Genomic DNA, 72,089 nt, shown 5'->3' with positions numbered 1-72,089 from the left:
TCAAAGAGAAGAAATGGCTGGACTCAACAGCTGGAGAAGAAAAAGCATTCTTCACCCGAGGAGGATTCTCTCAAGGACGAAGACGAGAAAGAGGCAAAGTAGGAGGAAGGACCTTCACTTGCCACAACTCTGGGAAGCCAGGACACATGGCAAGAGACTACAGCAAACCCAGTGGAGAAGGAACATCGGCAAACTTTATGGAGGCTCCTAAGGAAGTGGAGTCGGATCATCTTTTTTGAGAGAGAGAGAGAGAGAGAGAGAGAGAGAGAGAGAGAGAGAGAAACCCCACAACCCAATGTAACCTGCCCCAACAGAGTAAAACCACCTCTGAGCCACCGATGATGTAGGCCATGTGGTAGATGTATGTGTGAGTTTTTTAGTCAAGGTCACGGGCACTTGTAGTAGCCTTGGACACATATAGAGAGAGAAAGTGTCAAGGACTATGAGTTTAGGGACTTGAGGCACTGGTCTACCAAGACTACCAAGTAAGAGGAAAACTTGGTATAGGGTCCAGGTGTGCTAGGATTATTCACTTGAGGGGAGGTGTTGAAATATACAAGAAGCCGTGAAAAGGTAAGAAGTTTCTACTAGGAGAGAATAAAGGGTAGCATGAGAAGATTTAGGATGTGTGAAGATATTATGGGAAGAGGTGGAGAGAATCAAGGAGAGATTAGTGGGATTAGATGCTTGGATGTAAACTCTATAAATTAAGGCATTGGCCTAATGAGAATTTGTTGGTCCATGCCTACATTAAGCTATCAGTTAATTGCTCACTAATATCGTCTTAATCATCATCTAATCTCTTTGTTGTTGATTCTAGCATTTGATCCACCATAGCTCATCACATTGCTGCAAATTTAACACGTGATACTCTCTAAACTTGCTCCTCTGGGGTGCTCGCTATGCTATCCACTGCTGCCTCTGCATGATGCTGATAACTAGTATGCACCATGATGGCCACCTAGTCAAGAACACAAGAATGGGAATTGTGAGATTCATAGACAACATCAATAAAAAATATCTTGAAGACCTTAAATTGAAAATGAGGCAATGTCTCATGCAATACCTGCTTAGAAAATTAGTACTCTGCTTGAATCTCATGCTATGGTGCAAATGTGTAATTCTTTGTGAAGTCAACCACCACTGAGACAACTACACCAATACGAAATTGTTTTGCAAGCTAGCACAAAACTGACGGTCCTGCCACTTGGCACCGTGAGCATGATGTATGTAGGCATAGACGGAAGCTTTATATGTGCTCATGAACTCGCCACATGCCGAATGGTGCTCCACTAGTTGTAATCTCCTTGACTATCCATGTGTTACATACTCATACTGTCGCCATGTTACCACCTCAGCCATCGAGAAATCCCATGTTACTGTCGCTATGTTACATACTCATATTGTCACCATGTTACCACGTCAGCCACTGAGGAATCCTCCTTGCAGAGGTGAATCATGGCCAAGCTGCCGCACGAGGTACAAATCCCCATGACACAAGCCATCCGATGGTAGACGGCATGCTCCGCCCACGAGCATAATAGTGAGTGAATAAAATCCCTCATGCTATAAGGCACCATCCCTCGATGGCCATACAAGCCACGAAAGACATCATACAAAAGCTGAAATCCAACATGGTACCTACAAAGACATGGATCACGCTGCCTCGAGTAACGTACAAACCAAGGCTTGCAAGCCTCAAATGAACGATGGGGCTGATGGTGATCTCTAGGTCTGTAGACCTAAACTCAAATTACAACTCTATGTGTGTCATCTCAAGAAAGCAAGTCCCATGCACTATGTACTCCCCACGACGAACCCTATGTCGCAATGCCTTCTTGTACTCTAGTGATACATGACAATGCTCCTCCCAAAACCTCTCTTTCATCACCCTTATTTCAAGGACCAATGTACAACTTCATCTAGGTACACATCCACTACTAGCCCATAGAGCACCCTCAATTCCACTGTCCAAGCTCTATCTCCTCACAAACCCTGCATGAAGTGCTCGACAATGAATCTGAAGTATGCGATAAGTGGCGCAATGCGTACTTGGTTGGCAGGACACTGCTGGGGAAACAAACACTGTAAGGGCATGTCTTGCAGCCAATCCATCTGGATGCATCTTACGCTTGACTATGTTGTAGGACTGCCTCAAGCTCAGTAGCACACGAGCACCGGCCCTCCTTGAATGTAAGCTATAAATTATGGAAGCAGTGGTACATTGTGCCAAGCGCGAGTACCGTAGCAATGCATTTAGCACACTAGACTGTGATGCCACATCAAGGTAAACAAAGTACTTATCAAAGATAACATTGGCACGGTTTCATGCACCAGACCTGGAAAGGGATTTCCCATGAGAAGATGCCTCATGAGAAACATCAGCATCGCTGAAGTGAGGAGTGATGTTGGCAAGAAGGGCATGTGCACCACATCAAGGAGTGGCATCAAGGTCATGGACCGCACTAGATGGAGGAGTGCCGAGCTCGTAGGTGTCACCCAAGAGAGGTGAGGCAAACTCGTGGGCCACGCCCGAGGGTGGAGAGACACCGGGTAGAGGAGTGGCAAGCTCATGGGAGGTGTCGACAAAGAAGTGGCAAGCTCAGATGGTGCACCCAAAGAGGCACCTAATGGATGAGTGGCTAGCTCATGGTGGGCAACACCCAAGAGAGAAGTGCAAAACTCGGAGGGCATGCCAAAAGGTGGAGAGACACCCAAGATAGGAGTGACCACCTCATGGGCGGCGCCTAAGGGAGGGACAACCTCATGGGTGGTGCTAGAGGGAGTGACAACCTCATAGGTAAGGTGTAAGGGAGAAGTGACAAAGGGCTCAAAATAATGTGGAGAAAGAATTCTGGGAGAATGAGGAGGAGAAGGAGGTGGAGAGGGGTCATGGGGAAGAGATGGAGAATGGGTGGGGGGAGGAGATGTTGCCTCATCAATCGAAACCTGCCATGCATTGTAATGCTCGAGCCCTTGCTTTGCACTCACGATCTCTTCGTCTCCTATCTTCCATGCGAACCCTTGCTTGCTTCTCATGAATAAGATGGATTGGGGGATCCCATTGCCTATTACTTCTCTACTTCTATGACTTTGTGAACCCATGCTAAGATGTAGGAAAACAAAGATTAAGCATAAAATTGAAGATAATTAAGATTAAAGTAATACTAGAACAAGATTAATATATTCTTGGAATGGAGCTATCTCCAAAGTCAATGAAGCTCTAAGAATGAGGGAGACTCAAAAAAATGGGCTATATATACCAAGCCCATTAGCATTTCATTGGTTAAATTAGATTATCTGGATTTATGCCAATTTATCTAATCTACTAATATATAATGATATTTTTTAATAAAATATTAAAAATATTAAAAAATAATTATAGTTTTTAGAAATGATGAATGAATTAATTATTTTAAGTAACAAATATTATTTTTTATTTATTTATTTAATAAATAAAATTTATTTACATAATACATAAAATTTACTTGATTACTAAATAATATTAAAATTTCTTTAGACATATTTCAAGTTTTTTCCCAAAGAAATATTTTAAAAAATACACATTTTTTAAATAGTAAGAATTTATTTAATTATATCATAATATTCACTTCATTAAAAAATAAAATATTTATTTTTTAATAATATATTTTATTCAATAAATAATATTTATTTGATAAAAAAATGTATGTATGTATGTATATATATATATATATGTATGTATATATATATATATATGTATGTATGTATATATATATATATATATATATATATATAATATTTGGAGGAGAGCCTTTAAATTATATTACATAATTTTATTTAAAATTTATTATTAAATTTTATTTTTATAATGATTTTTTTATTTTTTCATAATCATAAAATCATGAAATATAATGGTGAGGTGGCAGGTGTTTTGCTACATGGTAAAATTCTGCTGACATGGAACCTCCACGTGGGCATTCCTCATGCTCAAGTGTGAGGTGGAAATGCCATGCATGTATATAATGTGTCATGCCATGTAGGCAGAGAAAGTCAACCAAGTTGACTGTGCTAAGGTGGCAAGATGACATGGACATTCTTGATTACGTGGAAATGCCATGTATGCATTTGATGTGGCATGCCATGTAGGCTTTAGGGAGTCAACCTTATTGACTAAGTTGAGGTGGCATGATGACAAGGCATGATGAGATGGCAAGATGCTTCTGTGGAGTCTCCTCCATATGATGTAGCATGTACATGCAGGACTAAGACTATGTTACCATAGCTCAATTGCTGGACAAATGGCATATTCTCTATAGCAAAACACCAAGCCTAATAGGCATCCTTTGTTTTAGACTTTGGGCGGACAAACAGTGAAAATTTGATTAAGATGGCTCAAAAATAGGCTTCCCTTAAATTCACTCTAATATTTTTTTGTTAAATTCATCATGAGACAAGTACTTTGATCCACAAGAAATCGAAGTACAATGAGGGTTGTATAAAATTTATATAATTAAATTATTAAACTTTTGTAGACCCTCTAAGAGACTGAGTGAATTTTCTACAGAAGATCGGAAGGAATTCCATCGTTAAAATTGCAATTTAACAATATGGCCACATTCTAAGCATATTTGTCTAACTTCTCATTGTTGGATCTTCAATGATGAGATTCACATTTGCTAAGATCTTAAATAGAAAATCACATGTTGCTGTACAATATAAAGTAGTGAAAAAATATTTATAAAAAATAGTTAAATAGCCAAAAATTTTACCAATAAATCAAGTTATGCAATGTGTTACATTCATGTACGAATTGGGATGATCATTGGACTTTGGATGTAGAAGTACTAAGCATTGTATGTGTGACATATACTGCAATAAAGAAAGTTGGAAAATGCAGATGCCAAAACTTCTGTGCAATGAAACAATCACTAAAATAAATTGGATTTCCCATCAAGGGGTGCCATTTAAACACCCACTATGTGTATAATGTGCCCCAAACACTATGCCACTAAATTCCAAACATAACTACGAGAGATTGGACCTTTAAGTTGTCAAGATGCCTATTTTCAAGTTACCTTTAGAGCGCCCAACTATCAAAAGTGGTGCCCCTTATCTCGCAACCACCCATAAGTACATGACTTTATAATGTAGTACTACCATTCATTGCTAAGGCCAAGATAGTAACAATTTTGTGGTAGCTCTAAGCTAAGATAAGAGTAGTAGCCAAGGAAACGTCCAAAGAAGCACAAAAGAAGAAAAATCAAGCTTCAACCTCACAGTGTAGCCAACTAACGAGCTTGAGGCACAAGCCCCAATAGCCACAATAGGCCCTGAAAAGGCTAAGGGACCTTAACTATAGGTCCCAAAGAAGAAAACATTGAAGAGCACGTGGAAATATAATACACGATCAAATGTCAAGGATAATGACGTCGAGGACTATTGAAGGTGGTCCAAATGAGGGCTCCAAAGTTTCCTCCCTTACAAAGACAGTGACCAATCTTTTGCTAAAACCAACTCTTCCCAAAGAGAAGAAGCCCATTGACTACACAAATCGTCCAAGGAGTATGCAAGAAGGAGCGAATGAAATAAACCCAAGAGCTTGTGAGTAAGGTACACACTAAGCATATCCCTAAGCCAATTATAAAGCCTGTAAAGGAGCCTCAAAGCATGCCAAAGGCCTTGACCAATCCCATAACCATTAAAGAGGATGAAGAAAGTGCTAATTCTAGAGCCTCTACCTCTAGAACTATTTTACCCAAACTCCACATTACTAAATGGTCTCATGTGATTTAGGCCCAAGGCCAAGAGAATGGAGAATGGGAAAAGGACCATGCCCCTAGACACATTAAAGCGTAATGTGAAAAGGGCAACCATGTATATAAGTGAAATTGAAAAATAGTCATTTAGTAATCATAATTATAGCTTACTAATTCCTAGCAATGGTGGCTTCTTCCTTTTGAGAAGAAGAGAGTGAGCCCTCCTCCATGAGTACTACCGTGTAAACTCCGGTTAATGCGTGTTCACCTTTCTTTCACTAGTGTCAGAGCTCTTGTCTTTGATCCAGTTTTATTGATTTTGCGATTTTTCCCAAATCTAATTTTTTAAAAATCTTGCGAGCAAAGAATCTTGAGGAATTTCATTTTGCTAATTTTCTTGGTAATTTTGGGAGCGAAAGTGGCCATATTTGATAAGTTTGGGCTTATATTTTCTTGATATTCAAGATTTGTTATAATTTTCATGCATTCCTTTGGGCCATTTTCCTGCAAACCCTAACTTTCTTGAGGGCGAGAATTATTCTTAAAGACTTTGTTGATCATTTTGCTAAGCATTTGTAGCCTCTCCAAGCTTGTGATGATGATCTTTTTCATTCCCTACTTCCCTATGGAGCTGGGGGCAATTTCTCTACAAGTCTAGAGTGGTTTTGGTTGATTTCTCACAATGTTGTCAAATAAAGTGCACATAATGCTTAGCAATGGTGCAAAATCCTTTAAAGGCTTATATCAAGTGATATTCTTCCATTTCCAAAGCTTCGGATACATCAATGAGTTTATTGATTGCCTATAGGTTGTTTTTAAGGTATTTTCCATTGATTTGCATCAAGAAAGCAAGAAAATGGCATTGCATTTGGCGAGAATCATTTCATCATAAGGTTAAGCTTGGCCACATTTTTGAACCCTATTGATTAATAAATAATTCCATTAAAGCTTCATCCATAACATCTTGATTCTTGCGGGTTTCTTGCAAGATTTCCATAGCCATGGAGGCCATATGCATACATATGTGATATTGATTGATTGCCATTGGATCAATATACATGGAATGGTTAATTGATGCATAATGGATGCATAATACTTACTTTGGGATTGCACATGATGTGTATGTATTGTCTTCTTATCATTTTGGCCTATGTGTAAGAGGCTTTGAATTGGATTCCTTGTTAGACATTGGCAAGTTCAAGCCCACCTTCAAGTGAGCATAAACCAAGTGAGTGCAAATATCACCATGACCCGATTCAATTATTTTCTTACCGAGAGAGAGAGAGAGAGAGAGAGAGAGAGAGAGAGAGAGAGAGAGAGAGAGAGAGAGAGAGAGAGAGTATGAAGAAGAAGAAGAGAAACATGCAAGAAGCCAAAGAAGAAGAAGACAAACATGCGAGAAGCTCAAGAAGAAGACAGATACACTAACCATGCAGTCGGTGGCATGCCAAATAGGATCAGAAGAGAACTGGAAGAGAAGATAAAGTCAAGCACATAGAAAATAAAGAATGCGAGGCAAGGAAGTTGAAAATCAAAGGTAACAACGGCAAGGTACCACATGTAACCAAAAAGGTGGAAGACTGGGGAGAAGGACCGGTAACAAAAATTGTTTAGTTTTCTTATAAATACTAAGAACGGTGTAAGCTTTTGCACGAAAAAAAATCTTGTAATTATGGCATGGTGTAATCAAGAATAGCTTCAAAGAAACTTGCTTTAATTTACCCATATCATTAGTAAGATCCACATATCCCAAACTAGGATCAAACTCTAATTTATTTCTTGTTTTTAGCTACAAGATTGCATCATATCCTTTAGCCCCTAACCCCCATATTCCATGTGGGTCTCGTTCTTCCATCTTTATAATTAGCAACTTGCTTATTTATGGGAAAATATCCTAAGATAAATTCCCCCAACAATTTCTCTTTCTTACATAGGTTAACGTACCGCAATGTGTTTTTTTCTTACATGAAAAACACGATTCTTTGCAACCTACATACTCAAATGATTATTAACATATCATATTTATCTTCCATAGGTTGCTACCAAAAAACATGCTCATCTGCCTTTTCATATGTTTAAGGCTCATGTTCTTGCATTAATCTTACCACAATGAATGTAAAGTTTTTTTTATAAGCTAGCTATTATGATCTTTATGTTCTCTTATGGATCTTCTAGATTGAGTTTGTGGTATTCAAGATTGTCTAAGCTATTTTCAAGTAGTTTGAATGTTTCTTCTCTTGTGACAAACCTAGTTCTAGTGTTTTGAGGAGATGGACTTAACATTTCTATGTTGCTTTTACTTCCAATGGATCATTAGGATTAAATATAGAACTTGCAAGTTGATTAGATGTTGGATACCATGAGTTAGACTCATTAACATACTAATAGCTCTATAAACAAATATATTTTTAAATGGTTGGACTGTATGGTCTATCTCCCTTTGAGAATGGTTACTATAGACTACGAAGATACATTTTGTGTACTTGGACTAAAGTTTAATTCTTAAATCATTAGGAAAGTGAGTAAATGCAAGTGACTCAAAAACTTTTAAGTGGAATAACAAGTGGCTTTCTTTCTAGGAGGCTTCTTGAAAAGTTATGCCCTTAACCTACCAGTGGCTACTTCCTTTATATGAAGACTTCATAAGTGAGTATATATAAGTGAACCAAATACCTTTAAGTGAATAATTGACTTCCTTTTTGTGAGGGCTTCTTGATATGTCATGCCCTTGAAGACTTTTGAGCTTGCTTCTTGATGTGTCATGCTTGCTTTCTATGAAGGCTTCTTGGGGATGTATTGGTATATGAGCCCCCTATAGAAACTACCTTGAGGTATGGTAACTTGGTTGGCTTGACCATGGAAGCTCAATCATCCTTTACCTCTATTTTTTCTTTGCCCTCTTGTTGCAAAAGCTTAGATATTCTTTTAGAATACGAATGCGTGCTCTTTATTAGTTCTTTTTGCAAAACAATGTTATTTAGATTTACAAAAGATGGAAAAGTCTCTCTTCTCGTGATAGATGTAGCAAAGTTGTCATAGCTTCTCCTAGACCATTCGATTAATGTGAACAATGTTATTTAGATTTACAAACAATGGAAAAGTCTCTCTTCTCCGTGATAGATGTAGCAAAGTTATCATAGCTCCTCCTAGACCATTCAATGCAATGTGAACAATCTTCTCATCATTATTCTCTTCAATATGATCTCTAAGCTCCTACAATCTCATAAGAAGTTAGGTATTAACTCATTTGCATTCTTTTTAACTCGTTTAGTTGGCTTTACATAAGCAACTTTCTAGATTGCATAGTAGACTCAAATCTATTTGCAAGAATTTCCCAAGCAATCTTTGTTATGCCCTTGTGATGATTAATGGGGAATTTCATGCAAGGATGAGAAGATCGAGGTAAGTAATAATCATCAATCTCAAGAGGATCACATTCTATGTGTATCGTTAGTTCCTTGCACACTCGTAAATCGAACCTTATTAAAATGATAGTACTCACGCCAACCTTTTAGTCCTTGCATATAATTCCATCAATCTTGAGAGCAAACAACCTTTGAAGTATTTACACTTCTTAACAAGGAGATCATACTATTCTTAATGTAAAAATTGATAAGATTCAATGCATATCGATTTTTACTATCTTATAATGTTTAATCAAAATTGAGAACATTTAATGCATTGATATTTATTATCTTAGAGAGTTTGATTAATAATACATGGTTAGGTTGGCATTATTTGTCTTTCTATAACTTTTTGGGGCCTTCTTTGCTTGTAAAAATTCCTTCATTTTGATATTTATTATCTTATAGAGTTTGATTAATAATACATGTTCAGGTTGGCCTTATTTATCTTTCTATAACTTTGTGTGGGCCTTCTTTGCTTGTAAAAATTCTTCATTTTGAACCTAAAATTGTTATAGTTGTTAGGATCAACCTTGCTCTCATTATCAAGAAAGTAAATTTCGATCTAGAATAACAATAATAACTTAAAATTTAGCAAGCAAATTTTGACTTTCTTAAAACCTTGAACAAGCTCTAGAAGCTTGTTCAAAGGTCAAGCTCTAGAAGCTTGACCTTTGATGATCTCCAAGGGTGTTGATGTGCACCTCCTTCTTCAGTGAATATAAGTCGAAGATGTACAATTGATCGGGCCACCTCTGACACTCCTCTAATAAGATTTCAATCTCGATCATAAAGGATCATTTATTGATCATGAATTTAGGCTTAGGGTAATATATGCGGTATTGTGTGGAGATTTCAAAAATTTCATTAAAGTGATAAAACAAGGTAATGAAAGAGTGATTGAATAACAATTCGAGTGCTATTAATAAACCTCAAAGAATTATTCACGATGATGTATTTACTTCAAATTGAGTAATATAACACCCATGAGAAGGTAGTGGATGGAAGCTTTATACTGCACTATTAAATTTACTTAAACCTAGAGTGAAGATGGGTATGATTGGGAGACTCTAATCAAGCCAAATGATAAAACACCTCAGTTAGAGGAAGGACATACTAAAGAGATTAATAAGCTCATGACCACTCCCTCCATCATCAAGCTATAAAGAACTTGTACATGATGCATATTTATAACTTCTATGATTGCTAAAAATTGCACATGATGCATATTTATCACTTCTATCATTGCTAAAAATTGAAATTATGAGGAATACCCCATAACTTCTGTTATGTGATGAAACTTCAAAATCCCATAGTGGTTCCTTGTAAGAGCTCTACACCTTTATAAAACATCTCTTTTTGACTGAATTGGTTGGTCAAAAAGAGCTCTACAACTTTGTAGAGCATGTCTTTTGACTGAACTGGTTGGTCAATGTCTTAGGCTGCATCTCTCAAGTCTTAAACATATCTTGGGTGCAAAAACTAGTATGTAAGTGTAGGCTATCTATCTCAAGGTGAGCGAGACCTCTGCAAAGCCGTCATGACCATCCTAGAAGACATGCGTTAAGTTGGGTGCAATGACTACTTAAAGATGGTTGCTCCTTATAAAGGAGACCACAAAGATACGAGCGATTATGACCTATATACCCTGATAGTGTTGATTTCTAACAGAATCATTCCCACAAGTGAGTGGTTGAAAGTGCCTATCTTAAACAAAACCTATTTTGACACTTTGCTCGAAAAAGCACGAGGTGGACATCTTTATATATGCCTCTATAAATGTTCCACCTTAAGTGAGGTTCCTACTATTTATGCTTACAAGGCATGCAAGGGTGAAGAATGGGCACATAATAAGTTTTGATAAATGGGCTCTTCTTTGCATCTTTGGAGAAATAATCTCTAAACCTTCTCCATGCCTATTAGAGTATTACAGTCACCTAAATATATGCATGATAAGAAGTCCATTGAAAGAAGTTTTTGGTTTAGTGTAAGTTGATCAAAAGAATAGTAGATTTTAGGGAAGACCAAGGTTAGCTAAAAGACTATAAAACATACGCACATGCATGTCCTGACACATACAATGGAACACATGCAACCACATGTACAAACCCCTATAGATAAACATCGAACCCAACCAAGCACACATCTTTCATAGTTTTTCAACATGAACAATAAAACACAACATAGCCAACACCTTTTGACAACATGACATTTAGGGTTCTTACCTTTGAAAATGACTGCAGATCGAGAAAACAAGCATTTTGTGAGCACAAGAATCACCCGCAACAATGACACGGAGTGTGGACTCTATTTTGGTGGCATGGGAAACCGCCCTTTAATTTAAAGCTCGGGACTTTGACACTCAAGCCAACGTGTTTGAATTTTTCTTTACACCAACGCGGACTTCGTTTCGTCGTCGTTTTTTTTTTTTGGGTTTGTTTGGGAGGGTGCTGTACAAATGTTTTAACGTTCTCCCGGACGGTGATTTTCGAAGCTCCAAGAGGCCATTTGCAGGTACTAAGACAGACAAGGTGAGCGAGAAGCAAGCAAAAATTATACATGCCTGCAGTATCGGATCAAGGGATCATCTGAAGAAGAGACGAATCAAAGACGCAAGGGCGGTAACGTGGTTTATTTCCAAAAGAACAAGAAAATAAGGGGGTTTTGCCCTCTTTTAATTCTTTACAGCTCAAATTTCCATAGCCATCCTTCTTTGATTTCGAAGCTGCGGCCTGCTGCTTCTCTCCTTTGAGCATTTGGGCGATCTCAGTTCTGCCTTTTTCAGCTGAACAAGCACGAGTTTGCATGTGGGTTCTCATATGCCTCTTCCAAGTATGTCTAAAAGCATACTCCAATGGACTTTAAAAAGCATCTTTTCCGTTGTCGCTTCATATTTCTGAGTTTTAAAACATGCTTCAATGTCTTACCGATACAATTTCTCTTGTTTTGTTTCAAAATTTCAACTTTTGATGCAATGCCTGGCTCTACTGGCAACGATTTCATGGACATCAGTGACAAAGCAGACTTCGGTTTTGTTCAAGAGAGGAGAAACAATAGAATTTGATAGGGTTGGCTATGGCAAAAAACAATTTACACAACTTATTCACAGGAACTTGAAGCTGCACATACGTTGACATAAAAATCTCTTTTATCAATATCATACTGATATTCTCTGCTATGGCTGCACCGACAGGCCAACCCAGCCCTTCTCCCTCTTCACAACCATCAACCTCACCATCATCAAATACCAAGACAGTCATAATAGCGGTGCTCATCACCGCAGTTATCACTAGTCTCATCGTCGTGATCATCTGCTTCCTCTATCAGAAACTGAAGCGCCGAAAGAGAAACCCAAATAATTCTCCTTTGAGCACCACGTATGATAACCCACTACTTGATACAAACATAAGAAGCCACTTTTGGAGATTTCAAGGGGCCACTGCTAACACTCTGAATGGATCACCAGCAGTCAAGCAGGATAGTGTCTCAACCTGGTCTATTGCGTCCAAGCAGAATGGAAATTTTGGTGGCGATAGTCATGTCAGCGATTCAATGGCCAATCACAAAAATGTTTCGACTGGCAGCTTCATTGCGAATGTGCAATGTCCTTTGCCCAAAGTGGAAGGGGACCAGAAGATGGCAGGAAGCCAGATAGAGCTTGGAAATCCAGAGTGGGTTGGTCGTGTTGGTTTCCGAGCTTCGTCAATGCCGGCATCTCTAACAAAGGCACAAGAGCTCAGCAATTTTGGCCCCCTCCACAAAAATAATGGACCTCTCACAGCCTATACGCCCATGGCAGCATCTTCAGCCCTATTCCCACCCACCACTGCATCGACTGAGATTCTCTTCCTGCAGCAGCCAACAAACACCAAAACATCCCTTTCAGTGTCATCTCTCAATCCTTACTCTCTGGACGCACCACTACCTGAGCAACAGCTTGCTATATCAACTGAGGTTTCTGTTTCCGAGCAATCATTATTGCCAATGGGGCATACTTTATCTACACATCGGAATTCTATCAATGCTGCCCAATTATTGGCGGAGACTTTTGGGCCGTTGGCTGCACCACCACTTGATGCAGCATCTGGTGAGCTACCCTTTGGCAGTACAGCAGCTGATAAATTTACCTCACGGCCTTGGTCGGTACCGCAAAGACCAAGCACAACTGCTCCTGCAGTCTTTAATTTTACTCCACAAGCGGTGCCACCTCTCCCACTGCCGCCCGCACTTGTTTCAGCTTCTATTCTCAATGCACAGAGGCAAAAGTCTGCTTCTTTGGCTGATGAGATCCACTCCTCAATTCCTGTCAAGTCAGTTGCTGCTGCTTTTGCCAGCCAGGCTTCTGAAGCCGAGGTGGCAGCATCTGCCTCTTCTATGGCTGATGAGATCCGCTCTTCAATTCCTGTTAAGTCAGTTGCTGCTGCTTTTGCCAGCCAGGCTTCTGAAGCTGAGGTGGCAGCATCTGCCTCTTCTACAGGTGAGATCTATTCCTCAATACCTGTCAAGTCTGTGGCTGCTGCTTTTGCAAGTCAGGCTTATCAAGCAGATACAGCATCATCTACTTTTTCTGCTGCCGAGATCCACTCTTCAATACCTGTCAAGTCAGTTGCTGCTGCTTTTGCTAGCAGTGACACCCATTTTGCTCTATCAAATACTGAGATGACCAAAACATATTCATCAAGTTTCCCTCCATCTTCAACCACTGCTTTAACTAGTCTAGCACAAACAATTCCACCTCTTACATTTCCTGCTGTTGCTTCTGGTGAATCTCTTATACGACCTGCAGCTGACCTTACAGGCATTTCATATGCGCTTGTGGATCAAGCTTGGCTACCTTGTGATCTTGTTTCAGCTGCTGTCGCTAGCAATTCCTGGCAAACTTCTGCTTCTTCTTCTGAAGGTGCTCTTGCTTTGTCTAGCAAGACCACTTCTGCAGCACCTCAGTCAGTCACTGCTTCTTTGCCTAATCAGCATTTTCAGTCACACTCAGCAGCAGTTACCTCTATTGGCCAACAGCTTACTTTTCATGATGGCATTCATTTCGCCTCTTCAGCCAGCAAGGCTGATCAGCCATCTTCACTATCTTATTGTCCTCCTTATTCTGCTGCTTTAGCTGGTGAGAATCTCAAAGTACCTTTTGCACATACTTCCAACAAAATTACTCCTTTTCATAGTGTCTCTACTGCTGCAGTTGAAGAGGCCGTTGAGCTGCATTCTGCATTGATAAGTCAGCACATTGCTTCAGCTGCTAATGTACCTCCTCCACCTGCTCCACCACCTCCACCTATTACGGCACAAGCTGTTCCATATCCTAAGGCTGCTTCACTTTCTGTTGGTACCAAGGGTAGTCCTCCCTCTCCCCCTCCCCCTCCGCCTCCACCACCTGTTCCCCATTCTTCAAGCATTGATGATGTGCTACTTGTTTCTGATGTTGAAGGGCCACCTCCTCCACCTCCTTTACCAAGTACAAAGGGCCCTCCTGCACCTCCTCCACATCCTTTAAGTAGCACAAAGGGACCTCCACCTCCTCCACCCCCTTTGCGAAGTACAAACAGCCCTTCAGCACCTCCTCCACCCCCTTTGCCAAGTGTAAAGGGCCCTTCCCCACCACCTCTTTTGGTGAGTACAAAGGGCCCTCCTCCCCCTCCTCCACCCCCTTTTCCAAGTGTAAAGGGCCCTTCCCCACCACCTCCTTTAGCGAGTACAAAGGGCCCTCCCCCCCCTCCTCCGCCTCCATTACCAAGTACAAAGGGCCCTCCTCCCCCTCCTCCACCTCCTTTACCAAGTACAAAGGGCCATCCTGCACCTCCTCCACCTCCTCCACCTCCTAATGCAAAGGGTCCTCCACCACCTCCACCTCCTTTACCAGGTGCAAAGGGCCCTCCTCGTGTACCTGTTCCTCCTCCACCTCCTGGTGCAAAAGGTCCTCCACCACCACCTGCTCCTTTTGCTCCTCCTGCACCCCCTGGTTCTGCTCCCCGGCCTCCCCATACTTCCAAACCTCCTCAAGTTCCGCAACAAGATTCAGCCCAAAATCTACAAAAGTTAAAGCCATTGCACTGGGACAAAGTTCGGGCAGATCCATCACATTCAATGGTGTGGGACAAGCTGAGGACAGGTTCTTTTGAGTGAGTATTCAGACATCATCTGTTTTTATGTGCTTTTTTCTGGGGTTGAGTTTGCATACTTCTGATTTACTCACTCAAGTGTTTCTCTCAATATTTTTCAGGTTGAACGAGAACGAAATTGCCACTCTTTTTGGGGCAAATGCAAATGTGAAAAAGGAGGTTGGCAAGTCCCCTGCACCAGCAAAGAAAAAAGGAATTCTTGATTCAAAGAAAGCTCATAACTTTGCAATCCAGCTGCGAGCACTCAACATTTCTACACAAGATATATGTGATGCCTTGCTTGAAGGTGGGTCGTCCTTGGTTTGATTGGCAGCATAAAGAAGATAAAACTGGTCATGCACTCGGTCAAGGACTTCAATGTTTAGCTAACACGATTCCATCAGCAGAAAAAAAGAGTAATAGTCATTCATGGAAGGGTAGGATATATATATATATATATATATATATATATATATATATATATATATATATATATATATATATATATATATATTTGGCATTATTGGCATTTGCACATCTGCATGTCTCCTGTTAGGAATTACAAACCCTTCTCTTTTTTTGCCTGACATATGTGCCTGAACTCATGCTCATCCTTGACCTGCATGTCCCAGTCGGTGGGTTGCCCAATCTAGCCCAAATAGCAGCCCATGTGTGGCTTCTTATGAAGCCCAGCCCCGACTTTTTCTGGCCTTTGTTGTCAGATATGTCCACCTCCTTCAAGTAAAGGACTGGTTTCACCTGCTATGCAGAATTCTCATGTGCTCTATGGTCTCTGCCTGTGATGGGGGCCCTACAGTTGAGCATACCAGACTCCAGTTATGAGGTAAAGATAGAATATAAAGAGTTGCCTCATAAGAGGAAACAATGTACCGTGTATTATGTGAGACTTTTGCCTGTTCTTAGCAGCCTTGATGTAGGTTGCCTGTTTACTTTCCTGGTCCAAATGGCTGAAATCCTTCTGATTTGCACAGCCAAAACATTGTCACGAGAAAGGTGTCATGGTTTGCTTCTTTCCCTAACCTTTGCGTTAATCTAGGGTTTTCAATTGCATTTTTAAATTCTTTTTTGGTGTGTGATGCCATGGAGAACTAGTGGAATGCTTTGTCCCTTCTTTGCACGGCCTATGCATAACTGCTGTATGGTAAAAGCATTGAATATTGAACTTGCCTCGGGTCATAGATGGGTAGAGGTTTCAAAATGTCTCATCCTCTGCAAAAGACGGCACAAAATGTTGTGCATGGCTTAAGTTTAGGCCTTTTTTCACTTGCTTATGAAATTTGTGTGCAGGTGATGGCATGAAAGCTGAGTTGCTGGAAGTGTTAGTGAAGATGTCACCGACACAGGAAGAGCAAAAGGCTTTGCTTGAGTTTTCTGGTGATAAATCAGAGCTTGGTCCTGCAGAGCGATTCCTGAAGGCAGTTCTAGAAATTCCCAATGCATTCCAAAGGCTACAAGCTATGCAATACAAAGCTTGTTTCAAAGATGATTTGGCTCAGGTCCAAGAATCCTTACAGATTTTGGAGGTATGCTTTCAATTCTTGTTGTGTTTGTTTTTTGGTTTTTTTGAGGTTTCTAGCAATAGAGGTTTCTATTTACTGTCCTAATCCCTTATCGCCCTGTTCGGCTTCTACCTGGCCAAACTAGGTGCCGCTACTCTTTTGTACTAGAAAGGTGGCAGCATGTCTAAGGAGAGCCCACATAATGTCCTGATCATGTGGTCCTTGCATATGTCATGGTCTAAACTTCCAATCCTTTAAGATCTCTATAGAGATGGGTGTTGCCTTGCAGTGGAGAGCCAATGGGGGCGCAACTTTTTTAGGATAGGAGAGGGAAAAGAAATCAAATCTGTTCAACTTGATTAGGAAGCAAAACTAGCATGCTTGCATGCATGCAGGGTAGGTAGGTTAGGTAGCCACGCAAGTGGGAGTTTGCTTGGTGGTGGCGGCTGAAGCTTTGGGGCAGCCTTTGGGCATGGAAAAGAGCCATTGGGCATGTGTAATAGGCATTGTAGAAGCGTGTTCATGATTAATGCTAAGCAAAGAAGATTAACCCTAATCCTATGTTTAGCAGACATAGAAGAGAAGGAGAGATAGATCTAATCTACTGTGTATTGCCAAAACATCCTATATATACAACGATTCACAGCTTTGTGCAAATGATCTTGCTGATTCATAGCTTCATGATGCATACCAAAGGTCCCTGTAGTCCTCTACTTGCAATTGGACAAGAGAAGCTCTTGTTGATCCACCACTGTGTCCTTGCTGCCGTGCAGACTCTGACAAATGGGTCCTCTTGATCTTTGAATGATGATTCTAATGAATGCCTAATGATCCTATTCATAGGGAAAAGGTATGAATTCGTAATCAAGTCGGTTTTGCCTATTTTTCTCACAAAACATCGTCCAAAAAGTCATAATTTGTATCCAAACTATGCCCAAAAGGTGTCCCAACCATTGGGCTATGTCTTGGGCACTTCCGGGAGCGTGTAGGGCTGCAGAATCCGCTCTAAATGTGCCCCTAAATCTGCCCATTAATTTGCTAATGAGAATATACATGTCTATGAGCATCGGGAGTAACGGGTGCACATGACAGCATGAAACTCAACCATCGGGCTTGGAAGACAATCATTGGGCACATGTATGGGTTATTGGGCATGGAAGGCAACCACTGGGTGCCTGTATGGGCCATTGGGTGCATGTATGCACCATTGAGAAGCCATTGGGTAGCATTTGGTCATGGAAGAGAGCCATTGTGCAGACCAGCGTGACTGCGTGCTTGAGCTAGTGCCCCCCCTCTGCCTACGTGCGTGCGTCGCCTTCCTCCCTGGATGCTGCCCAATCCCCCCCCCCCCCTCGTCCTTTGTGCTTTCGTCAGCCAGCCTCCCCTCCTCTGTGCTTCCATCAGCCAGTCCCCCTTGCCTTTGCTATTTCCAGCACACTCCCCTCCCCCGCCCCCCCTCTTCTGCACTTCCGTTAGCCAGCCCTGTCGTCCTCTGCTCCTCCCCTTCCTGTCGCTTTAGCCTGTGCCTTCCGCCCGCTTTGGCATCCTCTGCCATCGCCTCTACTGCAGTGCCCCTGTGTTGCTTTTTGCCCTGCCTCAGTCCCTTGCTTATCCCCCCTTCTTCATTCCGTTGCCTCCTTCCCTCCCGTGCCCCCTCTTCTTTCCGCCGTTGCCTCCTCCTTTTAGCACCTTGGCCCCGCCATTCCTTTTCCCGTTTTAGTTCTGTCTCCTCCCCCCCCCCCCCCCCCCCCCCCGTTCACGGACATCCCTGAAGGCAAGAGTTTGGTTTTTTCCCTTTTGTGGCACGGCATTGTTAAAATATGTGCATCTCATGTGTTGTGCGGGAACTGGGTCTTATATAGGGGTTGGCCACTTTATTAAGTTGTCCTTTATTAATGCTAGTCGTGAGGCTTCATGTAGGTCGTGGTGCTTTATAAAGGCCCCTCTCCCCTCTATAAAGGCCCCTCTCCCCTCTTGTTGTAACCATTCATTGTCTAGCACATATTACTAATGCCAATCGTCTTTTGAGTATTGCCCATTGTAAACTTCTTGCTAATATCAACGTGATCTTGTCTGCAATCTCTCTCTCTCTCTCTCTTTCTCTCTTTCTATCATCGCTCTAGGTCCCAGCGGCTTCACAAGCGACCCCCTCCTTCCTCGTCCTCTTGCATTTTTGTGAAGCTGTGTTTTTCCAGAAGGTGGCTGCGTTCTTTTAGTGGCTGCATTTTTCTTCTTCAAGAACCTCTCCTCATTAGCGTTTCTTTTCTCTAGTTGTGCTCTTGCCGCTGCACTCACGTGCAAAGGCAACAAGGTGTTGTCGAATGGGTTGCGTTTCTATTGCTCATAGTTGCATCCAAACTATGTTTGGATGTAATCCAAACGTTGCAAACGTTTGGAACGTTCACTAACGTTTGGAAATGTAGTGAACGTGCACTTTTGATTTTATAGGTTAGAAAACGGACGCAAGTCGACGTTCTCTTTTTTTTTTTTTTGCTTTTCCTTACGTGCATGTGGCAACCTTTGTGCGGCGCTCAAGTCTTCTCATGCGGGCATCTCTATGCGGCGCTCAAGTCTCTCTCTCTCTCTCTCTCTCTCTCTCTCTCTCTCTCTCTCTCTCCCCGCTTCGCGCCTCTGTGCGTAGCCGCCCTCTCTGTTCGCTACTGCCGCCCACCGCCGCTTCGCTTCACTGTTGGCTTGTTCTCTTCACTGTTCGCCCTGCCTGCTTCGCTTGTTCTCTTCCTTGTTTGCCTCGCTTCGCGCCTATGTACGTAGCCGCCCTCTTTGTTCGCTATTGCCGCCCGCTGTTCGCTGCACGAGCCCGCCGCTTCGCCGCTTCACTGTTCGCGCCCGCTTCGCTTTGCTGTTCCCTGTTCGCTTTGCGCCTCTATGCGTAGCCGCCCTCTCTGTTCGCTACTGCCGCCCACTTCGCTTCCGCCTCGCTGCCAGGTTGGCGCTATGCTGGCCTGCCTGCCTGTCCGGTAGGCCCTGTGTCCCTGTTTTCCCACCCACCCTTGCTGAGGCTCCCAAGGCAGCAACATAACTCTCTCTCTCTCTCTCTCTCTCTCTCTCTCTCTCTCTCCTCCCTGCCTGTGGGCAGGGCTGCAGAGGAATCTCGAGGAATGGCCCCGAGTCTCCAAGAGAAACTCGAGGCCCTCGAGATGGCAATGAAGGCACTAATCAAGGAGAACAAGAAGACATCCGATTCCAACCTCAATGAGGTGGAGAACAAATTACACCGGCACATCATGGCCCTCGAAGCACGGGTCACGGATCTTGAACAAGAGAACACAGCACTCAAGGAGGAGATGAGTGCATTGAAAGTGGAACTGGTAGCCGTCAAGAACACCGAGAAGGAAGAAGGGGAGATCAATGACAACACTCTCACGGCCATCAAAGAGGAGATCTCCAAGGAGATCACAAAGGACATGGAGGGAAAACTCGAAGCCAAGCAGTCAGGATGGGTTGAGGTGGTGAAGAAGAACATCTGTAAAGAAGTGAGGGAGGAGACTCAAAGGGAAGAACATCAAATCATTCACACCACCATTGAGGAGGAGAAGAAGGCATGCCCGCGCCTCAACATTCGAGTCACAAGTATAGCCGAGACACCCAACTCCACTCCCGAGAAAGATGGACAGCTTCTATGCATGAAGCTAGGCTACAGGGAAGAGGACCCTCTCCCCTTCACCAAAGCATGGAGAGTCGGGAAAGACTCAACACGCAGGCGAGCCCTCATCCTACAGTTTGGAGGAGAGACGGAGAGAGTCACCTTCATGAGGAAGAGGGTCATATTACGAGGCTTAGAGGGAGCTCCTATTTTCTTGGATGATGATCTCACGAGGATGCAGCTAGAGCATAGGAGAGCTAGCATGCCACGAGTCTTACACGCGAGGAGAGAAGCAAGAAAGCCTTCTATCGAGATGGTCGGGTCATCATTGATGGCCGGCCCATGGGTTAGCGGTTTGGGGTCTATGGGACACAGACCAGGCCACTGACAGAGATACACATGGTAGTATGGAACTCTAATGGTTCACTATGGGTGCAGCCTGGACGACTGGAGCATGTTATGGTGGGGAGAGACATCATACTTCTGACAGAGACACATCAGAGCCCAGAGAGAGGGCTACCTCGAGTAGAGGGATTCCAGTGGGAGTCAGCATGTAGGAGGACCACACGCCAGGGTACCTCTCGAGAGGGTCGGGGGGAGTAGCAGTTCTATTCAGACGGGAGCTACAGGGGAGACTGAGAGTGGTAGCACAGGATCCAGAGGCCAGATACATGTGGATCAGCTTACAGCTCTCACAGGACAGGGTTATATGCATAGCCTCTATGTTACTTTCCTCCATCAGGATCCTCCTATGTCATTACAGAGGACATGCCACAGGAGGAGGAGACAGGAGCCTCACCATACACTTGTTTGTCAGAGGAGATTATGCATTATTCTACACTAGGGGAAGTATTTCTTACGGGTGACTTCAATGCCCACACATAGAGCAGATAGTGTGAGGTGTATGACTGATGACATGGAGATCCTCCACCCTGTGGATCCAGAGGAGATAGGGGCTAGTCGGGCATCAGAGGACACTGGACCAGACATAGGACATTATGGGGACCACTTACTAGAGTTGGGAGCCAGGCATCGTCTCGTTATTTATAACGGGATGCTACAGTGGCCGGGATCAGGAGGGCTGACATGCTTCCCACATGGGGGTCATACACGGACCGGAGGCACGGTGGTAGACTACATTATGGGGTCTTTGGAGGCATCACAGCTTGTCACTTCATTCTCCATCCCACCTCGTCCTATTGGGGCAGATCATACATACTTGGCATTTTCACTAGCCGGATCACCAGTATCACCAGCTCCCCACATATCGACGCCACACACTACCATCTACTTCACACATGACATGGCAGACATATACACTGGCAGAGTAGAGGATGGACTCCTACTCATGGATCCCCTGGCACCTATGGATACCATTACAGCCCAACTGGCATCACTCCTACATATGGCTGCATTACAGAGCTTCCCACATCGTGTCCACTCAGGAGAGCCTGCGAGATCTGGGACTATGCCCCAGAACTGATGGTATGATGACGAGTGCAGAGCCCTATACTCACGGCTCCGCATACAGAGCGCCTTGGGAGCCATCACAGAGCAAGAGTCGAGGAGAGAGATGAGGAGACTTACTCGCCGCAAAAGGCGGGCCTTCGTTGAGATATAGGAGCTAGAGATCTTCCATTTCTTCATGAGTAGAGATAGCTCTATCTCATGGTGGCACTTCAGAGAGCCCTGGACACCGACACCCATTGTAGACCCACAAACATGGCACACATATGTAGAGGGCCTATACCACGCCCCACAGCAGCCACCTATACCTCAGCCACAGGAGCCTTGACCTACCACAGCTAGCTTCTTTACTCACTCAATGATAAAGGAAGCTATCCGCCGCCTACAGCATGGACGGGCCGCCGACCATATGGGCCTACAGGGTGAGCATCTCATATATGCAATAGATTCTTTGGCTCCTTTTCTTGCACACCTGTTTAATAGGGCACTAGCATAGGGTTTGCCTGCGGAGTGGACGATGCAGACCATTGTGCCGATCCACAAAACAGGGGATATGCTCGATCCGAGCAACTACAGGACGGTTATGGTTGGCCACGTGTTGGCCAAACTCTATGGTGCAGTGTTGGAGCAAGAGCTTAGCTTATATGCTGAGCGAGTAGGTTTACGCTCATCAGGGCAGGTAGGCTTCAGGAGAGCTTTCTCTACCACTGACCATGTATTCACTTTAAGATGTATGATTGATCAGGCCAGAGTGAGGAAGAGAAAGCTCTATTGCTGCTTTGTGGATTTCCGCAAGGCATTTGACATAGTACCACGAGAGAGGCTCTTTCAGCGCCTGCAGTCTCTTGGCATACCAGCAGATATGACATGGGGCATCTATGCATTATATGAGCAGGTTTTTGGGCGAGTCAGATGCCCAGGAGGTATGTCCAAGACTATTGCTAGCCCCATTGGTGTGAAGCAAGGATGCCCACTTTTCCCCACGCTATTTGGGTTATACATTGATGAGGTGGCTGACTTCATTACACGGGGAGGCGGAGATGGAGTTGATCTAGCAGGTACCTCAATACATATTATGCTTTATGCTGATGATATTGTATTAGTGTCTGAGTCTCCAGGAGGTCTACAGCAGCATCTACATGCACTCGATGATTTCTGCACACAGAGGGGTCTTACCGTGAACCTTGGGAAAACCAAGGTTATGGTCTTTCATACATCGAGATAGGGCAGGAGTCAGCTGACATTCACTCTCGCAGGACGCCAGGTGGAGGTGGTGACATCATACGTATACCTAGGGGTTACCTTCTCTACAGCAGCCACGCGCTTCACCATGGGTTCAGCAGCGAGAGCTAGATTGACACGGGGATATGCAGCATTGGCTATGCTAGAGAGATAATGCCACCAGGCGCATTTGCAGGAGCCCCGGACGAAGGGGTGGCTATTTGACACATTAGTCACACCGGCACGGATGTATGGAGCAACAGTATGGGCGCTAGGCCTTGCTACCCCTTGGTGGACACAGATAGAGAGACCATAGGCCCTCATGATGGCACGCATGATACGCAGCAAACTGTCACTACCTCATGACATTATCCGAGCAGAGTTTGCTGCGCCTCCTATGATGGTAGAGGCCATATTCCAGACTATATGCCTGCTAGACAGATTCAGAGAGATGCCACAGGACAGATTGTCATATAGAGCTTTTGAGGCATCTAGACAGCTGGCTGAGGTAGGAGACAGAGGATGTCATGGCCCTGTGAAAATGGAGCAGGACAAGTGTGGGCATGGTGGTTGCAGGGTCAGAATATTTTATGATTCACATGGGGGGTGCCCGGACAGTGTTTAAAGATGTGTGGACAACCCTAGGTGTGAAGGGGGAACATTAAAACATTAACTTTTAATGTTTATAAAAGTTGCCCCTAGGCCTTAGTGGCCCTAGGGAACTTATTAAGTTGGGGCCCTAGGGATTAACTTGGGAAGGAGGTTTTCTCTCTCTACACTCTCTCTCCTCTCTTTTTGGGGAGTCGTGTAGCAAAAGTGGAGCCTTCCTTCATGCGCTTGAGTTCCATCGTGGGAAAGCTGAAGAGGAGGTGAAGGCGGCTGTTTTGCTGCAGACTGTTGCTGTTTTTCTGAAGAAACCAGCCGTACAGCACTGTACGGCCAGTGCTGGACTCTCTCTCTCTCTCTCTCTTTCTCCTCTACTGCTGGCGGCGCACAGGACAGCTACTGTTGGGCTGCGCAGAAGGCCTGTGCAGGCTGCACAGTTGGTTTTTCAGCAGGTACACCTGGTACGGCTGCCGTACAGTGTACGGGCAGCCTGGTACAGAAGGTACAAGTGCTGCAGGTGGTGTAGACAGGTGCTGGACAGGCCTGTGTACTCTGATTCAAGCTGGTACAGAAGTGGACAGCAGGCTGTTTTTGCAAGTACAACGCCTGGCACGCATCCCGAGGCGGTACAATCAAGTACAGTGCTGATTTTCAGATCTGTACTTTCAAGGACAGCATAGGAGTGAGCATCAGGAGGAAGATACAGGCAAGTGCAAGCACACGTGTGAAGCAGGATTGTGGGTTCAAGTGCCTGCAGGCACAGATTGGTGCTGTTGCTTCCTCCAGAGTTGTTTCACGAGCTGAACTTGGTAAGCCTTGACTCTGTTCATCCATCTCTCTTTCTATTGCTTGATGTCTGCTACAGGTATGTGTTATCTGGCTCCTTGTGAGAGGAGGAGTATAGCAGATTGACAAGGGATTAAGACAGGGATTGAACAGCACATGTATATGTTGAGCTGAGAAGATGTATCATGCTTATGAGTTATGCCAGATGTATGCCCATGGCTGGCCTGCTTTGTGAACTTGGCTGATCAGAGGGAGGCACAGTGTGTTGCTTGAGGACACAGATCTGTGTGCATAGATCCTCTGTGCTGAGAAGGATTTGTGGGCAGTCAGATTGGACTACAGGTGTAAACTCTTGGCTGGTTTTTGTTTTGTACTCAGCCATACATATTATTTTAATGGAATAAAGAAATACCGCAAGGGGCGCCAAGCTTTGGGGCCAACAGGTGTCGTTGTGTATTCAGATTTGGGCATCCTAGTCCCAATCTGTGTTTTGTTTATCATCTAGACTACAAGTGGACGGGTGATTGCTCCTACCGCACTCTGGTTTTCTATCAGAGGCCGGTTTCAAGGTTCCGTTGCCGGGACCAATCATCAACTTTCTGAAGGGGGTGAGCTCGTGGTTGTTTTGGAGAAAGCCATCGCTGAAAATTCAGCAATCATGTCTGATACAGAGGAAGAGTACTTCTATCAAGAAGAAGAAGAGCAAGAGACTTCTCCTGAAAGAGATGTATCTGAGGATATTTTTGCAGGAGAAGAGGCTGCAGATGTTGAGCCTTATGAGGATGTAACACAGCCAGAAGATGTGCATGGTAAAGAGGATGATGATGCTAAGTTCAAAGATCGCTTGGCTAGTGTTATGGATACTTTTATGCAGCTCACACAGAGTGAGAGATTTGCTGAATTTTTGAGGTCTCGCTCAGAGCCCCGCACAGAGCCCCAGAAAAAGAAGAAGAAGGTTCGTTCGAAGAATCTTTCTCATGGTCATAGTGGTACCACTCCACAGGATCCATCTCCTGCCCAGTTTCCGAATATGCAGCATGCTTTTGGTGCTAACCCACAGAGTTCCTTCTATGGACAGCCACCTATTCCTCAGCAGAACATGCATCCAGGGTACTTTGGTGGTGGCTCAGTGTTTCAATCCATGACTGGGGGTTATCCTCAGGGAGGCATGGGTATGTATGGGCCTTTTGGAGCCAATTTTCAGCCTGGCATGCAAGGGAATATGTATGGTGGTATGCAGTCCGGTATGCAAGGAAATGTGTTTGGAAGCATGCAACCTGGGATGCAAGGCAATATGTTTGGTGGCATGCAGCCAGGTATGCATAGTGGAATGTATGGAAACATGGCTGGGATGTATGGTATGCCTGGTGTTGGAATGGGAAATGTTGACCCAATGATGGGTATGAATGTTGGGGGCAGCAATCTTACGAAACCACTTCCATATGATAATCTAACGCCTATGGGCAAGGCGAAGGATTACAAGGAAGGGGGAGCTGCAGTGAAGTTTGACACTTTTAGTGGGGCCAAGGATAAATTGAAGGCACTTACCTTTTTACAGCAGTTTGATGCTGCTTTTTCTGGTGGGAATTACACAGAGTCCTCAAAGGTGAGGAAAGCTGCCACTTTTCTCAAGGGTAATGCTTTGCAGTGGTGGTCTACTCTTCTTTTGCAGGGCATAGCACCCACCACATGGGTTCAATTCAAACAGGTTTTCTCTTCCGTATGGCTCACATCTACATTTGAGGTGGATGTTATGACAGCATGGCACAAGCTGGATGCTTCAAAGTGTGATAGTTTGGAGGATTATAACAAGAAGTTTTGGGAAGCTCTACTCCCAGTGACTTCTTATCGTGCCGTGCCATTATCTGAGCAGGTAGAGAAGTATTGTTGTGGGCTGCCCAAGGAGGTACGAGATTACTGTATAAAGACAAGAGTAACGAACATGTCACAGATGATTGAAAATGCTATGACAGCTAATGCGTTACTCACAGGTGGTTCATCTGGGTTTAAAGGCAGTAAGAAATTGGGCAAGAAAGCTGAAAAATTTGGGCATGCTTCTCGTGATACTAAAGGGTCTTCAGAGACAAAGTATAAGAAGTTGCCAATGCCCAAAAGGACTTCTGAGGAAAGACAGGCTTTGAGAGATGCTCAAAAGTGCTTTTACTGTACTGAAGAGGGGCATATGTCATTCAATTGTCCCAAAAGAACGTCCAAGAAGGACCCTGACAATAAAGGAGAGCCCAAGCCAAAGAAACAAAAGCCTTCTGCAGGCTTAGTTCCTGATCTTGTGGGTGAGCAGCTAAGTGGTGAAGCTACAGAGTTGTGCAGGGCATGGGGCAAAGTGAGAGATCAGAATGCTTTGATCTTCTTTGACACAGGTGCTAGAGCCAACTTCATTTCACCAGATTTGGCTAGCCGATTGGGGATTCGCGCAGAGGAGATGGGGCCGTTACATGAGGCAAATATGGCTTGTCCAGGGTATGCAGAACCCGTTACTCCTATTATTGGGAAGCTTCGGCTTCATTTGCAGGGTTATGTGGACAGCGAGGAGTTCTTCATCATGCCTTTGGATGGCTGTGATGTTTTGTTGGGGATGCCATGGTGCCACAGGGTACATGCGGTGGTGGATACTTACAATAGGAAAATTACTCTGACTCATAGAGGGAAAGAGCATGTATTGGATGTAAAACTCAAAGGGGAATCTGTTCCTATTGTATCCGCTTCGGCGATTTCATCAGTAATGAAAAAGCATCTTTCTGCGTACTTGATTTATGTAAAGGATGCACAGGATGATGAGTCTAAGTCTAATTTGTCAATGTTAGATAAGGACAGGGCTGATTTCTTAAGTGAGTTTCAAGACTGTTTTTCCGAGTCATTGCCAGGAGAATTACCTCCTGAGAGGCCAGAAGATCATGCCATAGATCTGATTCCTGGTAGTACTCCACCGAATAGACCGCCGTATCGTGTTAGTGCAGCCCAACAAGAAGAGATTATGAGTCAGGTGCAGGAGCTATTGAATAAGGGATTGATTCAGCCTAGCTCATCACCCTTTTGCTCACCTGTGCTCTTAGTGCAGAAGAAGGATGGTTCTTGGCGCATGTGTATAGATTACAGGGCGCTGAATAAGAATACCATCAAGAATCGATTCCCCATACCGAGGATCGATGACATCTTGGACCGCTTACAGGGCTCCACAGTTTTTAGTCGTATTGACTTGAAAAGCGGGTATCATCAGATACGCATTAGACCCGAGGATGTGCATAAGACAGCATTCCGAACCACGTTTGGGTTGTATGAGTTCTTGGTTATGCCCTTTGGTTTAACGAATGCGCCTGCCACATTTAACAGAATGATGGACAGGATTTTCAGGCCTCATAGAGAGTTTGTGGGCACATTCTTTGATGATATGATTGTGCATTCACAAACTGAGGAAGAGCATAGAAGGCATTTGGCCATTGTGTTTGCAGAACTCAGAAACCATAGATTGGTGGTTAATGGCAAGAAGAGTGAGTTTTTCTTGCAGGATATACATTTCTTGGGGCATATAGTGTCTGGTCATGGAGTCCGTATGGATCCAGCAAAGGTGGAAGCAATACTTAATTGGCCAGCTTTGAGGACTGTGCATGATGTACGCAGCTTTCTAGGATTGTGTTCCTATTACAGGCGTTACATACGGCACTTTGCTGAAATTGCTTCGCCTCTTCATGCTTTGACGAAGAAAGCAACTCCGTTTAGATGGGCTGATCGGGAAATTACAGCATTCAAAAAGCTCAAAGAAAAGCTTACTTCGGACCCAGTATTGGTGTTACCGGACCTCCGAAAGGCTTTTGTTGTCCAGTGTGATGCATGTGGAAGTAGCATTGGTGCAGTTCTCATGCAAGAGGGACATGTGATAGCCTATGAGAGTAGAGTTTTGCAAGATGCCGAGAAGCATTTGCAGGTGTATGAGAAAGAGATGTTGGCTGTAATTCATGCTCTTTCTACATGGAAACACTACTTGCTTGGGGCTGATTTCACTGTACAGACAGATCATCAGACCTTGCGATATTTCCTCACGCAGACTAAGCTTTCAGAGAAGCATATGCGTTGGGCAAACTTTTTGTCAATGTTTCACTTCCAGATTGTGCATGTGGAAGGCAAAAAGAATGTAGTGGCAGATGCTTTGTCACGCAAGCCACAGGTTTCTGCTGTTTCACTTGCTTATCATCATGAGCTTGATGAAATGAAAGAGCAGTATGCCCATGATGAGGATTTTGAAAGGTTGTATGATCAGATGTCTGAGGGTCAGCGGCATGAGCATTACACTCTCAGAGATGGGTTTTTATTGATGCATGGCAGACTGTGTGTTACCAGGCCATTGCGACTCAAGGTTATGATTGAAAGTCATGCTCCACCGTATGCAGGTCATAGAGGTATTGACGCCACGGTCAAAGCAGTGGAGACTTTCTTTTATTGGCCAACCTTGAGAAGAGATGTTGATGCCTTTGTGAGGCAATGCATCGTATGTCAGAAGGTAAAGTTTGACCGTCAGAAGACACCAGGGTTATTACAGCCTTTACCTATTCCGGATAGACCTTGGGAAAGCATTGCCATGGATTTTGTATTTGATCTTCCACGGACACAAACGGGAAATGATGGTATCTGGACTATCATATGCAGGTTCAGTAAGCAGGCTCATTTCATTCCCGTGCGGAAGACAATTAAAGTGGATCATATGGTGAAGTTGTTCATGGCGAACATCTTCAAGTATCATGGCTTGCCTACGTCTATCATTAGTGACCGTGATCCACGGATGACGAGTTTGTTTTGGAGAGGGTTGTTTGACAACATGGGTACAACTCTCAAGTTTTCATCGTCATTTCATCCACAGACAGATGGTCAGTCAGAAGAGGCTAACTCTACAGTGTTGGATCTTCTTAAGTGTTATGTGTCAGAGCACAAGCAACAATGGGAAAAGTATCTTCCTTTGGTGGAGTTTGCATATAACAACACTGTACATAGCTCGACAGGCAAGGCGCCTTTTGAGATTGTAGAAGGAGGGAAGAAGGTTCCACCCATTTTGCATACAAAGGATAAGATCTTTGAGGCTGATCAGTATGTGGAGAGCTTGGATGAAGCTTATCGGAGAGTTAAGTTGGCCCTCCAGAAAACTCAGCAGAAGCAAAAGAAAGCCGCAGACCGTCACAGACGTGATTTACAGTTTGCATTGGGTGATTGGGTTCTTTTGCGCTTTGAAAAGGCTAGACTCAAGAAGATGAAGGATAAAGAGCGCTTATTCCCTAAGTTGAGCATGCGATATTATGGGCCTTTTCAGGTTTTGGAAAAGATTGGTGAGGTAACCTATCGATTGAAGTTACCAGATCACTGGAGGATTCACAATGCTTTTCACGTGAGTCTTCTTAGACCTTTCCGTGGGGATGTGCCTGTGGATGTATCAGAGGAGGCTCAGCCGGAAGTTGAGGAACTTGATGAGGTTCTGATTCCAGAGCAGATACTGGCACATAAAGAAAGGAAGGTACGAGGTAAAGTTTCCCGTCGCTATCTTGTGAAGTTCAAGAACTATTCACCGATGGATGCGAAGTGGATGGAGGAAGGTGACTTAACAGATTCACCTCAGGTTTTGCAGCTTTATCTCGATGCCTTTGAGTTAGAGCCGACTCTTATTGTGGCTCATTCAGGTTCAGCAGAGCATGGGTCTGGAGCATTACCTGATGCTCAAGAGGGGGGTAGCACCTCCACTCCCTTGATACAGACAGGCTCAGATGACATCTAGAGGTCGCTTGGTGCAGATTTTATCTCATCCGAAGGTACTGAGGCTGACAGTACATCTGTTTATGGGACTTCTATGATATATGTGTACTAGTCACATGGAGATTTTTGTGGTTATGTATGGTTCACAGTGGTATACAACTTGAACTATTACTATGCCATTGCTTTGCAGTGAATGATGATACATGTGTGTGGCTCAGAGAGATTGGGACGCTGATCTTGCCATATTGTATATTTCACTTTGAATATTTTGATGCATCACCAGAATGCAATCGAGGACGCTTGCCATCTTTCAAGAGGGGGGTATGTCATGGCCCTGTGAAAATGGAGCAGGACAAGTGTGGGCATGGTGGTTGCAGGGTCAGAATATTTTATGATTCACATGGGGGGTGCCCGGACAGTGTTTAAAGATGTGTGGACAACCCTAGGTGTGAAGGGGGAACATTAAAACATTAACTTTTAATGTTTATAAAAGTTGCCCCTAGGCCTTAGTGGCCCTAGGGAACTTATTAAGTTGGGGCCCTAGGGATTAACTTGGGAAGGAGGTTTTCTCTCTCTACACTCTCTCTCCTCTCTTTTTGGGGAGTCGTGTAGCAAAAGTGGAGCCTTCCTTCATGCGCTTGAGTTCCATCGTGGGAAAGCTGAAGAGGAGGTGAAGGCGGCTGTTTTGCTGCAGACTGTTGCTGTTTTTCTGAAGAAACCAGCCGTACAGCACTGTACGGCCAGTGCTGGACTCTCTCTCTCTCTCTCTCTTTCTCCTCTACTGCTGGCGGCGCACAGGACAGCTACTGTTGGGCTGCGCAGAAGGCCTGTGCAGGCTGCACAGTTGGTTTTTCAGCAGGTACACCTGGTACGGCTGCCGTACAGTGTACGGGCAGCCTGGTACAGAAGGTACAAGTGCTGCAGGTGGTGTAGACAGGTGCTGGACAGGCCTGTGTACTCTGATTCAAGCTGGTACAGAAGTGGACAGCAGGCTGTTTTTGCAAGTACAACGCCTGGCACGCATCCCGAGGCGGTACAATCAAGTACAGTGCTGATTTTCAGATCTGTACTTTCAAGGACAGCATAGGAGTGAGCATCAGGAGGAAGATACAGGCAAGTGCAAGCACACGTGTGAAGCAGGATTGTGGGTTCAAGTGCCTGCAGGCACAGATTGGTGCTGTTGCTTCCTCTAGAGTTGTTTCACGAGCTGAACTTGGTAAGCCTTGACTCTGTTCATCCATCTCTCTTTCTATTGCTTGATGTCTGCTACAGGTATGTGTTATCTGGCTCCTTGTGAGAGGAGGAGTATAGCAGATTGACAAGGGATTAAGACAGGGATTGAACAGCACATGTATATGTTGAGCTGAGAAGATGTATCATGCTTATGAGTTATGCCAGATGTATGCCCATGGCTGGCCTGCTTTGTGAACTTGGCTGATCAGAGGGAGGCACAGTGTGTTGCTTGAGGACACAGATCTGTGTGCATAGATCCTCTGTGCTGAGAAGGATTTGTGGGCAGTCAGATTGGACTACAGGTGTAAACTCTTGGCTGGTTTTTGTTTTGTACTCAGCCATACATATTATTTTAATGGAATAAAGAAATACCGCAAGGGGCGCCAAGCTTTGGGGCCAACAGGTGTCGTTGTGTATTCAGATTTGGGCATCCTAGTCCCAATCTGTGTTTTGTTTATCATCTAGACTACAAGTGGACGGGTGATTGCTCCTACCGCACTCTGGTTTTCTATCAGAGGCCGTTTCAGAGGATCATGGTATGCACATGTCACACATTGGTTCTCACAGCATGGCCTAGACATGGATCATCTACCACCATTCCAGTATGACAGGGATGCACCACATATCCGTCTCTCTCATAGTGAGAGGAACAGAGTTCTGAGACAGGACCTATGGCAGCTCTATACACGAGAGACATGGATATCGCCTACACAGCCTCTTCCACCGAAGATGCTATACTACAGAGATCACTTCATGAGTATCACTGATGATGGATTTATAGAGAGGCCTAGATACATGGAGGGCTTTTTACCACACGGCTCCCGAGTAGCTATTGGTTAGCTTAGAGTCTCATCACATCGATTGGAGATCGTGACTGGCAGAGCTGCACGGATCCCCCGAGAGGAGAGGGTATGCAGATTGTGCAGAGAGGAGGTGGAGAGTGAGGAGCATTATGTATGCAGATGCAGAGCATATACAGCCATGAGAGAGAGAGAGATCCCATTTTATTCAGAGAGCCACAGTCCCTACGCCAGATCTTTGAGATAGCAGACCAACGCATACTAGGGAGATTCATTCTAGACATACAGCGTCACAGAGAGACATCATTACAGGCTCAAACAGCTCCAGAGGGGGGACGACAGACACAGATTACTACATTTTTTCAGAGATCCACCCCACTCCTAGCCCCTACACAGCAGGGAATTACTGCTTTAGAGAGCAGAGACACTCAGAGCCCGCAGGAGAGAAAGGACACCTGGCTTTCGGACACCATGCCTATACCAGAGAGAGATGACAGAGATCAGAGCTCAGTTTCACAGAGAGGGTGCGGAGCGACTGGCTCGCTTCAGAGCAGACCCAGGCATGCTCTTCAGGGAGTTGTGGACACCCCCTTTATTGATGTATACCATTTTATACCCCCAGTATGGTACAGGATGGAGCTAGCTAGGTTGCATATCATGATTGTATACTCCATGCATATAGCTTTGCATTCTCCTAGTAGTAGATCTCCGTCCCCTCCCCCACTCATTGTACTTATTGCACACCCAGATTCAGCTTTTTAGTTCAGTACTTTTTCATTTTGTTGGGATGACAGAGGATACCCCACACAGGTACAGTGATTTGTCTCATAGGCCGAGTTCGGTCTTTTGGAAGACGTTAATAATATCTTTCTTTCTTTCTTTCTTTCGTTCTCTCTCTCTCGCTCCCGCACACGCTCAAGTTTCTCTCTCTCTCCGTCCCGCAAAATTGAAACTAAAGGTTGTATAGTATTAGTAAGTGCTTTAATGTTCATTGATAAATCTTCAAACTTCATATTTCAAAATTTTATAAGTAAACTATAAATTTTGTATGTATATATATATCGGGGGCAGCGTTCACTACGTTTGGAATCTTTCCAGCACGTTTTCCAAACGTACTAAACGTTCACTACGTTTGGAACCACCTTGCTACTGCTTTAAGTGTTTTCTGTAGTGGCTGGTGTTGAGTGGGCTGTATTTTCTGCAAAAACAGCAGTGGAGGTTGGTTTTGTTCTCGTGTGGTGCTGCCCAACAAGTGGCTTTGACAGTCCTCCCTCTTCCTCAGCTTCCCTACCTTTTGGTTGGGTGTTCCCGATGAGTTCTATTGGGCTTGTTTGTGTTGCTGTCCAGCCCCTATCTACCTCAGTTTTTCAGAGGGGACTGATCGGTTCTGGTGGTTGATTGTGTTTGAAAGTGCTAGAGAGAAGTCTTGGAGTGTTGAGATTTGAGGTGGTACTTTGGTGTTCTTGCGGCGGCAGAGTTCTTTTGCCGTGGATATGGGTCCCCCTTGTAGTAACAAGGAGGACAAGGTCGACGGAACTAGCTATGCTCATTGCTGAATTTGCGAGTTTGGTTCGTCCTCGTCTCATAGGATAAGGTTAGGGTGTCTCTTAATGGTCAAGATCAGGCACTTCCTTCAGTGTGCAGAAGAAAGTTCGGAGCCAGTGCTACTCTTGTGGGAAGAAAGGTCACTTGGCAAAGGATTGTTTTTCCAAGAAGAAGGACAAAGCAAAGGTCAAGGACAAATAACAGGAAATTGACTCCAATTCTTCTACTTCCAATGCTCCCAAGGCCCTCTTCGCTCAGGAGGGCTTGGACGGTGTGCTTCTCTAGTCATAAGGATAGGGTTCCTCCCATGTGCATCCATATAGAGGAGGCTTGTGGCCGGGAGAGGGGGAAGTCAGCAGCTCCTAATATTGGTATATATTAAAACAAAAATATATGGCAGGCAAGGTCAGCTTTGGTAGCTGTGGATTGAATACATTTCGAATTCATTCCTTGGTGTAGGAGAGATTATGGACTGGATGTGTTCCAAGTTCATTGTCCGAGGTTTTGAGACGTGATGTGTTCATAGTCCGCTGTTGGGAGATTATGGGCGTGGTATGTCCGTCAGCTCTTTATTCTATACTTGGAGTTCACCACACATTGGTGTGGGAATTCAGAGCCAAGCAGATTTCTTTGTTGTTCAGGGTGGCATTATGTTTTGAGGAGATAGGTTGGGAGGTGCATCTTTCACGGTGTATCTGGTATCTGCAGTACTGGGATGTCCATGGTTGCATCATCAACTTTTGTTCTTCAGACATTTGCATGTTATGACTTGTAGAGGGGGTGTAACATGCGGAAGCTTCGGGGGAGATCGGTAACTTCAATGCTCAGCAAAACAGCACACTTGTCGCGACAAAAATTAACGCACAAAACTGAATATAGATATGTAGAAAAATAGAGAGAGAGAGAGAGAGGGAGAAGTGTCACAAAATTCCTTATAGCTTCTATTTTTCTACTGTTCATGTGTGGCATGTGGAGCCTGACATGACATACATGTATGGCTGGTGTAGCTTGACATGGTGTGTCTGTGTGGCATATGGAGCTTGACATGACAGTACATGTATGGCTGGTGTAGCCTGACGTGATAGTACATGTTTGGCTTGTGGGGCGTGACATGGTGTAGATGTATGGCCATGGAGCCTGACATGATGAAAGTCTCTGGGACTAGCTATCTTGGAGATCTTGTGTATTTATGTGCTGGGAAGGTTCCGGAAGGATCATGAGCCCTGGACATTTTATCGGATACAACTGAGCATATGGGTGTTTCTTCCAATATAATTGCACTCATGTGTGTGCATGACTTTGATTTTATCTTTGGATGACTTGTCTTGTTTGCCTGGACAATGCTTGAGATTTCTGCCTGTGTTGTCCATGGGGCCGGGGACGCCTGGGCACCCTGTGGACGTGTATGTGCACACCTGTTTGGGACTGACAGGTAGTCTACATGTGTTTTGCAGGTGGTAAGTATTTCCAAAAAATTACAGCTTTATGAGTTCACATGTTAATAATTATGGATGCAGGTTCACACTCACTTATAAGTGACCTGACAACTTATAAGTGAGTACACATTGAGCAGGACTTATTTAATACATGTGGCGGCCAAAGACCGGGCACTGGACATTATTTGGACTCCCTTCGTGTAGGCGCCCCTTTCTGGACAAAAAAAGCATACGTGTGGGCTAATTTCAGCGGGGAAGCCTCTATTATTGACAAAAAACTCCATAATGGAGTGGGGCGCATGCTTTTCAAGAGTGCATGAGGGCTGGTCGGCTGGTTTTCAGCCCGTTGGCAAGTTTCTACAGCCATCCATCGCGACTGAAGTTCACCGGATGCATGGGAGAAGCTGGCCGACTCCTTCTGCATGTTCTCCACTGATGGCCGGTGGATTTACAGCTTGAATAGAGGCTGGACAGAGGTTAAAAACAGGGAGGAAGAGCTGGTCGTGGGCTTCTAGACAGTTTTCCTTCCGACCGGAGGTTTGCAAGTTTGTGCACAACTGCTGGTCGCTTTCTTTTGTGGCTACCGAGGGCTGGTCGACTGCTGAAAACAGCCTTTGAGGGCTGGTCGACTTGCTTTATGAGCTAGACAGGAGGAAGATGATGATGTTGAGTTGTCTCGGGCTGATTTGGGAGTGCTATGGGCTGTCCATAGTTGTCCTGCATGTGCTTGATGTCGGGAATGCTCACTTGTGCTGAAATTGTGAGCAAATTCAGATATTGTGATGTTTTTCTTGTTTTCATATGGTATTGGAAGAAATAGGTGCAGCCAGTGGTGAACCCTGGGCACCCGCAAAGTTGTATTGGAAGCAGACTCCTTTTTGGTAATCTAACCATAAGGGGGGGGGGGGGGGGGGGGGGCAGCCCATCTTCTGGCCCCTAGTGTGGTGTATTGTGCAGCTTTGTCATCTTGTTTTATCTGGTATGCATATGTGTATTTTCAGATTTCATGATTGATTAGATTTTCCGTGTTTAGCTGCCCCTTCCGTTTACATTGGTATCAGAGCCTGGCTTTCTACAGAGTTGTGCCTAATATGATGTTGCATATAGCTGTAAGGAGTTATTATCCGTGAGAGAAGGTTGGGATTCTGAGGTAGCCCTCGTCTTATTGTCGCGCCTCGAAAGAGGTTACCTTTGGTTTAAGCCGCAGTGAGCGTGCGGAAAGACTTCGTGGCCCTCTTGTGTGTGTAGGGGCACTGTTGCACCCTTGCAGTCTATTCAGTATCATACTTGGGAAACTGGTAGAGAGTGATTCCGGGGCACGGAAAATTCTTTTCTTTTTGAAAAGCTGAAAGATACATTATGGCCAGCCAGTCTGATCATTATGTGGAGGACTCTATCACCTGTATTCGTCGCATGCGGGAAGAAGATAGAGACAGGGATCATGTTGGGGCTTTAGCGGGTAACGATCCACCGTTATCTGCCAGGGCTGGGGATCAGCAGGATATTGATGCCTTGATGAATGAGCTTGAAGAGCTCCGTGCTTGACAAAGAGATCCTGATGTACAGAGGGTCATAGAATCAAAGTCTCATGTCAAGGCTGATGTGGTCACTTTTGATGCAATTGCCCAACAGATGGGAATCGACAAACGTCGAGAGTTGGCTATTGCTTATCTAAAAAGCCGTGGTGAAGTTGTTTCCGATGATGAGGGCAAGTGGGTCTTCACACGGTAGCCTCACAAGCTATCCCGTGAAGGGAATTCCGATGATGTTGTGAGAGGGCATGCAGGCCGCACTAGTGATGTGGCAGGACATGCAAACCGCACGAGTGATGTAAGAGGGCATGCAACCCAAGCAAGTGATGTAAGTGGGCATGTAGCTCGAGCAAGTGTTTTGAGGGGGCTTGCAACCCATGCAACAGATTTGAGGGGGCATGCATTCCGAGGAGATGATGTACATCAACATGCAGCTCGTGGGAATGATGAGGGGTTTTCAGCCCATTTGAGGGATGCAGAAGATCTTCATGCATTGTCGGTGGTATCTCCACCTTCTAGGTATGCTCCTGCTCCTAAAGTTCCATCCACAGTGGAGGGTGTTACGCGGGAAATCAGCCCTAGATCTGGGCATCGTCGCCAATGTAGGCATGACGAGGAGGATGATGTATTAGAGCGTCGGGATGCCCGTCACGGCAAGAAGGCCAAAGAGTTCAAATCAGGGGACAAGGACATTAAATTCGAGAGCTTTAATGGAAAGTTGGACACTTGCTTTCATAAGGCAATTTGAAATAGCCTTTTGCACTGAGGAATTTACCGAGAAATCTATACTCAGGCATGTGGGTATGCATCTTAAAGAGACTGCAAGTGATTGGTGGATGGCAAAGCTTTTGGATAGGACAATTGCCCGTACATGGAGTGCTTTCAAAGAGCAATTTTATGATCAGTTTCTTCCTCCTCACTTTGAGAAGGATGTACGAAAGGAATGGGATTGGCTAACACAGGATGAAGGCGAATCCGTTTCTTCTTGTGTTTCAAAGTTTTGGCGGATTCTTCTCAAGGTCACACCTTTCATGACGATTAGTAAGGACGAGAAGAAAAGAAAGTTTGAGTCAGGGCTGCAACGAATCATTCAAAAGAGCCTTGCAGTGTACCCCCACAACACTTTACACGAGCTCATATACTCAGCAACTATTTCTGAGGAGTTGCATGGCAAGGGAGCATCAAAAAGACAAGAATTCAGCTCATACAAGGGAAAATTCAGAGCTGGAAATGAGCAGCAAAAGGGTGGACAGCCACCTAAGTTTATGTCTCATGAGTCCAAGGATGCAAAAGGGGGCTCAGAAAAGAAGCCGGGGGGTAAAAAGGATGATCCTAAGCTGTCCAGACAGTATATCTTTGATTGCATGAGAGAGGGGAAGTGTTTCTCATGTGGGAGCAAAGATCACATGAAAGCTCAATGTCCCCAGAATCTCAAAAAGAATAATGTGCAGGATGCCAAACCATGTGTGAATGTTATACCCGATGTTCAGGGTAACACTGCACATAAACCAAAGAGTAGGATTTTATGCAAAGCTTGGGGCAAGTTAAAGGACCAAACAACTTTATTCCTTTTTGATAATGCCTCAATAGATAACTTCATATCCATACAGATGGTTGCTGCTTTTGGGTTAAAGTCTGAGGAATTAGGCATGGACTTTCATGCAGATGCTGTCTTTGAGGGCAAGGAAGTTAAGGTCACTCCCATCATTGGGAAGCTTTGCATACAGATTCAGGGATATTTGGATCATGAAGACTTCTTGTGGCACCACTTACAGGATGTGATGTGTTACTTGGGATGCCTTGGCATTACTATTTGGATCCCAAGATTTTGCACAAAGAAAAGAAAGTTATGTTTACTCATAGAGGTAGGGAAGTTTGTATTGATGCGGATACTATTGGGAGTACCATACCCGTTGTAAGCTATATATCTATTTCAAAGGCAATAAAGAAATCAGCTTGTTCTTACTTGGTCTTTGTACGTGATAATGTTGAGCATGATGCTGTAGCTCCCGTAGATCAAGATAAGATTGATTTCTTAAGTGAATATGCTGATTGTTTTGCTGATTCACTTCCAGGATAGTTACCTCCAGAGAGACCAGAGGATCATTGTATTGACATAATTCCTGGGAGCTCTTCTCCTAACCGACCTCCTTATAGGGTGAGTGCTGCCCAACAGGAGGAAATCATGACTCAAGTAAATGATTTACTTGAGAAGGGGTTGATAAGGCTAAGTTCTTCATCTTATTGTTCTCCAGTTTTACTCGTGCAGAAAAAGGATGGGACATACAAGATGGGTGTTGATTATAGGGCCCTTAACAAGATTACTATATCAAGAACAGGTTTACGATTCCCCGAATCGATGATATTCTCGATAAACTTGAGGGAGCTGCTTGTTTCAGTCGCATTGATCTTAAGAGTGGTTACCATCAAATTCGAGTGGTACCTCAAGAGACGGCTTTTCGAACATCATTTGGATTATATGAGTATTTGGTTGTGTCATTTGGACTTACGAATGCTCCCGCCACTTTCAATAGAATGATGAACATAATTTTTAGACCTCACTGCAAGTTCACAGGAACTTTCTTTGATGATATTATCATTTTCTCAAAGAGTGAGGCTGAACATAAAGAGCATCTTGCCATTGTTTTTGAAGAGCTAAGGAAACATAAGCTTTTCATCAATGGGAAGAAGAGTGAATTCTTCTTGTCAGAAATTCACTATTTAGGGCATATTGTTTCCAAGGATGGAGTACGCATGGATCCCGCAAAGATTCAAGCAATCAAGGATTGGCCAGAACTGTAGAATGTGCATCAAGTTAGGAGCTTTATTGGTTTATGCTCGTACTATCGTCGATTCATTCGACACTTTGCTTCCTTAGCCTCCCCCCCCCCCGAGAAAAGATCCTTTCATTAGTTATATAAAAACGCCCGTAGGGCTACAAAAGATCCTCTCCTGCTCACAAGAAAAGCAGAGCAGTGAACAAAGCAAGGCAGCCCTGGAGACTCTCCCTAGGTGCTGAAAAGTACAAGCATCAGTACAAGGAACTGAAGGGCTAAATCATACAATAGGAGGGGGGAAAAGCCAAACAGGTGGCCTGTAATGCCAACGGGGGGACCCCGCGTGTAGGATATAGAAGGGGCCGCTGCGCCAGGTGGTGTGAAAGGCTTGGCGCCGCAAGATCGCCTCATCCGAGTTGCCCCGGATGCGGTCATACTGTCCTCGCAGGGTGTGGATCAACTCCTGCCAAATCCCCCGTACAGTCTTTGCTGGTGGCTCCAGTCTCCCCTCAAAGGCCCTGAAACACCGGGCCCTCCAGGTGAACCAGATGGTGAGGCCGCTGAGGAGCTCCCATTGTAGATCCCTCTCCTGTGTCCAGCTGGCGGACGAGAAATCCGGTGAAGGAACGAGGCGAGGCTGGCTCCTAATGAATCTGATGGCCTGGCTGTCCTGCTCCGTCTCATAGCCCATAGCCGGCCCTGACAAAGTCGACCAAGCAGCGGCACCCCACGTATACATACCCTCTGGAGAGAGGGGGGCCAGAATACGCAACATCCGCAGCCAAATCTGTTGCACCTGAGGGCAATCCCAAAGGCAATGTCTCAGTGTCTCCATAGGGTGGCCGCATCGGACGCAGGCCGCCGGAAGACCGCTATAGACAAGCCAGGTGCCAACTGCTAAGCCCCTGTGGGCGACCAGCCACTGGAAAGTCGAGATCCTACGGGCCTGTCGACTAGCCCAGAGCCGGGCCCAAAAATCCTCCAGGAACTCCTGTGAGAGTCCTTGTAGCCGCCAGTGTCCCGCTGCAGCTGGAGAGACCATCCTCCTCGCCGTCAAAATATGCCGCCCCAGCCTGACAGTATACTGGAAAAAGGTGATCTCTGTGGCCTCAAGGGATGCATAAGGATCATGCCACTCGTACTCGCCAGGGTCCCACTGTAGCCGGGCCAAGGGGCGCGCTGCATATGCCCATATGCGCCAATCCGGGAGCGCATCTGTAGGGTGTGGGTCAATATGCCACTTCCGAGAAGCGGCGGTCACTACCCGTATCCTCTGAAAGGTGCACTCTGCAACCAAAGGTGACTCCACCTCCACTCTCTGAAGTCTGCCCTCATCGTGAATCTCATAGTAGAGGCAACTGCCATCCTCAGTGCAAGCTCTGACAGCAATCAGGATCTCCAATTGTGTAAAGGCTCCCATCCACCGTGGGGCCACTAGCTCGAGAGGCGTGAACCACTCCTCTGTGAGTGCCTCCTGAATGTCATCCCTCATAATCAACCCCCCTCTAAAATGACTCAGCCTCTCCACCTGGATCTCCTCTGGGAGATTGCAAAAGGCCTGCTAGTCTCCAAAGCTACGTGTTGGGCCTGCCGCCAAAGGTCCCCAGGCTAGACGAGGCCGAGAACCCAGCATATGACCCTGCTCTGTGCGAACCGCTGGGCTCCAGACGAGCGGCTGTCTGGCCCGCTCCTCAACACAAGAAGGAGGTCTCTGAGAGAGCCCCGGTCTCAGCAGCTCCCAAGCTCTCAGGATGCTCAAAGCAAATCTGTCCTCCCATCCTCTACTGAGGCCTGTCCTCCTCATCTCTATGAAGATCCATCGAATCTCTGGTGCCCAAGTGCCCCCTGCTGGGGGAGCTCGAGCCTGCAGCCGCTGCAAAAGAAGCTCTTTCCAAGGCTCAGCGCCTGGAAGCAGCCCCCGAACAATAAGCTTCCCCAATAAGGCCCTACTTGGATCGACTGGATCTAAGCCTCCCTGGGCCAGCGGAAGTGTAATAACTGCCCAAGCAACCTTTGCCCGAGCTAGCTGACCGTCCCGCCCGGACCAAAGAAAGTTCCTTATCAGCCTCTGTACCTGGCTGATGCAAGAGCTCGAGAAGATCCAGCAAGACGTAATGTACCACGTGGTCGCTAAAAGCACTTGATTTGCCACCACCACGCTCCCAGCCAAGGATAGCCGAGCTGGACTCCAATACAAAAGCTTCTTCCGAATGCTCAAAAGAAGCGGGGCAATCTGCTGCTCAGGTGACAAATCTAGTCCAATCTGGCATCCCAAATATCGCACTGCTGTGCGAGGAGGAATCCATCTAAAACCGGGGTCTGGGCTCCATGCAGGAGTGCGAGCGCTACTGATCCAAAAGGCCACTGTCTTGCGCCAATTGATCAATGCTCCCGAAGCTGCACTAAAAACCTGGAGCGACTGCTCTGCCCGAAGAAGATTGGCCTCCTGGCCATGCAAAAATAAGCCCGTGTCGTCAGCAAACTCAACATCGAGCAGGTCCTCCCCCCGGACTGGGAGCTGGAGTCCTCTCAAACCAACCTCCTCTGCCGTCAAATACATGCTCATAGCCTCAGCAAAGAAGAGAAATAGAAACGGGGCGAGAGGACACCCCTGTCGAACTAATCTAGTCAGCTCAAAACTCGCCCCCCGTCCTCCTGCAATCAACACCTGGCTACGAGCTGTGGAATACAGAGCCGCCACCCCTCTAATCCAACCTGGCTCAAAGCCCAGGCGAAGCATAGTGCCCTCTAAGAAGCCCCAATCGACTCTATCGTATGCCTTCTCAAAATCGAGAAGCATCACGACCAAGTCCTCACCAAGAAATCTAGCTCGGGCCGTCGCCTCCCAGAAGGTGAAAATGTTGTCAAGGATACTACGCTCCTTGACGAATCCTGTCTGGGTAGCATGAATCAACTCCCCCAGGAAGGGCTGGATCCTCAAACTCAAGGCCTTTGCTAAGACCTTGTAGACAGTGTTGAGGATCGTAATAGGTCTCCAATGTCGAATATCATCTGATACTCCCTCCCCCTTGGGGATAAGAAAGATCAAGCCCTCTGAAAAGCTCTGTGGCATCACCCCAGTGTCCAAAACATACTAAAAGCCCCTGCGGAGGCCTGGCCCCAAAAGGTCCCAATAGCGCATAAAAAAGGCAGGCGTCAATCCGTCCTCCCCTGGGCAACTATGGCGCGGCAAGACCCTCACGGCCTCAGCAAGCTCAACCTTTGAAAGAGGCTCACCCAGAACTGTACGTATACAATCTGTGACCCTCCTCTGCACATGGGCCCACACAGTTTGTCTGCAAGCATCCCGAGCCTTAGTGGGGCTGGCTCCGTTGAAAGCAGGTCTCTATAGAACCCACTGGCAATGGCTCTGATCTCCCCGGGCTCAGTAGCTACCGATCTGTCCGGCCTCCCAAGCTGACGGACTCCTGCTCGAGCATGGCGGGGTCCAGTGATCTCAAAAAACTCCCCGGTCACTCTATCACCAAGCTGCGTCCACTGAGAGGCCTGGCGACGATAGTAAAACTCATGTCTCTGCTCCTCTGCCTCTCTAACCTCCTGGCGTGCTTGGCTTAGTTGGGACGCTACCCACTCACATGCAGGCTGCTGCTCCTGAAGGCGCTGAAGCGAAGCAAGGCTGCGTCTCAGCCGATGCTCCCGCTCGCGAGTCTCTCTCAGTCGTGTCAAAGCTGCAGCGTGCAAAAAGGAGCTAAGCTCGATGAGTCCCTGAGCACACTGGCCTGCTGCATCCTGATCAGAGCACTGTCTGTCATGCCAGATCCTCTCAATGTCCTCAGCGAGACTAGGATCTGTAAGTACCCTCTCTGGGATCCTCAACTGCAGGCTGGGCTCCCGTGTCCTCTCCTCAAGTGTCAAAATAACTGGCGCATGGTCTGAAAATGAGGTGCCAGCGAGAATGCCAACGGAGCCCCCTCGCTCCCCTAACCAGTCGCCCACATAAAAGCGATCAATCTGTGATAGATTAGTCCCTCCCTGCCGGCGATTCGACTGAGAGAAACTAAGATTGTCTTGAGAGCGGGAGAAGGCCCCATGCTGCCATGCATCAGTGATCCTCAGTGACATGCAAAATCGCTCCCAAGCTGCAAGCTCCGTGCCGTGCACTGTAACATGACTGCCTCCCACCTATTGGCCGGGTCCTCAAGCATGTTGAAGTCTCCCCAGACACACCAATGTGCGGCCTCTGGCAATGCATCCGTAACTTGGGTCCAGAACTCTGCTCTGGCACTAGCATGGTTGGGCGCATAGACGTTGAGCACGCCCAAGAGCTCATCATTTTTCCTCAGAATGACATACTGTGCTCTACCAGGCACAATGATCCCGCCTGCCGCCATACATCTGCAATGACCATGCATACTCCTCCCTGTCCACCCAAAGGGCCAAACCTTGCAGACCAAAAGGACTGAAGCTGCTGTGGGACTAGTCTCTAGCACCGAACCCACCAATGCTCCTAGCCTAGAAAGGAGCGGCAGGTACTCACGGCGGAGTCCAGGGAAGCAAACTGTAACATGGAAAAGGCGCTCTCCCTGCTCGGCCGCTGCTAGGTCAAAGCCATGCCGCCAAGGTCTGAAGAATGCCCGAGCACCCCTGATGTCTAGGGGACTCATGGCTAGGACCTTGGCCACGCTCTGGGCGGTCTCGAACTCGATCTGGTAGTGACCACGGCCCAGTAGCTGAATGTCTAGGATCTTGCCCACATCTGCAAGAAGGCGGGCCTGTAGAAGATCCCGGATCTCCCCTCTGCTTGGGCGAGTGCCGACTATACGGCAGATGGAGTGTGCTTGGAGGTGTTCCACCTCTGCGGCGAGGCTCGCTTCCTCTTCTGGCGAAAGAGAAAGCTTGATGGGGGTATCCTTAGGGGCGGGTGAGGGGGCTGCGGGAGAGTCCCTCTGAGGCGGGGCGGGAGGAGCCTCCATCAGTGTCTGAAGCTAAGTCGAAGGCGGAGCGAAAGCGGAGAGTCCTGCAAGAGCCGAGCTGCACACAAAGGACGGAGAGGGAAGGCGGAAGGCTAAAAGAAACAAAAAAGACGGTAAGGCGGCGAAGACAAAAAAAACCCCTAGGGGGAGGCGGAAAAGCGCGAAAACAGGGGGCGGAGGTTCATAGTCCCGTCTATTTGCTTTTTCTTGTTTCTTTCTTGCTTCAGCTTCAGCTTTTTCTTCTCTCCGTTGAACCTCGTCTCCTCTTCTTTGTTGTTCCATCTGAAAGAAGAGGAAGATGTAATTGGGGGTTGTTGGAGGTGGAGGTCGTGTTGTTGTTGCCTCCAAAAGTTGGAGAATTATGTGATGATTCAAGGAATGGTACAAAGCAAGTCTATTTATACTAACTAGGAGCTGGTCGGTTGGCATTTAATGCTGGCCGACTGTAGCATATATTGCTACACGACTTGTTTATCATGGATAATGATATTAAATGCCATAAAATATGGGAAAAATGCCAGATAAATACTAATAAATATCCTAAAAATACTAGATTCTATTTCAAGGCTTCTGCAATGGTCTATATGCAATGGATGAATGATATGCAATATGCAGAGTGCTTTCTAATGCAAACCCTAAGGTTTCTACTGACTCTACATGCATGAATGATTCTCTCCAAGTGGGTTAAGGAACTTGACTGACTGACTGACTCACTATGGCTGAGGAATGACCTACATAGCTCGTGCTTGACATATCCTGGATTGAGGATTACAATGGGGTCACGGTGTACGACAATTATCATCCTAAAGGGTACTAATACTGTACAATGTTGCACTGATGATAATGAGCCATCTTGACAGGTTTCCAAGTTTTGGCGCTCATGGATATGACATACAGGCTGTTATACAGGTTTATGAGCTCATGAATGAGCCACATGGGCTGGTTGATAGGTTTATGTACTTGTGGAAGTGCCATATGGGCTGTCATACAAGTTTATGCGCGTATGGAAGAGCCATGTGGGTTGTTATACATGTTTGTGCGCCTATGGAAGGACATGTTAGATAGCCATATTGGATGAAGGACAGGTTTATGACTGTATATGGATAATCCGGCATCTCCCATGGGGAGAGTAAGGTCCTCAAAGCTTGTACATGTTATATTTCTCCTTGGATAATGAAATACTCCAAGGGGCGGGGGGGGGTGTCGGCCCATTTTTGCCCCTATGTAGTGGCAATTGTGCAACTTTTATTTTCAGCTTTGTGGATTGTTTAATGGCTGTGATTAAATGCCGAAATGTTTAATTGTGCTCATGGTCAAAGCGATTCACACCCACTCCCGCACTTTCTGGGCGAGTTACAACATCAGACCCCAATAAATGGTATACGAGTGTCCAAAATTTCAAGCATGGTATGACCGAGAGGTCTCCCTTAGCTACATCACGTGGAAAGGTAGCTCGATTGCGGTGGAGCATGTCTTGGATCTAGAGCTGATGAGGGGATCGTGGCCGATGTCAAGGGGGGGGGGGGGGGGGGGGGGGGGGGGGGGGGGGCAGGCACGTTGGAATGTGGAAGCCCGGTCTAAGGTAACTCCTCTTGGGCGAGGTGGGTCGAGAGCAGCCCGAGGTGGGTCCACAAGATTCACTGTTTGGGTGTCCTCCACCTCCTGGCTCCGGAAGACACTGGTGATGGTTGGCTGGTGAGGGAGGGGTCAGGGTGATTGGGGTCGAAGCTCTCTCAAGAAAGTGTCCCCGTGTCTGTGGAGCTCAAGCAGGAAGAGGCCTAGGCAACGGTGGTCCGGAAAGTCAATGATCCTAGAGAGTGGACCAAATCTCTCATGAAACAAATAGTGAAACCTCTCGCGGATCTCATAGTATACTAGGCAGCGGCATATGTAATGCTCCTCTGTCTCAACCTTTGTGTGGCATAATCACCATATCCTCTCCTCTCTGAAGACGCGCTCAGCTCTACCTGTCTCCACTTTGAGGTGGTGGAATGAAACCGTATTTGGCCAATCGCAATCCGCATGGCATGGGACGTGTTGGATGAATCCATCCTCAGTGAGCGTGAGGAAGTGATCTCTGTGGAATCGCATCTTGGTTGGGAGCTCCAAAGGTGTGATCCATGTGTAGTGGGTGTAGAGGTTGAGAAGATCTTCAGCAACATTGCGGCATGGCACATTTGCCGGGCACAACGTAGCGATGCCATTGAGGGCACCCTCATCACCCCCCCCCCCCCCCCCAAAAAAAAAAAAAAACCACGACATCCCCAAATCCCCTAGTGGAGTCCATCTGAGCCATATGGGTAGATATCATTCATACCCTCCGTAGCCAGTGGGGGGAAGCTTTAGGGAGGATCGAGCTACACATCTGGTAGCAAGGCCCCTTCCTCTCTCGAACAATGCTGGTGACCTCACATGGCATTACAGTACACTGGTTTGGCTTTGCACCCCCCCCTCCCCCCGTCCCTCCCTTTATCTCTCCCTCTCTCTTCGTTGTATGCGGTGGTTCCCTCTGAGAGTGGCCAACCAGGGAGGGGACTACCCTCACTAGTGTTTTTCCTCTATTGGAGGTTCTGAGCATGTACTTAAGCTTATCGCCTGGTTTTCTTCATATAACTAATAAAAGGATCTATTTACTGGATAAAAAAAAGGAGACATTGGGCATGGAAGACAGCCATTAGGCACATGAACCAACCGATGGGCAGCCATTGGGCATGTGTATGGACCAAGCCATTGGGTATGAAATTGAGCTAGTGGGTATATGTATCAATCCGTGGGCAACCGTTGGGCATGGAAGGAAGCCATTGGGCACATGTATGGACCAATGGGCAGCCATTAGGTATGAAATTGAGCTATTGGGTATATGTATCATTCCTTGGGCAACCGTTAGGCATGGAAGGAAGCCATTGGGTGTGGAAATCAGCCAATGTGGAATAATCAGGTGGACTCATGGAACATCTATGTGGGCTCATAACACAGCCATATGCGCTCATGGAACAGCCATTTGGGCAATTGGACATCCGGAGGTCTTGTGAATGAGTCATGTGGGTTCTTGGAAGAATCATATGGCTTCCAGATGAATTATGAAGACTCTAGGAAGCCTTGTAAAACCTATTGGGCTGTCAATAGAAGGAGCTTTGGCGAACCTATTGGACCGGTTGCTCAATAATGGAAGGTTTGGAAGACCTATTGGTCCAGTTCCTTACTAGTGGAAACCTTGGAAGACCTCTTGCGCTGGTTTCTTAATATTGGAAACTTTGGAAGACCTATTGGGCCACTTGCCCAATAGTGGAAGCTGTATCGCTTGGGGTAGGCTGATGATTGCGAAAGAAGTATGTAGTAACAGACGTCTGGGTAGTATTCCGCCTCCCTGCATGTACATGATGGCGGGGCTCTAGGAAGTATAGTCCCAAGCATAACTGATCTCTGTAATGCATCATACATGACAAGGGGCCAAACCCCTCTCTGAAGACAGTGAAACTGTTGTATGCAGAAGCCTAGCTGAACTCTATCCTTATTAGGAACACTAATGCATTAGCAGTGAATAAACAACAGAGAGAGGAGATGAACTGTATTTTCAGTATATTATTATGATACGAAAAGATGAATGTATCTGTACAACTTCCATGGCCTTTGGTCTTCCAAAATGGACCGATTATGACCATGTTTGGGCCTAGCCTTTCATAGGGCTCTATATTCACAGGTCTTCCAGAATCCATGCTGTTGGCCAAACCTCAATACTCTGGTTGGCCAGCCGTGATGATGCCCACATGTGAGTACATGCTGTCGGCTAGTTTCCTGATGCTTATGAGAGCCAAGCGATGGCCAAAGTACTCATGTGTGGTCTGGTTATAGGCTGAGCCATGGTGATGCTTGTGGATCTGCTTCTTCTTCCCTGCCTGCCTGAGCCTGCAAGTGCCCTAAATCTACCCTAAGACTGCTGCCTAACCATGGATTAGCTATGAGATAATAGATTACTCAGGTCTTCCTGTGTGCATGTGACAACCCCTCTTACTAAACTTGATGATGGGTTGGAAACCTGTCCCCTTCCTCCTTGGACTACTTTGCTTGACTTCTGATACTTTGACTGAAAACCCTGTCACTCCTCTGATTCCACTCCAAGTGTGGTTTGAGAACTGCCCATCTGTTCCACTTTGTCTTCATGCTTGCAATCCCTTTCCCTTAACACAGCTATGGTCTCCTGTTGAGAATGATCATGCTTGATGCTCCACCTTTGGAACTGATCTGAGAGCCAATGGTATGCTCCTTTGAGGGCACCACTCCCAGGGAATGCTTTCCTCTGGCTTTGCTTGCTGCAAACCACCTCATAAATGCTACCGTGGCTGCATTCTTCCATGGATCTGTGCACCTTTCTTGGGACAGCTGAGTGCTTAGATGGCTGAGCATGAATGCTCTGATACAAATGTTGCATGCAGAAGCCTGGCTGTACTTGATGAGTCTTGATCCAGCCCTAAGCCTACTGATTAGGAACACTAATGCAATAGCAATGAATAGACAACAGAGAGAAGAGAAAGATGAATTGTATTTTCAGTATATTACTATGATACAATAAGATGCATATGTTTGTACAACTTCCATGGCCTTGGGCCTTCCAAAATGGACTGAATACTTGACCAAAAGACTGCCGATTGACTGACTATGACCTGCCCCCAACTGGGGACCAGATGATTATGACCATGTTTGGCAAAAGATTGGTCAGAATACCTGCTATCAGCCAATTCTGCTTGTCTGTGACTCATGTAAAGTGCTAATAAACCTGAATACTCTGGTCGGCCAGCCCTGATGATGCCCACATCTGAGTACATGCTGTCAGCCAGTTTCCTGATGCTTAGAAGAGGCAAGCAATGGCCAAAGTACTTGTGTGGTCTGGTTATAGGCTGAGCCATGGTGATGCTGGTGGACCTGCTTCTTCTTCCCAGAGTCAAGTCTAGGCGTATAATGCCTTTGATTTCCTGCTATGAGAGATCCAAAAGAGGGGCATCCAGGCTGTACTCAAAGGGGGGGGTCTGAAGGCCGTGTGAATCAAACCATCAGCTGCAGACTGTCCAGTGTGTAGAAGTGGTGTGTGTGAGAGAGAGAGAGAGAGAGAGAGAGAGAGAGAGAGAGAGAGAGAGAGAGAGAGACTAATTTTGAAACTACAGGCTGCATGCGTTCAAGTGAAAGAGAATCGCCTTTTCTTAAAACTGTTGGAAGCAGTGCTAAAGACGGGAAACCGCATGAACAGGGGTACCAACCGTGGTGAAGCTGAAGCATTCAAACTTGACACACTGTTGAAGCTATCTGATGTGAAAAGTGCTGATGGAAAAACAACCCTTCTTCATTTTGTGGTTGAAGAAATCATCAAGTCAGAAGGTCTGAAAGCTGTGCAAGCAAGTAGTGAAGTGGGTCCATCCGCAAAGATGCCTGGGGGGCAAAAAAATGAGGACGATGTCAAGCGTAGAGGATTGGAGGTGGTTTTGCGGTTATGCACTGAGCTAGGAAGTGTAAAGAAGGCTGCAGAGGTGGATGCTGATTCACTGAATCAATCCATGTTGAAGCTGGCAAGTGGGTTGCTGTCTATTCAGAACAGGTTAAAGACAAGCTTTCAAGTGCAAGCACAGTTGTCAGGCATTTTTCCCACCGAAGACACTTTTGGTGCAAGCATGGAACTGTTTTGCTCTCAGGCGGAGGATGATGTAGTAAAGGCAAAAGAGGATTTAAGCAAGGTATTCGATAAGGTCAAGCAATCCACCACCTACTTTCATGGTAATTTGAGAGAGACGCAGCCACTACGGTTGTTTGTGATAGTTAGCGACTTTTTACGTATTCTTGAAAAGGTTTGCAAAGACCTGGCAAAACCACTTAAGATGAACATTCGTGGCTAATCAGCTCACCTAGGGCTTTCATCCTTTGAAAGCTACGGTTTTTATGCCAAATGGGTGCTTGAGAATTGCACTGTATAGTAATGTGGTGAAATGGAGTAGGATACGTTGCCCACGACCCCTTCTCTCAGAGCTGAAGTTTTTGTGGGCATGCTTCGGTTTTGAAGTGAAGAGATGCAGAGGTGGTTAGGTTGTGACATGTGTCACTACCAACTATGCTCCCATGGACAGATGATTTTGGTCAAGCAGAAGGCAGGGGGTTGGTAAGGTAACATAGGATAGGAAGAATCTGTGGGCCTCTGCTTTCAGTCTCATTGTATATGCAGCTTTCTGCTGAACCATGCATTGTAGTGGAGATTTTGAAATCTGGTCCAGCTCTGTCTGAGGTGCAGGATCAGTGTGCAGAGAAGGGCTCCAAAGTCCAAGCAACATGCGAGGGGTCATGGGTCACGTGAGATGTTAAAAAGCTTCACTGCTAACATGTAATCTTTTAACTGAATTCTTTGATTCTTTTAATCTCTGGGATGTTCATGTCTAGCTGAAGTAAAGGAAGTGTGTCTCCTCTTTGCTTAAAATTAAGAATATTTCAGCTGGATGGTTGTTACCGTATAAAGAGGATGTGGTTGTCAAAGGTAAAATGTTTGCCATAATGCAGGTAAGATTGCCTTGTCTAGGGTTGTGGGGGCAACCAAGATGTTTGGTCAAGAAAGCGAACAATCACCATTCTTACCTTATGCAATAGTTGGTAACAATAACAAGGTTTATCTGGACTCAATTACACGTTCCTTCCATTTTTCAAGTCATGCTTTGCTTATTACCCACGTTACATCGTGAGTTTTGACCTTGCTGAGGCTTGCTTCTTCCCCCAAGGTATCAAATTTGCAAGCACTTGTCTACTTGCTTGCTGCAAATCAATTTATACAATGCTAAGAGGTGTGTTGTCTGCCTTGTGCTCTCTTTGTTGTGTGCCATGTGCTAGGGCAGCTTTTGTCACTTTTGTTGGTGAAGATTTTTGGAATGAATGCATTCACACACAAGATACTGGCCATCCATTACTACTATATGAAATCGTTTATTTTTCCTTCACAAAGCAGGGAGGATCACTTTAGATACTGGTTATCCATTACATAAGGCAAAGCAAGAAGTGCATTCATATGGTGGGTGGTTGTTAAGGCAAAGCAAGAAGTGCATTAGGATCGAACTGCACCTATGTTATTTGGCATAATGTGCTAGTACAGACCTTGGTGGACTAGGGTAGTTTTCTTGTTCTGGGCATCAAAGTGAGCCTTTTAAGGAGGAATGTTACTCCAATATCATTCATGTAGTTTGATGCATAAACGCATGCTCAAGTTTACAGTAAATTATGTTTTAGTTCCTGTTGAGGAAATACCATAAAAGTTACTTTGAAATTGATTATTATCAGTTTTCATATAGATAACATGTAAATGTTGGAGTAATCTAGAGAGTTTGATAGGTCACTAGAGTTACTAGTCACAAAGTGTCCTTTCAAGTGCAAAAGAAAAAATCAAATAAGTATTTGGTAGCCACATATGTAGACACGGTCTAGTCATGGAGTGGAAGGGGGTGAAATCTCATGCAATCAAAGTTTTCCTCTGCCTTCGAGCCACTGGGTATATATAGCTACTTGCTGCCTTAAACAGTTTGGTAGTGTTGAGCTCAGATCTGGGTTGGGATGGTGTAAATTCAAGGTTTAACTTACCTATTGGGATTAGTTCTGAATATTTTTCACATAAACCAATCTTATGTTCAAATCATAATATGTATTTGTGTTTTCGACATGCATGCTCTCTCTCTCTCTCTCTCACACACACACACACACACACACACGTGTGTGCACACATTGCTAGCTTGCAAGTCTTAAGACTTTGTCTCTTATCACAACTTGAACCCTGTATTTTCCTAGTGGAGTGATAATTTTGTAGACTCTAGGGTTGTTCAAACCTATAAGAGTATTATTCCTTTCAAGGTTCTTTAACCATAGATCCTATAGTGTACATCTTTGGATATGTGCTCTTTTTTGGGCTTAAAAAGTTGACCGCCTTGGTATTTTTAAATTATATGGCTTAAAATACCACATGTATAATTCTTTTATGCCTTGGTATTTTTAAATTATGCTTAAACACCTCTTCACACCTTTGCTAATCATAAGGACCAATCATGTTCCTCCTTAAGTGGGAAGTAGATAGAGAGGGAGTTAAAGGGTTAGAGAGGGAGAGAGTAAAAGTGTGAGAGAGAGTAAGTGAGCACTTGATTGCTTAGTTTCTAAGGTTATGAATGGCTTGCTTTCCCGTTCTTCATAGGAAGTACCAACTTGAACCTCAATGATGTCTCAATTAAGACCACCCTTTCATCTTTTCATAATCACTCTATTGTTATCTTCTTATGTATGTCCTTTCATCTTGGATATATTCAGGTCTGGGGATTGTCTTCAAGTAAATCAACTTAACATGAATTTCGTTGCATCACACTACCACCACTTAAGCTTGTTGCTTGAATATCAAAAACACCATATTCACTTGGTGTATATGTCATGGGATAGAAAGTATAGATATGCTCCTTAAATATATTTTTAAAGTCTTCTTTAGTATCAAGAAAAACATTTACGAATTACTTTTAAGTAATAATTCCCTTCATTCGTGGCCTTGATACATTAACTGCTATTACTTATGATTATTTTTTGAAAATGTTAAAGTATTTGGGACATCTATAGCATGTAAAGAGATGTGGAGAGTGACTATGACACTTGCTAGCCCAATTATATGACTCAAGCTACTAATATGTCTTCCTTGTTGTTTGGTGGTGGTAGGTAACATAAGAATCATTCCCTTTTTGCTTGTTTGGTATCTTCAAAGGATTAAAGAAGGTAAGTGGAATAGTAGTTTGCTCCCCCTTAGTTAGGGAGGAGTGTGATTTGTATTTGCCATTGATAATACAAATGATGTTCCTAGCACCTATATTCATGGATGTGTAATGTTTTATCTTTTCCGTTAAGTGCCTTAAGTACTTTTTAATATATTCTCCTATGATGGGGTAGACTTAAGTACTTAAGTGCCTTAAGTACTTTTTAAGTACTTTTCCGTTAAGTGCCTTAAGTACTTTTTAATATATTCTCCTATGATGGGGTAGACTTAAGAGTCTCTCTCTCTCTCTCTCTCTCTCTCTCTCTCTCTCTCTCTCACACACACACACACACACACACACACACACACACACACAGGTCTTAAAACATGACATTCTAGTGTATTTGTACTAACTAGAATTAAGGAAAACTAGCTAAGATTTTAAATAGCCCTTATTTTAAGGATTGATTTCTCATATATTTTAGTTATAAAATGGGCATATAGTAGAGATTTTAAAAATCTGCATTTGTGTAAATCAAAACCTCCGTTTGTGTAATGTAAAACTCATGTATATCATTAGGCAAAATTTGGACTAAAAAAGGGCCCTCTAAGAAGGGTCATGTCAATAGATACTAAGTCTACCATTTCCGATAGATTTAGAGTTGATATGCTGAAGTTATGTCTTTCCCACTACAAGGTAGATTTCAACGATTGTGACATCTATGTAACATGTATGTCAAAATCGTTGAAATCTATGTAACATGGATATCACAATCGTTGAAATCTACCTTTAACTGTGGAAGGTATAACTTGAGTATATCAATTCCAAATTTGTCGGAGGTGATAAGTTTAGAATCTACTTTTCAAGGGCTTTCCGACAGTATGTCACATGAAGGGGTTTTGACATCTTCTTAGAGGGCCCTTTTTGAGTCCAATTTTTCTCTAATGTGGTGAATTTGGCTTATATGTGGGTACCAATAAAGTGACCTTAAGACATCACAAACCTTACTTATAAAGTATCTAACCTTAGAGAAATCCGTATCTTTCCCTTTCTTCTAGGATAGTCTACCTTCCTTGCATAATCTTCTCTTGCACATCTCGTATAGAGATGACTATTCTCTACTCTCACCTTGTAAAGGATGTGTGAGTATTTTTATGCACAGTCCTAGTGCTTTCATGGTGATTGCATCTATCTTGCTAGCTGTATACATCATGGATATGACATGCATGCTATGATCATAGGGGACCTTTTCTCTAACAAAACCATAGAGAGGAGGATGTGTGGGATTTCAAGGGATATCATTAATATAGGCCTACTAAAAAGATGCCAAATCATTATCAACACCACAATATATATAAAGGTAATGTTGTGAGTTGCTTCCATGCCATCTCGCTTCCCACGTGGGGCACCTTTTTGAAAAAAAAAAGGTCTGCTCGGTGGGCCTAGCACCAAAGTCGGTGAGATTATTCTCATCTTTTGGGTGTGTAAAACCACTGCTAATTGTAGCCATATTTGGTAGTGATGTGTGTGAACACACTAGGACCAACTGGGACACTTTTTTCCTCTTAAGGAGGTTTTTCCCCCGTGCTAGTATACACCCATCTTGGGGTATACTCATCCTCTTTGTATAACACACATTCATTATCTATCTATCATCTCATTGTGTGCTCTCTCGAGCTTCTCCTCTATGTGTGCATTCCTGCAACCCTATTTCCAACATTTAGTATCAAAGCATATGCTGCTCGCCCCTGTGCTGCTGCATATCCCTTATCTCGGGTCGCTTATCTTCTTGAATCAAATCAAGAAGCCCTTGTGGGAGAAGAAATAGGACCATGAAATGTGGAGTACTTTGTACTAACTTTTTTCGGTCAGATTTTCGTTATGGATGCATTTTGGGACCCGTTTTCACACGGTTTTTGGTTCTCTGTAGACAAACATGGAAAAATCACTCTAGAGGGTAACCTCTTTGGAAATGAGTATGTCACCCCACTGATCATACCACATCAATGCCAAGAAAGGCCGAGGAGAAGGACAAGATGTGTGCATCCCTCCCTCCTCTACATTTTATTAAAAATAGGATGCACACATTGTCAATGATTAATGTATTTCCTGGTTAGGGAACTAAGTACATGGATTTAGACTCAATGAAGCAAGGTTCTTCAACTTCTATCATGACGATGAGAGTTGGGATTGTTGTTGATGTGTTAAAAATAAAGTTATTAATAAGATTTGATATGCTAATCATTGCCAAAAGGGAATACCTTATAAAATAGTTAAGGCAAAAACACTATTAGACTAAACATAACAACATGTTAGGCGAATCACCGCCAAAAGGGAAGCACATTAGAAAATAGTTAAGGTGAAAGTGCTATTAGGCTAAACATAACAACATGTTACAAAGCCAATGGACATGCACCCAATCTCCAAAAAAATTGAAGTGCGACTTTCTAGATCAAGAAGATGTAGGAGAATTGGCAAAGCGAGAAGCCAAGAGGATATTGGCCCGGACCGGGGTAAAAGAAGATGATTTAATGGACGTAAGACCAGCCCCTGCACATTATAAATCATATACAATGGGTGAATGAATAGTTGTTTGCCTTCTAAGGAAGGGTAAGAAGGAATTTCTTATGACAGACCCACTGAAGTTTAGGAGGTATACCTAGTTGAATCTAGGAGGAGCCCAAAGCAGTGTTCATCACTAAAAGGGTCTAACTTTGGATGAGGAAAAGGCATTGGTAGATATTCTAAGAGAGTTCAAGGATTTCTTTTCTTGGAAGTACATGGATATGAAGGGAATGTTGCCTAAGGTGGAACAACACACAATCCTTATCATAGAAGGATCAAGACCAACAAGGCAAAGACCTTATCATATAAATCCCAAATATTCTACCATCGTGCAAGAAGAAATTGACAAGTTTATTAACGCAGTATTTATTTATGAAATTAAGCACACAGATTGGGTATCAACTATTATCATTGTGCCAAAGAAACATGAAAAGTTGTGAGTGTGTGTGGACTTGAAAAAAGTCAATGGGGCCATGCAAAAAGACCATTACCCATTATCGTATACGAAAACCGTTTCGGAAAGAGTTGTCGGTGAAAAAGCCTACAACTTCTTAGACGGTTTCTCTGGCTATAATCAAGTATCCATCGCACCCGATGAGGAGCAAGACAAGTGTGGGAAGTATGTTTGCCTATCTGGTTATGCTCTTTGGACTAACTAATTTCCTTGTAACATTTCAATGGCTTATGTGCATAGCTTTCAAAGACTAGCTACAAAAGTGGTTAGAAGTTTTTAGTCATGATGTGTGTGCTGACTCCAAGTGGAAAGACCACTTAGCATGCTTGAGAAAGGTAGTTCAAAGGTGGCAATTATATCAAATCTCTTTAAATCCTTTGAAATGCAAGTTTTGGGTAAGGCATGGGGTTATAATGGAGGCCATTGTGTCTAAAAATGGCATTTCCATGGATGAAAGCAATGCCAAATTGATTTTGGGATAACCTTCACCTACTAATTTCAAGGGTGTGCAAAGATCTATAGGACATATCGGGTACTACATAAGGTTTATTGTATTTTATATAGAGATTGTAAGGCCATTATATAGACTACTAGTAGTCTTTGAGTGGGTCTAGGAATGTCAGCAAAAGCATATAATTAGCTAAAGAATGTAATGGCAAGTGCACCTACCTTAAGACCCTCAAATTGGGACACAATCTTTCATGAGCATATTGATGCATCAAATTTTGCTATTGGGTGTGTGTTGGCAATAGCTAGGGGAGAATATTACCCTTTTGTTTTGCTAGGAGGCAACTTAACGAAGCTGAGGTGAACTACGTAACTATAGAAAGAGAAGAGTTGGCCATGGTTTATACGATGAAGAATTATAGACACTATCTTTTGGCCAAAAAAGTTATATTTTTATTGATCCACCAGGCATTGTTATATCTTATCAACAAGCCTTGCACCACATGTTGAATTACACGATGGTTGCTCTTACACCAAGTGGATAGTAGAAGCTAGGGCTACCAGGAAGGCTGCTGGATGTACCAATGTAAAATTCTTATACCAGCAGGTCATTTCTAGGTTTGGGTGCCCTTTGGAGATAGTGCGTGACCAAGGGTTACATTTTGTCAATAAGGTGATTGATTGCCTCTCATGAAAGACTTTATGATACTTCACAGGAAGCCATCACCTTACTATCACAAGACAATGGCCAAGAAAGTATGAACAAAATCGCCAAGAAAGTACGAACAAAATCCTATGTGGCGTTTTAACAAAGATCATTCATGCCAATAGAACAAATTGGGAACACAAGCTTTACAGGTGTGGACATCACAAAGTATCAACTGGTTATACCTCATTTTGGTTGACCTATGGGGTTGATGCTATGATGACCATGTAATATATCGTTCCCAATTTGAGAATTGCAATCAATGAGGTTAATAGAAAATGCTATTGTTGAGAGGCTAGTTAAGTTGAAAAATCTAGAAGAGACTAGACTATTAGCCATGCATGGGATAATGGTAGAAAAGATTTGACGTAAAAAATGGTTTGACCAAAATGTTAAGGAGAAAGGGACTTAAAGAGGCAAACCTAGTGTTGTTATTTGAAATAGGGAGCAACAAACAAAAAGCTTATACTTTGGGAATTAGGACCCTTTAGGAGGATCACTAAAATTACGATGAGGGTTAAGAGCCTTGATGGTGTGCAATGGGTACATTAATGGAAGCAAGCTTAAAAACTATTATTGACCCTTGACCCAAAACATGCTTGCTCAAATCCATAAAAATAAAGAAGAGAAAAAAGAGCAAGATAGGGAAAAAAATCACCCAAGAAGATTCTACGGCTAGGATAAACAAAGCAAAAAACAATGGATGGGAAGCATATTGTGGCTACGCTCTCATCCATGCAGGATAATGACTTGGATATTGAACCTGAGGGGTCAATATTCAAGTGTATGTGGCTAGAAAAACAACAACAAGAGCATTGCTCTAATTGGCATAGGAGAAAGTAACAACTTGATGTTATATGAAACATGGGAAGCTCTGGGTAAACCAGATTTGGCACCAACTAATGGAAGAGATCGTAGTTTCCATGCTAGTATGGTAAAGGTTGAAGGTTGTTTAAATGTATAAATCCTTGTCAACAATAACCCTATGGCCAAAAGGTATATGTTATGCTTGCATGTGTGATGAAACAGTAGGTATTATTAGGAAGAGCGTGGATTTATACAATTGATTGTTCCATACAATGGAAAGAACGAATTATTCAATTATAAACCAAGGAAGGAAAAACAATGGTACCACTTTGGTCTCACCAAGTCTTGGGAAATTCTCATCCCTACTAGAAATAATCTAGGGTTTCTCAAGCTGAAAGGATGATCCAAGAAGCCAAGAGATTTGCACCGAGAAGGGACCATCATAGTAACAACACAACAGCTTCCAGGAATTGTCGTTGTTCAAAGCAGTGGGTTTTAGGGAACCTCTTGAAGGCACAAAATTAAAGGGGATAAATAGGTTTGGTTACCTTAGCCGCCGTTCAAAGTAGAAAGGTTGACAACATCGACCAACCACAACAAAAAAGTAATCATCAAAACAGAGCCAAAGCTGCTAAGGTACCAAAGGCTATGCTGATAGTACAAGGGTACTACCATGAGACCACTAAGATTTGGATACCTAATAGGGTACAAGAGCCAGAAAAATAAAAGTAATGAAAATAGAAATGCCAAAGTTCAAGTAGGAGTAGAATAAACTACTCTTAAATTAAAGAGATAAGAGTAAATAGTATATGGGAATCTACTCTCCTACTATAACATACAATGGTCGGTCCATAGTGTGAACCCAATTATATAAGTTAGCCCTATAACCATGCCATACTCTACTAATCCAAATATCACTATCACATAGCTTGTTATCCAATGGTGGCATATCAACCATAATCTCACCAACCATGCCAGCAGCATGAGTTCAAAAAAGTCATCACCCACGTAGGTCATCAATGTTTACAGCCCTAGTTGAGCCCAATATCTCAACACTCCCCCTTGAGCTGAACTCCACACATTATACTTCAAGTAAGCTCCTAAACCTGTGGAGATTCTCTATACAAAGTTCCTTTATGAAGATGTCAGCCACCTGATCCTCTCCCTCACAAAGTGATAATGCATCTCAATGTGTTTTGTCCTTGCATGTATGTAGTCGCAACCATAGTAGCCTCTTGCAGATTTATGAAGCTCATCATGGTGTTACTAGACCATAAAAAGGAGACAATAGAAAATTTTGATGAGGTACTTGAATTTAACATGAATAGAGTGTAGAAAAGAATCATATTTTACATTATTATCATCATCTCAAGTTCTTTACCAGGGTATATGGACATCACATTTGAAGATATGATTAATATGTCATTCTAGATGCCCTATCCGTGTTTTAAAAGAACATTATACAAGCTATAGTCACACAAAAATCACTACACATTCAAGCTTGATGATAGGGCATTCAAGCCTTGAGAATTTTCCGTCCTCAAAACATTTTTGAGGCCTCAATGTCCTATCATCAACCTTGAATCTGCAGTGGGGGGATGTTAATACCATTTTGGGCTTAACAAATGTCCTCCTTATGGGCTTAGCAAAGGCACCCACCTTCTACAAATGGGAGTAGCATAATAAGTGCTATGTAATGACAAAATGAAACATTGCATATATTATGAGAAAATTTAGCAATAACCAAGCTTAGTAGATTGGGGTTAAGTTTGGGTATCGAAGTGTGAATATAAGCCAGTTGTATATAAGTGAATTTCTCATAATACAAACACACAATCCCCCTTTGTGCCAATTGAGTCTTGCTTATGTACTTGCTCTCTTATGCCAGGTGAGTCTTTCTTATCTACTTTCTCTCTTATTCTCTAGTGTTATCTATGTGTGTGTGAGACAGAGTTGAGAGCAGAGTATGATTCTTGATGCATGTGCTGCTTGCTTGTTGTGTGAGAGTAAGCAAGAGTCAGAGAGGTGTGTCCTTGCATATGTCTCTTGCTTGTTATGTGTGAGAGAAATTTGAGAGTAGAGTATGATTCTTGATGCATGTGCCATGAGAGTGAGGAAGAGTGAGCAAGAGCGAGAGAGGTGAGTCCTTGCACGAAAGTGAAGCTAACTTCTTGGAGGTGAACAACCCGGGGATATTAAGGAGATTGGAGCTAGCAACCACTATTGATGCTTGGAGGTCAAAGAGATTCTAGTCTAGAAGCAAGGTAAAAATCCCATAATGGTTATAGTCTATTTCAATGTTTCTAGAATGGGTAAATTCTTGAGAGAGTAGAAGTAGACCATAATAGGAAGGCTAAGATGAGCACTTGAACATATTTGGTGCCGCCGTCAGCAAAACAGGAACTAGGCTAGTGATTAGCTCCATTCTTAGCTATTGGGATTGTTAAGATGTGAAGCTCAACATGAGCTGACACTGTGCATGGGTGACCATTTCACCTTTACACCACTAGTGCATTTGATAGCTAACACGATGGATCTTTGCCATTGATTCTATAGCTCGACTATGCCTACCTAGTCCAATTAAGTTATGACATACTTATCTTGCCAACTTACCTTTTTAGTGTGTTCACATAATTATGGACCGCTTATACATAATACTCAAGTACTTATGTTGGTTTTCACTTATCTTTTATAGACCTCTTTTGAGAGCAACAACAAGAAGAAGAAGAATATTTTCAACCTTCCATCTTTGTGTGTGTCTTATCCATTGTGAGTGTGTGTATGTGTGCTTGCAAGAGCTCAAGCTCTATCTCCTCCCCCAATCTTTTCATGGTATAGAGCCTAGTTCAAGCTAAGGACCTAAGACGGTAAGTAAAGGAAGCTACAAAGGTAAAGGAAGCACTACATGGGTAAGAGCATCATCATCTCTTTCCCTTATTATTTTGGTACGACATCCCCTTGGTGGGTATTGATGGGAGGTATATATCCTTGATTGAGGAGCTATCTTTATAGGTGCAGAAGTACTTGTATGGTGAGAAGTACCTGTATGGTGTCTAAAGTTTACGGCCAAATTTATGCTTTGGCCATGTTTTGATCTCCGTTTGGCCATTGTAAGGTGTTTTTAAGCACTTCTGGGAAGTTTTGGTTTGGAACTGTCTCTATCCAAACTCTAGTTATTGCAATGCAGTAGTGCATTTTGGGTGTCCAGACAATGGTTGTATGTGTATTTGTGATTATAGGTGTATGTACATATACTTTGGTCACATGCTGTGACATACAAATTGTGCAAAAGTACCACTAAAGGAGTTACAATAGTACATATACTCTGCTCACATATTGTGACATACAAATTATGCAAAAGTACCACTACTACAGGAGTAACAGATACTGACGTGTTGTAGATTGCATACAAAAATTATCTATTTGTAGATTTCTGGTTGTTACAAGTAAAGATGTTTGACAATATCAATCAAATTATAAGTGAGAAGCTTGACAAGAACAACTTCCATGTGTGGAAGTTTAGAACGACCAATTTCTTGATGGAAAAAGGATTTTAGACAATGTTGAAGGAGACAATGAAAAGCCTTCAAAATTTCTTGAAGAGAACGCTACTTTAGCAAAGATAAAAAGGTGTTCAAAGATTAGAACATGGGTGTAAGGAAATTCATGTATTCTCTTTAGTCAGTGTGACAAACACTACAACAGGGCATATACAAGATGCTGATACTCCAACAGTTACATGGCAAAACCTGGTAAAGATGTTCCAGGACAGACACAAAGGTAAGGAAGTTACAACCAAAATAGATATTGGAGAAGAAGAACATGTCCAAAAATGAGTATGCATTGCTCATTGGAAGATGATGACTTGGTGAGCATTTGTTTGAATGGGCTTGGCAAAGAATGCAGCCATTCAAGAACATGTCCAACAATGAGTATTGCTCATTGGAAGATGATGACTTGGTGAGCATTTGTTTGAATGGGCTTGGCAAAGAATGCAGCCATTCAAGAACATGTCCAACAATGAGTATGCATTGAAGATTAAGGGTATTGTTAAATCCCTTGGATCTATTAATGTCTCATTGGAAGACGATGACTTGGTGAGAATTTTTTTGAATGGGCTTGGCAAAGAGTACAAGCCATTCAAGACCTCTATTGGTGTAAGAGAGAATGTTTTCAACTTTCAGGATTTGGTGTCTATGTTAACCATAGAAGAGAAGTCTTTGGGTGAAGAATATTTTCCCCAAATAAAGAACACTTGAGAACATGCTCTCCACTTAAATTCACGTAGAGGTAGAGGTCATAGTTGAGGCCAAGGTGGTGGGCCATTTTGGAAATCAAAATTATGGATAACATCAATCCAATGATTCATAGTAGCAAACACATGCAGGTTGAAGAGGCGAGTCTCTCAAGGCAGGGGGAGCCAAAGAGGCCATGGCAATTGGCAAAGATAGCAAACAATCGAGATAAAGATAGTACAATGATTTGCAAAGCAGAGCAAACACACATAGGTGGAAGAGGCCAATCTCTCAAGGCAGGGGGAGCTAGAGAGGCCCATACAATTGTAAATGATAGCAATCGAGATAAGGTTCAAAGGATTACTTTAACTATGTCAAACCAAGTCACTTTGCAACAACATAATGTTGCAAGAAGCAGAGAGATATAAAAAGTGGCAAGTTGCACCAAACAATTATACATCTTCAAAGTAGGCTGAAGATAGATGTGAGCATTTGTTTTGTTATTACAACACACGTGGAATTTAGTGACTGCTACAGATGTATTCACAAATGGTGATGATGTATGGTATGTGGATTTGGGAGCCTCTAACTACATGACTTGTCATGGGTGGTAAGTGATTTAAAGATGTCACAAATCTGGAAAATCCAGGCTATGTAGAGACGGGGGATGACACGTCTCATCCTATTGCTCACATTGGGAATGTGCCATTGGCTATGTAGAAATTGCAAGATGAGGTAGTTGGTTGATGTACTTCATGTGCCTAACATAACAAAGAATTTGGTTTCTATTTTATAGGTACACATTAACCCTGAGGGCTACTATGTTGAGAACTTCAACAACAAATGTCATTTGGTTATAAAGGGAAAAACTATGGGCAAAATGTTTACTTTGAATGTAAGCATGCATGAGGTGAAAGCTGATATGTTTGCACAAGGTATAGGTGTTGTGGTTGATATAGATATCTAGCACAAACATATTAATCGTGTGAGCCCCATGATTGAAGTCTACACAGAATTCAAAAATTGTTACAAGTTTGGGAAGCCCTTGCACCATAGAAAGAGTGTAGGAACTAGCCAATGTCATGGGGCTTTACCTCACCGCACTCAGGAGCATAAAACAGCTTAAATCGAGAGGTTAGTTTACTATAACTTAGCCCACAATTGCATAAACAAGATGTGTCACTCACCTCGTTGATTGCTTGTGCTCCGATTCTCATAGGAGACAATGTTGCCACTCAGCCACACTCCAAGCTCCACTCCAATGCCACTGTCGCACTCCAATGTAAGCTCGACCCTCCTCTCTCCACCCACTCACTCTCTCACATACATGTAAGCAAGCACACAAGAGCTCAAACAAGCAAGAGGCAAGAAAGAAAGCAATAGCATAGAAGAGTAGAGAAGAAGAGCACTCTATTGAATTAGCATAAAAGAATGAATAATGAGAATAGACAGTGACCCTTATCTTGGCCCCAGCCTTCACACCTTGTTCAACCATACTTAAAAACTAGATCCATGGCTATCCACGGCTGCCTAGGCTTGTGCAAACACTTGATCTAAGAATACAATCTCCATAATTAATCCCATGGCAGGACTTTCATAGAAAAGCGGCGATTGCACACATAAAATATACAATGACATTGGAGAGGTGTCCAATGAGGGTTAACATGCCCCCCTTCTCGATGGAGATTTGGTCCTTGGAATACAATCTCCATAATTAATCCCATGGCGTGACTTTCATAGAAAAGCGGCGATTGCACACATAAAATATACAATGACATTGGATGTCCAATGAGGGTTAACATGCCCCCCTTCTCGATGGAGATTTGGTCCTTGGAATATGTGGATGAAGATTGGTCGAGGTTGGTGCTGGATGCATGAAATGTCAGAGGTCCTTGAAGATTTGCAAGGCAACATGGTACCACAAGTAAGGTGCATTTAAGCATAATGCAAACACCAATCAAGCTTTGATGAAAGATATTTACGGCTGGTCAAATTTTCTAGTTAAGACAAGGGTAATATTAAGGTTGGCCCAAATTTGATCTAAACTAAGAAGGAGGAAAAGACATGCCTTGGGTTATGGTCTTAGTCTCGACACACTATCTTTTGGTGAAACCATCTCTAGCTATTATCTAGCCTTATAAATGAAATTGCGATTATTATAAGTTTTTGTTTTGATTCTAAAAATAGAAAATTAGGGCACTACCCTCTGCAGAGACACAACCAATGGTTCAGAGACCTCATACAAGAGTATCTAAGAACCGCTAAGTACCTCTTTTCTTATAAAAAAAGACCCTTTATTGATAGATTTGCAGCCACAAGGTCCCATCCCATTGAGATCAAGGCTACAGTCCTAAGGCACCATCACTAAGAGCCAAAAGTCCTACCTAGATCACACATGGAGATGGTTATCTTCTTTTGTGGGATTTATTTTGTATTTTTATTTTGTTTTGTATTTTGTATTTTGTATTTTTTTAAATAAATAAACTAGTTTCACTTTCACGATTCACCTAGGAGGCTCTATTCTAACTAAAGAGGGCACACTAAGGAAGGTGGAGTACTTGGTATACTCCTTTGGCATACTCTAAGGTCGATCTCAGGGAAGATTGAAAATTGATAGACCAGATACCTAACAATGCAAGAAAGCACTCACAATAAATGGAGAATCATAAGAATATTGAAATAATAGTAGAAGGTGAGGATGTATTAGAATACCATGGGCAATGAGGAAAATCCTATCCATATCGAGGTTACACGTCCATTTCATGTTGTAATTATGGATCTGGTCTACATGACTACACCTCAATAACCTGTAAATCATACTCATATAGCAAGCTCATCGTTAGATAACCATAGTTCGTAAGCATGCCTAATTCTGTGTTATTAGGTTGATTTTCTCCCTTACTTGGGTGTGATCCATATATATATATGCATCCTTTGGTCTACTAGTAGGTAATGGTCTGAGTACATCCTCACTATGATATGGCATGGGTACTATAGGTAAGTTAGCTTAGTAGCTGCTGTGAGCTAAGCTGTCTAGGAAATCACCCACTATACCTGAGAAGGAATAAGGAAGTGGAAACATATATGCCATAAAACTGATGGTGTAAGTCCATAAGTTCTTACCCTCCTCCATTGCTCTACAAGCTGTTCTAGTTCTCCCATTGCTCTACAAGCTGTCTAGGAAATCACCCACTATACCTGAGAAGGAATAAGGAAGTGGAAACATATATGCCATAAAACTGATGGTGTAAGTCCATAAGTTCTTACCCTCCTCCATTGCTCTACAAGCTGTTCTTGTGCAGTTCTCCCATTGCTGTACAAGTTGTTCTTGTGCAGTTCTATCCTACTGGGGTCCTCCCATTGGGTAACGTACACTCTTGTGATTGTGTCATTATGGTGTCTCTCCTACCATGGAATGTGATAGTCCTGTCCCATAGCGCCTAAAATAAGTTCTACATTGCCAACATAAGTTATTATGGACATGAACTTTGTCAGGGAGCAAAATGTGGAGGGTAAAAGTAATGATATTAGCATAAGACCCCCCTTCCTACTTTCTATTATACCTTGATCTCGTGGAAGATATTGTAGTTTTTTTGTAACTATCCCTTCCAACTTTACTCCATCAATGCTCGCTGGCTAGGAGTGCTCTTTGTTACTTATTGTGGTAGGTCAACTTCCAGCTTTAATGGTAGCAAAGGGCTCTCTTAAGATCGGATGGATCTTATGGGTTCACCCTTATAGATGAGTAATGGAGTTGACACCTACATAGTGGGTTGCTCTAGGGATACCAATGGGGTTGCTTGGATAGCCAGCAATGGTTTTGTAACCTTTTGTGATATAGAGGCTTCACCATCAATCAGCATGTCTCATGTGATAGGGTTTCTCTTTGGGATCCATATTTTCTTTGGGTGTTGGTGGTGAAGGTTCTTTTTCAATAACTTTTCCTTTGTTGGCATTTGAGCTATTGAAGCCTTTGATGAGGAGATTTGAGAATTTGTAAAGTGGCGGCAGTGAGACTATTGGTATATTTTTATGTTTTGGTATCCAAATACAATGGTTACCCTCGTAGTAGCCTTGAGATTTTAATAAGAATTTGGGGATCCATGTTGGGGTAACTTGTAACTTGGACTTCTTGTGCCGACTCTTGTGTTGAGATCCTCCTTTCTTGGTCAAGGTGGTATTGATTGAGAAATCTTGGGAACCCATTTCAAGGTATATTTGGATTGCCACTTTTTAGCTCGTCCTATCTGTTCCTTATTTTGATATGCAGGTCTTTGCTGTGTGGAGGTAGAAGAATCGAGAGTTTTTTGAATATTGGATGCAGAAGTGGAGGGAGTTTCCATAGATTTTGTGGATGTTGAAGCTTCCTCCTTGTTGATAATAGTGAGAGGTGGTAGGGGTTTATGAGTAGATTGTTCATCAATGGTGGTGGTAGAGACATACCCTATTGACCAGTTAATCATACATCCTACAACCTTCATCCATGTACGACCAAGTATTATTGGTTTAGGTAATGTTTTGGCAGGCATAACCAGGAAGTCTCCTGCCAGTTATTTACTGCCATCAGAGTATATCTCTATTTGTAATAGCCCAAGAACCTTGGTATTTCTACCATGGATACCTTTCACCTTTAAGGAGGTATTTAACGCATTGGGGTTTTCCCAACTGGTTCCATGCATTAAAGGAAATTAGATTGTGACTAGCCCATGTATCAAGTAATGTATTATAAAGCACTTTGCCATAAGGGCTAGGCAATTGAATGGATGTTTGTAGAGGTGTTATGTGCTCCTCTGTGTCCCCCCCTTCAACCTCTCCCACAAAGTCTTGTGCAGTAGGTCTAACGTTTCCCTTCTCGACATTGTTGCAGTTTGGTTCATCTTTCCCTTGCCTCTTCTTAGGCCAGGGTCTTCTTTTGAGCAGCTCTTTCCTTGGCGGCTTTCTTATCATGAGAAGCATGTAAGGATTCTTCGGTAAGAGGTTCATTGTATTTTTTAAACTTACTTCCATTAAGGAAACCAACAGTTTCAACTCCGTCAAGAGTCTCAACACGTATAGTACCTTGTGGAGTAACTTCACAAACCCTAAATGGTCCCTTTCAAGTATATTTAAGTTTTTTCTTTTCACTACATAAGTATAAGATCTCCTATCTCAATCTCCTTGTCCTTGAGATTTTGGTCAAACCACTTCTTTCCTCTGTCCTTTTCTGTCAGCATGTTTTGGACTGCAATTTGTCTCTCCTCAATGAGTTGTTCTAAAATAAATAACCGGCCAACCAATTCATTACCATCAAGATTTTTACTTACAGCTACCCTTAAGCTAGGAATCATGAACTCCCAAGTCCATACACCATCTTAAAAGGTGTGCAATTAATTGCAACTTTGTATGATGTGTGATAGGCCCATAAAGTTGCTGTGAGCTTAGACTCTTAGTCAGTGAATTGAGCTTTAACAATCTTTGTCAGTATTGAAATAAGAACCTTGTTGGTGCTCTCTTCTTAGCCATTTTCTTGTGGCTAATATGGTGTTGACTTACGGTGAGCAATCATGAATGTGTTAGTGAGATTTTTGATTAAATCATTGATGAAATGCTTACCTTGATCACTCACTAGCTCAAATGTACATTCAAAGTGTCTAATGATATTCTCATAGGGAAACTTAGCAGTCATGGCATCCACTTTTTGTGAAGCTCTTGCTTCAGCCCATTTGATTACATAATTTGAAGCGTGCTTGTGTGCCATGTGTAGTAGGACTAATAGGACCAATGAAATCTAAGCCCCATTTTCCAAAAGGTTGGTTGACTTTGACATAATGCAGTGGCATCACATCCTTCTTCTGTGGCTTTGCACATTGTTGACACTCGCCGTCACATCTCTTGAAAAATAGTGCACAATCTTTGAAGAGCGTGGGCCACCAATACCCCGTTTGGAGTAATTTCCTTGCTATAATGTCACCTGGCAAAGTGTCCACCAGCTACCCCTTGGTGTGATTGTTCGATGCTGTATAAGTATTTATCCTCCAAGGACAGCATCTTAGTATGTCATCCTTACCTCTTCTATAAAGAGTTCTGGCAATAAGTTGGTAAGGTGCACTCTCTTTTAGCAACCTTCTTGCTATATCTTTTCTTAGTTCCTTTCCTTTTGGAAAACCATTAGCTAAAAAGTTAATGATTTTCTCACTCGATTTTGAAATAGCCTTAACCTTGAATAGCATAGCATCTAGTAGCTCGTCGTTGTCAACCCCAACAATTGGTGCTTTGCCATTAGGTATGCAAGATAGATGATCCGCCATGACATGTTTCTTGCCAGGTCTCACAACTACTATGAAATCAAACTTTAGAAGAATCAATAACCACCTTGTGATCCTTCCTGTGGAGCATGGTTTGTTTACAAGATACAATAAGTCTTGATGGTTAACATGAAAACAAATTTGTTAACAAGAAGGTAATGCCAAAATTTCTTTACAGCATAAACCATTTGCAACCCTTCACGCTTAGTGGTGGTGTGGTTGATTTCAGCCTCATCTAGTTGCTGACTCGCAAAACTAATAGGATAGTCCAATTTGTGTTCCCCTAATTGTGCTAGGACACATCCAATTGCGAAGTCAGAGGCATCAATGTGTAGCTAGGACACATCCACCAATTTGCAAAGTTAGAAGCATCAATGTGTAGCTAGGACACATCCAATTGCGAAGTTAGAGGCATTAATGTGCACACGAAAGATAAAACTAATGTTTCTTTAAAAAAATTGTCCAAGAGATTTATCCAAACTAGCTAGAATCCCTATGAAGAAGAATCATCATTCAGATGAGTTAAAATCAAAATTTATCATCCAAGGTTATTCTTTTAAATCTTCTAATACATTTTCAACTTTCTAAATCTCTCTAAGTAAGGTAGATTTCAGATGGGTAACAAAGCTTCAAATTATTGCAATTCACTTTCGTTCGAGTACAAAGATTCAGATCACTTTTCATTGTCTTTTCTTTGATTAAACGAACTAGAAACTATCCATAGCAACTACTTGACTTTAAAGTGGTTATTGTCTTTAGAGAGACATTCATAAAGAAGTAATTTTTTAGTAAAGTGCTCCATCCATGGTGGTGGACATATTTCTAAGACCTATGAAAACAAGACTCCCTTTCCATGTTTTCCTTCATTGATTATCTTACTTTCATGCTTAAAAGTTTCAAAGGATAACTTTGAAGGTGTGTATGACTAACTAAGTTCTTTCAAACACTGGTCTCCTAGCCACACTGATTCAAATCCAGTGAACAACTTTGATTGATTTCCCCCTCCCACATATTGTCCCATAAAACTCACTCGCTTGTTGACACTCATCACAGTCCATATAAATACAATCGATAGCTTGTATAAAGGATGAGCTATTTCTGCATAGGAAAGAATATATTGACGGTAGTAGTAGCCGACATGGCCCACATGAATCTCTTGTAGTTTGTTGGTGAGGGTAAATCCAAGATGACCTTGATTTTGCTCTCATAAGTGGAAATCCCATTTTTGGACACTATATGCCCAAGAATAACTCCGTGTTTCACCCAAAATCGGCATTTGTAAAAGGGTTTACGGATATGCGATAAAATCTACACCTTTTAAACACCCTTCTTAGGAATGCTAGGTTCTCTTTCCAATATGAATGAATGCACAAAAAATACAAGAAACTTTCTTAAGAAGTTCTTAAAATCAGTATTCATAAGTCTTTGGAACGTGGCTGGTGCATTGGTTAGACTGAATGGCATAACTTTGTAAGCATATACACCATGCTTAGTGAATAAAGACTATTTTGGCTTGGTCCTTAGGTGAGATCAAAATTTGATTATAGCTTGACTATCCATCCAAATAGCTATAAGCCTCCTTGCCTGTAACTTGTCTCGTGACCGAGTACATGTTCTGAATATGGCAAGGGGTAGTGATGCCTACATGTGGTAGCATGCACTTTCTTGAGATCAACACACACTCTAAGTTTTCCATTCTTCTTGTTGGGAACAAACACAATGGGTGAGACCCACTCTGAGTGTTCAATCTCATAGATGAATCCACACTCAATGAGTTTATCAATCTCTTTCTTAACAATGTTTGCATATTTGGGATTCATTGGATAGGTTGTTGCTGCTGGACTAGTTTAACTTTGGGTACCATGGGGATGGTGTGTTGTACCACTTCTACAGGAACTCCCTTCATATCATGGTATGTCCACACAAAGCAATCCCTATACTCCTTGAGGAGAGCTACAAGTTTAGCCTCCTCGGCCTTATTTAATTCCTTGGCTATGTAGACAGGCTTAGGATCTTCCCCTGGTTTAGCCAAGTCTACTTCCTTGACCTTTGCGACTATCATAGACTCCTTTACTTTCATTTTTGGGGTTACGTTTGGCATTATCAAACACTAAATTACATTCCCCTATGGTGTATGACTTGTAGTGCTCAAGTGATGGGTGTAAATAAGGCTCATTTTCCTTTCCTTTGTCAACCTTTGCCTCTCGTTCCTTCTGTGCGAGTTCACAATTTTGTTTCTTTCTAGCAGAAAGACTTGGATTTGGTTTATCAAAGACTTCTATCTTAGCTATATCAATTGGCGGTGGTCTACAATACTGGACATTTTGTGACTCTTTTCCCCAATCGTCTATAAACGTTCGATGTTCATGTACTGGAGCCATTGGGCGGTAGTGGTTCGTTCTTGTAACCTTTTATGAGATGATTCACTGCATAGTGTTTACATCTCCACCATCTTCGAAGATGTTCCTTAGCGTCTTGATGAACTTCATCCCTTTCTTCAGATTGAGAATCTATATCAGATTTAGAGCTACTCCTTGCAATTTCTTTGGATGTTGTGGGCTCTGTTTTTCTTGTGGTGTTTGAGGAGTTGGTGTTGCTTTCGGTCTTTGTTTTAGAACCCTCACCACTATTGGTGCTTGAGCTTGAGTCCTCCCATGTGGACTCAAGTTCACTATAACTTATCCCCTCGGTACCACAAGGTAGAGCACAAATCATTCATAGGGGCACAACCTTAGGGATCTCCTCACCACCAGGCGTAACCCATGTAGATCCCCTAGCTCCCCAGCTATCGACATATGTATCCAGTTAAGATCATCTTCAAGCTCAATAGCTTGTTTGTCTGCATCCTTGTGGTGGGCTGGATCCTTTCCTGCCTCAATCTCTTCTCTACAAGTTAAGATTATCTTCAAGCTCAATAGCTTGTTTGTCTGCATCCTTGTGGGCTGGATCCTTTCCTGCCTTAATCTCTTCTCTACAAGTATAGCAATATTGCAATGGGGATGAATGAGTGATGGTGTCTAAATAGTTTTCAAAAGTCCTCCACTACGAATAGGATGTACGCGACCAATCACAAGATCAACCTTGATGATGGAATCATCAAATTGAAGGTAGACATGGTTCTTAGACCAGTTATATACCATCTTTGCTTCTCTCATGAACAGGCATCCTAAGATCATTTCATATGATTCTTGTTGTTCAAAAAATTCCAAGATATGTTTAACCCGATGTTTGAGAACCTTGATCTTTAAATCTCATAGTATCCTAATAGGTTTGGTGACAGTCCCATCAACCATCTTCATAATGATGTCCGAGACTTCTAGACATGGCATGGCCATATTCTCCCACAGCATTTCTTGTTGATTATGCTCACTCTCGCACCACCATCTAGG

At 43.6% G+C, this 72,089-nt stretch overlaps 1 protein-coding gene and 1 pseudogene across 3 annotated transcripts; one reads left to right on the top strand and one right to left on the bottom strand.

The window, feature by feature from the left end:
• The window catches only part of LOC147634913 (uncharacterized), a 4,565-nt pseudogene extending 3,203 nt beyond the window's left edge, over nt 1-1,362 (bottom strand).
• A 10,199-nt stretch (nt 1,363-11,561) lies between these two features.
• On the top strand, nt 11,562-50,877 carry LOC147634912 (uncharacterized). 3 transcript variants are annotated; one of them, XM_086804163.1, is made up of 6 exons: nt 11,562-11,974; nt 12,155-14,258; nt 14,334-15,270; nt 15,372-15,556; nt 16,558-16,793; nt 49,621-50,877. In XM_086804163.1, exons 2-6 carry the CDS (start codon nt 12,320-12,322, stop codon nt 50,341-50,343), a joined length of 4,020 nt encoding a protein of 1,339 aa, XP_086660289.1. In that variant the 5' UTR covers nt 11,562-11,974; nt 12,155-12,319; the 3' UTR covers nt 50,344-50,877. The 3 variants fall into 3 exon arrangements, with proteins under 3 accessions (XP_086660289.1, XP_086660287.1, XP_086660288.1); XM_086804161.1 differs by having other exon boundaries at nt 11,562-11,949; nt 12,155-15,270; XM_086804162.1 differs by having other exon boundaries at nt 12,155-15,270.
• Nucleotides 50,878-72,089: the final 21,212 nt, after the last annotated feature.

This window comes from Cibotium barometz, chromosome 10, assembly GCF_041138505.1.
Source record: "Cibotium barometz isolate CiBa-2024 chromosome 10, ASM4113850v1, whole genome shotgun sequence".
NCBI lineage: Eukaryota > Viridiplantae > Streptophyta > Polypodiopsida > Cyatheales > Cibotiaceae > Cibotium > Cibotium barometz.
Note: the sequence above shows the minus strand (reverse complement) of the source record. Positions and strands in the feature narration are given on the sequence as shown.

Excerpts from the sequence above, each read along its gene's own strand:
- LOC147634912 (XM_086804161.1), top strand. The coding sequence starts at position 12,320 with ATGGCTGCACCGACAGGCCAACCCAGCCCTTCTCCCTCTTCACAACCA. Across the intron at positions 15,271-15,371 it reads CTGAGGACAGGTTCTTTTGA|GTTGAACGAGAACGAAATTG; the intron begins GTGAGTATTCAG and ends AATATTTTTCAG. Across the intron at positions 15,557-16,557 it reads ATGTGATGCCTTGCTTGAAG|GTGATGGCATGAAAGCTGAG; the intron begins GTGGGTCGTCCT and ends ATTTGTGTGCAG.